This window comes from Astyanax mexicanus, chromosome 23, assembly GCF_023375975.1.
Source record: "Astyanax mexicanus isolate ESR-SI-001 chromosome 23, AstMex3_surface, whole genome shotgun sequence".
NCBI classification, from domain to species: Eukaryota; Metazoa; Chordata; class Actinopteri; order Characiformes; family Acestrorhamphidae; genus Astyanax; species Astyanax mexicanus.
In genome coordinates, this window is record NC_064430.1 from 2,929,745 (window position 1) to 3,001,833 (window position 72,089).

The 72,089-nt window shown below is 37.1% G+C and overlaps 1 protein-coding gene across 1 annotated transcript; it reads right to left on the reverse strand.

The window, feature by feature from the left end:
* Positions 1–5,122: 5,122 nt before the first annotated feature.
* znf507 (zinc finger protein 507) lies at positions 5,123–32,825 on the reverse strand. Its single transcript, XM_049470945.1, has 8 exons — positions 32,685–32,825; positions 24,634–25,338; positions 21,900–23,446; positions 18,985–19,126; positions 17,886–17,997; positions 13,923–14,027; positions 12,972–13,106; positions 5,123–11,118 (listed from the first exon to the last, which is right to left on the reverse strand). The coding sequence occupies exons 2-8, from the start codon at positions 25,334–25,336 to the stop codon at positions 10,896–10,898; spliced, it is 2,967 nt and encodes a 988-aa protein (XP_049326902.1). The 5' UTR covers positions 25,337–25,338; positions 32,685–32,825; the 3' UTR covers positions 5,123–10,895.
* Positions 32,826–72,089: the final 39,264 nt, after the last annotated feature.

Consider the following 72,089-nt stretch of genomic DNA (forward strand, 5'->3'; position numbering starts at 1 on the left):
CTTCTTTATTTTTTAAGAGTTTAAGTAGCCGAAAAAAAAAATAAAATAAAAAAATAAATAAAAAAAGCAACAAGCGTTGATAATTCCTAGCATTCCTACAGAGGAATTTCCTTAAATCTGACTGTTTCTAAAGAGAACCTCTAATGTCTTTAGACAGATCTCCTCCAAATTAAAATAAAGAACTAATTTATTAAGCAAATCTGACAAATGTTAACAGATGACTGTGTGCTTCAGATTCTGGCCGTGTCTCCTTGTTCCCGACACTCGCTGTTTAAATTGTAAATCAGGGCGAGACAGTAACTATCCGCCGTGTTAATAAAAGTTTTACGTGGAAAATAAAGGTTTGCTTTTCCTGATTCACGCCGCAGTGAAATCTCCAGACCTATGAATAATGCATTTCATTTGAGCCTCACATTTTAGCATTTCTAACTGACGTAACGGTAAGAGCATGCAAATCATCCTGCGCTAAATCTGACGCATTTTAAGTGGAAACGCAGGACTAACGCCAAACAGTCAAAGTCAAGAGATCTCTGGAAACTTCTGAGCAGAGAGAGGTAGCTCCCAGAATTTAAATATCTGATCCGGCTCTAAAGCAACGTTCGGTACAGTGGCACGCAAAAGTTTGGGCACCTACAGGACCGTTTATGATTCAGAATGGTATATATACATCATATCATACAGTTTAGACACTGAAGCATGCTGTGTATATTAGCAATTGATCATTATTACAGCCTGTCCTGCAGTGTACAAACCAAAACTTCATGAAAAGATCACCATTCCAACTGTTAAGCATGGTGGTGGTGGGATTGTGCTGCAGCCAGTGCCTTAGAAATATTTCACTTAATTTAAATGGAAAAAATAGCTTTTACAAATGTAAATTTTAGCCAATGTGCACGTTGCTAAGTAAAAAACATGCAGGGTGCCAACTCAAAATTTCATGAGAAGATCACCATTCCAACTGTTAAACATGGTGGTGGTGGGAACGCGCTGCAGCCAGTGCCACAGTGAACATTTCACTGTTAATATAAATAGAAAAATTGGTTCAATTAAATATAGAAATGAGCTAGAAGCTTTTCACAATGGACGTATGGGAAAATAAAAGCAATGAAACAAGGACTGACGCTCACACTTAGCTGGCTACAAAAAAAAAATAGCTTTTACAAAGGAAATTTTTAACCAATAAGCGTGTTACTAAGTAACAAACCCAAAAGTTGACATGAAAAGATCACCTCTCCAACTGTTAAACATGGTGGTGGTGGAGTTGTGCTGCAGCCAGTGCCACAGTGAACTTTTCACTGTTAATGTAAATGGAAAATGGGTTCAATTAAATATAGAAATGAGCTAAAAGCCTTTCAAAAAGGAAGAATGGGCAAAAATCCACCAAACAAGGATGGAAAACTTTACAAAAAGATCACCTCTCCAACTGTTAAACATGGTGGTGGTGGAGTTGTGCTGCAGCCAGTGCCACTGTGAACTTTTCACTGTTAATGTAAATGGATAAATGGTTCAATTTAATACAGAAACAAGCTAGAAGCCTTTCACAAAAAAGATTGGGGGAAAAAATCCACCAAACAAGGATTGAAAACTTCATGAAAAGATCACCTCTCCAACTGTTAAACATGGTGGTGGTGGGATTTTGTTGCAGCCAGTGCCACAGTGAACATTTCACTGTTAATGTAAAGGGAAAAATGGGTTGAATTAAGAATAGAAATGAGCTAAAAGCCCTTTAAAAACTAATAATGGCCAAAAAACAAAAAACAAATAAGGATTAAAAGAGCGTGTTATTAAGTAACAAACACGATAGGTGCCTTTTGCATGCCACTGTATGCCATGAATACGGTTTATTAGCATATGATGCATGTAATAGCTCTTTTCTAAATGTAAACAAATCTGAAATTTAGAAATGAGAAAGTTCTACATTTAAATCAGTTTATTTAAACAAACTTAAGATTTTGGCATCAAATTAGCTGTATGCTAATACGACGTCCAAACGGAGTATAATGAAATGAACGGAAACACTGAAATTTAGCTTACACTGTATTATATTACCACATCCCACCACAGTCATTAACAGGGAAGTTCACAATAAACTGATACATAGATCTAAGGAATCATGTACTAACTTTGATGAACTTATCCTGTGCGAAAGAAGGAACTCCTGATGAGTGCCAGTTCCATCATTATAACACTTTGGTTGGTATTTGATGTGACTTTCTTTGAGGATACTTTTAAATTTCCTAAAATTCTTTTTTTCGGATTCACTGACCTGAGTCATTTTTTAATTTTTTTATTTAGTTGAGTAGTTGTTGCTTCTCATAACCTGGATTCGAACATTGCTCAAATATTGACTATTCACTGTATACCTGTAACTCTACCTCTTCACTACTTTACTTTAACTGATGCTCTCAAACACTTTATTAAGAGGCAGGAAATTCAAGTTTTTAACTCTTGATGAGTTCAGCATGTTTTTGTTAATAGTTTGAATGACTTTAGTATTAATCTAAATTGTAGAACATTTTAAAAGAATAATAAAAAAACACTTAATTTAAGGTATGTCGAAACTTTTGACTGGTACCGTATGTAACAAAAAGCATTCTAAATTCGGATTAGGATTCATAGGTGAATAAACTGGATTTAAGATACAGATTTTTTTTTATTAATTTGATTTTACAGCATCACTCAAAGAACTCTCTTTGTAGCATCTTGGTATATGTAACATATATACCACACACTGATACCAGGACTGGGATTAAACCTAATCATTTTTATTATTGCCCTAAACAACAAAATATATATATATTATATATACAGCTCTGGAAAAAAATAAGAGGTCACTTAAAAAATATAAGTTTCTTTGATTTTACCAAATTAAAAACCTCTGGAATATAATCAAGAGGAAGATAGATGATCACAAACCATCAAACCACCAAACTGAACTGCTTGAATTTTTGCACCAGGAGTAAAGCAGCATAAAGTTATCCAAAAGCAGTGTGTAAGACTGGTGGAGGAGAACATGATGCCAAGATGCATGATTAAAAAAAAACTGTGATTAAAAACCAACAGGGATATTCCACCAAATATTGATTATTTCTGAACTCTTAAAACTTTATGAATATGAACTTGTTTTCTCATTTTCTGTAAATAAATGCTCTAAATGAGAATATTTTTATTTGTAATTTGGGAGAAATGTTGTCTGTAGTTTATAGAATGAAACAACAATGTTCATTTTACTCAAACATAAACCTATAAATAGCAAAATCAGAGAAACTGATTCAGAAACTGAAGTGCTCTGTTAATGTTTTTCCAGAGCTGTATATATATATATATAATTTTATAATCTTTTTTTCCTTGATCAGGTCTTTAAGCGTTAATGCATCGCCGCTGCCTGGTTTAAAACAACTATTTTCTTGTATTGTGAACGTTTGAGTCATTTTTAATAAAAATCTCAGATTAATTTTAGCTGTTCCAGGATCTGACTCAGCGCTCCATTCATTCACCCTCCATTATAAAGGGTTCCAGCGGTTCTCCTGATCTCAGGGCAGATTTATCCAGCATAATGACGAGCTGTCCGTCACCCCGACGCCTCCAACAATAGCCGAGGCTATATTTAGTCATTTTATAAAACAGCCGTCTTTCCCAGGAGGCAGGGACGGAGGAATAGGGGGTGTAATAGGAGGCGTACGGGTTTAATAAGCTCTAACCTGCAATTCTGCAGGGTCTAAAATACCTGAGATCAGAGACACATTAATAATATATGGGATTTTTTCTTATTTATATCTAAAAAAACAGCAGAACATTTATAAATTTTACAAAACTTAAGCTTAAAGATTGAGAAAAATCCTTATTTTCGAACTTTCAGTGGAAATCAATGTAAAAAACAACTCATTTTAAGTAATTTTGGATTTTTTAAGCATTTTTATCACTTCAATTTAAAGATTTAACCTCTCAGAACACTATCTCTATGTAACTGTATAAGTTGTGAGGTGTTTTCTTGTAAGTGAGATTAAACTCTAGATATTATGCAGTAGAAACTTCTTTAGCTTTTACGGAAAATACCAAAAGTCATAGGACACGACAAAAGTCATGGGACACAATACTAGTTACTGTCACTTGACCCAAGAAATATCATTTTTTTAAATATAATTATGCCACTGATAATATATTAAATTACTGTGTCAAATAAAAAAAAAAATGTGTTTTATTTTATAAAAAAAAAAAAAGTACACAAAGTTATTTTTCTTTAAATTTTTGGCCAAATATTTAGTGCATCCCTAAATATATAAGTTTTACAGCACATTAATGTTACATTTATATTCAGTACCAGTGTTTTAACACTTTTTTGTTTACTATGTTGAATTTAAGGCGCGTCCAAACTTTTGACTGGTACTGTTTTAATCAGCAGAATAATATGATAAACAAATTTAAAAAGTAAAAATGCCAAATAATTTATGGTGAACATAGACAAATATATATATATATATATATATATATATATATATATATATATATATATATATATATATATATATATATATATATTATTTATTTATTTATTTTTTTTTGGTCATATTACAGCTTTGTCGGTGTGTTTTTGTTTTGCACTCTCGGGGCTCTGGCAGCTGATGGCAAGCTGCATGACAGGGATTCGAACCAGCCATTTCCGGATCACTTTGTTGGTATGTAAAAAAAAAAATATGTATAAACTTGTTTTTTTTAGTGAATAAAACAATGAAAGGTTTGTTTAACACTTTTTTGGTTTACTATGTCAAATTTAAGGCGTGTCCAAACTTTTGACTGGTACTGTTTTAATGAGCAGAACTATATGATGTGAAAAAAATATATAAAAATACAAGTAAAAATGCCAACTAATTTATAGTTAATGCTGACTACTTTGGTCAAATGCTGATTTATTTTAAGTCAAATTACAGCTTTTTCGTATGTTTTTTTATGTTTATGCTATTATTATTTACTGTGCTCTCTCAGGGCTCTGGCAGCTAATGGCAAGCTGCATGACTGGGATTCGAACAAGTGATCTCCAGATCACTTTGTTGGTATGTTTAGTAAATATGTACAAACTATAGTGTAATTGCCTTTTCTTTGAAAAACATAAAGCATAAGAAAATAATATATAGGCTATTTAATGTAATTTAATTCAGTGGTGAAAAAAGTATGAAAATTAATAAAATAAAAAAAACACAAGAAGAAAAGCTAGAAAAGCTAAAATATTTATCTTTTGTTCTGTTTTGGGTTCAAACAAGCCATCTCCCAATCACGTTGTCGGCATGTTTATTAAAAATGAACATTTAATTTGTATTTAATGGTTAAAAAAGTAAAAATCCTTATGAAAACCAGAGAAAAACTGAAACATTTATCTTTTGTTCTGTTTTAAATTCTGATAAAAGGTTAATTTGAGATTTTTGGACCTCTCTGCATGCTTCTTTTTAAACCTAGGGAGGTTATGAGTGGCATTATTTTTATATAAAGACGTATTTTTCAGTTTTTCAGTGAATAAAACACAGGAAGGTGTGCAGTTTCCCCATCAACACGCCGCGCTCTGAACAATACGGCCTGTCAGAAGAGCTGTGGAGACAAAGCTCCGCTGCTGGAGGGAACTGAAGGCTGTGCTGATAGAAAAACAGCCTTTTAAACACAACATTCAACACAAATTACAGCATTAGAGAGAAAATAAAAGCTCACTTCAAAACACAGACATCTGCATTTATTACCTGCGGTGATGAGCTCACCTGATCAGACCTCACCTGAGCTACTTACTAATTCACGACTCTCCTATTCTTTATAGTTGACCATCTTTCCTGTAATTTACTTAAAAATGTACAAAAATATATATATTAGCGCTGGTTTGACATCACATGGTCACATTTTGAGAAAGTTTATAAGATTTTTTCATTATTCATTTAGTCCAGTATTTTTCCCACGCTCCCTAAAGTGTGGCTCAGTGCTGGAAACTAGGGGTGCGCCATATCGTATCGTACACGATAATATCGTCATTTTTTTTAAAATATCGTGAACGATATTATACCCTAAAATATCGTGCCATATCACCCATCCCATTTCCCATTATATATCTACTAGAGACAGATTATATCTGTCCAGTATCATTTATTTTACTTTAATCCTGGATATATGGAGATATTTGGAGTGCATTATTATTAGTATCATAACTTTCTGGATAATTGACCTTTGTTGCAAATCTGATAAAATTCTTGTATTTTTTAATATATCACTTAGGGATGTGCAGTATTATATTGTATGTAATAATAAAATGTATATTTTTTTTTCTTGCAGTGTATAGTGTATTTTTAAAATATTTTTTAAAAAAGAGTATCGTTATCACAAAAATACCATGAAGTATCGTGATATTATTTTAGGGCCATATCGCAGCCCACCCCTACTGGAAACATCAAAAAACACACCAAGACATTTTCTATTAGAATTTGGGTCACTTCTACATGTGGCATTGAAAACTGATGGGGTACATATCTGATTTGAGTCAATGTCACTCTTTCTGGACGGCCAGATCAGAGTTAAAGCGGCTTTTACATCAAAAAGAAGGAAAAAATAAAAAAAAGGTGTTGAGTAGACAGAAAATGTATGTTTGAGCAGACGGGAAAATGGACAACAGCGATGAGTGGGGGCTTCAGTTATGTCAATACAAAGAAATGTTCACATATATATTTTATCGTTGGTTTGACATCGTGATTTCACATTCTGAGAATGATTATATGATTTATTAATTATTTATTTTGTCCGGTATTTTTCCCCACGCTCCCTAAAACATCACTCAGCACTTGAGATATGTGAGCAAGGCTGGATTTTGGCTTCAGTTACGTCAAACCAGCGGAAAAATTCAAAGAAATGTACATTAAAAATATATTTTATTTATTTCTTTACACATTTATTTTATATTTATCATTTATTTCTTTGTTTGGTATTTTTCCTACGGTCCCTAAAGTGCTGATCGGTTTAGTAAAATAAAAGCTTAGCAAAAATGGAGGTTATAGTTTGCTGTTTATCATAGTTTCGCAGCCCTTCTATTCTCCTATTTGACCATCCCATCCTTTATATTTGATAACTTTAGATAATTGTGGACCAAATCTGAATTTTTAAGTCGTATTTGACGACATAAGTGTGACGTTTGTGTGAAAATGGACAGCAGCAGTGAATAAGAGCTTCTAATAATATTAGAAGGCTCACATTGCAGGCAGGTGAGGTGTTCTTAATGAATTGGCTCAAAAATCTGTTGACTACAAATTGCGGCTGAAGCTTCAATATACAAAAATATATAAAAATAATACAAATCTGTTTGTGGACAAATGAGGCATCTTTTTACTGTGAGCTTGAGAGCAATTATTATCGGTGCGAAGCTCTTTCAGCTGCAGTCTGAACTCATTCATAGCTCTAGAATTCTGGCTTATAAGGGTTAAAGTGAAACTTAACGTGAAGCACTGCTCTGTTGTGCATGCATGCCACTTACTAAGCGTGAACTGTTCAGAGATGTCAGATATAAGAGTCACGTTAAAAAGATTAATAATGTAAACAGTCTAAAATAAATCAGATTTATGCCTTTTTTAAAAGACTTTTACCTGCTTAGCCTTTAATGTTTTAATAAACGTAACTTGTATAAGATTATATTTAAATTATATTTAAGATTGGGGCAGTTTTTCTTAAAATCTGACCTCGTGAAGTCAAACCAGCAGAATAATAGAAGGAAATATGTGTATATACTGTATATACTACCAGTCAAAAGTTTTAGAACACCCCTATTGTTTAGTAGTCCAGCAGCTGAAGTGATGTATGACCCAGACAAGCTGCTTTTATATATTTTTAATTTTTTATTTATTTATTTATTTTTATTCACCTGTCAATGTTAATCTGAGCTAAAGGCTAAAGCTGTTGTTTCCATGTGGGTCAGCCAGACGTTTTCCTGTACTGTGTTTTCTCACTTAAATGACTTTTAAATGTTTTTGTAGCTGCTTAAAATTGTAGATAAAGAAGATATATGGTTGAATTCCTATATTTTTTTACTTGTGAACTTCCCCATTAATATTACAGTGGTGAGTAGTAATTCTTCCATGATAAAATATAACGGCACACTTGGTTTACGCTGCAGGATCTTCTTCATATTATTATTGATTTTTTAATAATATATATTTTTTTTATATTTTTCTGATTTTTGGACCGGTTTTACCATTAGAATGTTTGATGACACTTTTAAACTTGTGCTTTTATACTTTTATATAGTAAATAAACACTAAAAAATAAAAAAAAAAACAGAGACTTTCTCCTACTGGCTTATCTAAAGGTTTAAGATACATTCCCCAAAAGTGACTCTTCATTCAAGATAAGAGTCGGTAGCACCAAAGAACAGATTCAGAGCGAAATCGCCTCCTTTGCGTGGACATAACGGAAGGGTACATGCAAAAAATATATATAAATTAAAACGATAAATATATATTTATATGTATATATCGACTACAAAAACAAAAAAGGCAAAACCCCTCGATCTGCAATTTCCTTCCAAACTTTAACAAGACAAAAAAAACTATATAATTAACATAAATATTAATAATAATAATAATAATAAAGAAACTAATAATATTATAGAAGTACAGAACTGAAGAAGCTGCCCTGTGTATGATTAACCCTCTCCTAAGTCCTAACCTTTAACCTACATTATAAATGTTGTGTATATATATATATATATATATATATACTGTGTATAACAAGTTTGACTTGAGGTATGAAAAACTTTCAGCCTTTCAGGAAAACCCATATATTCATAAACGTCAGTACATGATTAATTTTTGTAATTATTCAGTCCAATATAATATCCATCCTATAGAAAATATATTCAGTCTTCCCAACTTAAAGTTCCTGAAAGACTCTTAATTGTTGAAAATAATGTGTAAAAAATGAAATATATCCCCAAATTAAAATAAAGTTTTGAAAACTCTTGTACTTTTTTTTTTTTAATATCAGACGGTATGAACCCAAGATAATATTTCATGTTTTATCTGCTGAACTTAAATATATTTATAAACATATAGTTTTTTTTCCTACATAGTAAATTAACAGTAATGCGATCTATCAGAATATGAAGGAACACATAAGGAAACATGTAGTAACTTAAAAGTGTTTAAAACAAACCAAAATACTCTGTGAAGAAGTATTTAGGTGCTCTTATCTGGGGAGCTGTTAACTTGCGGCTTCTGATGAGTGCCAGTTCCATCATCGTAACTTTTTTAATGCACTTTCTGGTGACTGCACATGAGAATACTTTCTTTTTACTTTACTTTACTGACCTTCATTTTGTCTTAAAGTATTTTTTTTCTTTACTTAGTTGAGTAGTTATTTCTTCTCATAATATGGATTATGTATGTGCTGTATATATTCTATACAGTTAATGCTGTATATGTAATATATGCTGTATTTGAAACTGGTTGGAGGCTTGAAATGCAGGATTTGGTGTATATTAACAAGTAAAATGAAGAGTTAATGAGCATATAAAACATGAGATATCTTGGGTGCATACTATCTGCAATCAAATAAAAGTAAAAAAAAAAAAAATGTAAGAAATGTAGGAAAACCCTTTTTTTATCCATCTATTTTGTTGTTATTTCCTTATTTAATAACATGTTCTGTTCAATTTGGGGTTGTAGTAAAATAAAAAAAAGGAAAGAAAAGAAATAATCAAAAATAAAAGTTCTATCTAGGATCTTTTTGAAAGCACAGAAAACTTGAATTTAAAGCAAAAATTGTAAATTGTGGCGAAAATGAATGTGAGCGTGAACACACCGAGCGAAAAGGTGAATTTGTGCAAAAGTTACTGGCTCTAAATGTTGTAATGTAAGAGATTGTGTGATTTTTATTTATTTTGTGAATGCGTGTGCAGCTCCAGTCAAAAGTTTGGACACACTTCTCCTCTTCTAATTCAATGTGTTTTCTTTCTTTTTAAAGAAAGATCTGGTAAAAAAAAATAGAGCGCCCTTAAAAATTATGAGTTTCTTTAATTTTACCAAATTAAAAACCTCTGGAATATAATCAAGAGGAAGATGGATGATCACAAACCATCAAACCACCAAACTGAACTGCTTGAATTTTTGCACCAGGAGTAAAGCAGCATAAAGTTATCCAAAAGCAGTGTGTAAGACTGGTGGAGGAGAACATGATGCCAAGATGCATGAAAAAAAAAACTGTGATTAAAAACCAACCAGGGTTATTCCACCAAATATTGATTTCTGAACTCTTAAAATTTTATGAATTAATTGCATTATTATTTATTTTTTTGTTATTTCAGCCATTTCTCATTTTCTGTAAATAAATGCTCTAAATGAGAATATTTTTATTTAGGAGAATTTGGGAGAAATGTTGTCTGTAGTTTATAGAATAAAACAACAATGTTCATTTTACTCAAATATAAACCTATAAATAGCAAAATCAGAGAAACTGATTCAGAAACTGAAGTGATCTCTTCATTTTTTCCCCCAGAGCTGTATATTAAAGCTATTCTTCTTCTCCTCTTTGAGGACAGATTTGCACACTCTTGGTATTTTAATCTCTGAACAATAGTTGCTGCTCATCCCAATTAAATCACCTCAAATCACCATCTCAGTTCTTTAGGTTTAGATTAGATGATTAATGTGGAGGAAAAACACTTTTTTTAACTGTTTTCTACATAATTCCCTTAATTCAGTGTCTCTTAATTGTTTTTTTATGTATTTAATATTGATCTACAATGTGGAAAATAAATGTAATAAAGAAATAAAGAGGAAAAACATTGAATAAGAAGGTGTGTCCAGACTTTTGACTGGTATATATGTGTATATATGTGTATATATGTGTGTATATATGTGTGTGTATATGCTCTCCGGTCCTCACTGCACCGCACTAGGCTCTGCAGGCTCTCCTCCCTGCTGCTCTTTGCTCAGTATGATGCTGATGATGTCTCCCTCATGCTCCTTCATGTGCTCCATCAGGTTCTCCTTGACGGTGGACTCAAAGCCGCAGATGCAGCAGCAGAACAGCAGCATGCAGGTCACGCCGGGCGCAGATTTCTCCCTGCTGCCCGCGCCAACCTTAGCGGGCACGACCGGAGACCTTACCACCAGGAGAGAAACCGAGGAGAAGAGAAATTTAACAGAGAGCAGAGTCTGAACATCTGAATTAATAATTAAACACAGCAGAGAAAGTTAGGGTTATGGGCTAACGAGGGATGCACTGATTATTTGGCAACCGAAAACATTAAAGGTCTCATTCCATCGTTTTTAAATTAAATTTTAAAATGTCTAGTTGTGTCTCTAGTATGAATGAATGCTATGTGAGCTGTTTTTGTTTATATGTAGCCCTGCTTTAATTCCCTAGATTAGAGGTGTCCGCAGAAAGACAGGTTTTAGCTGCTGCTCATGAATATTCATATACTCAAAACTCAAAGGACAAAATGTTTTCAGAGATACAGCACTGAGTGAAGTTAACCTGAGCACAAGCTCAGCCTCAGCTCCCATTCCATCCAATGGCGTTAGCTTAGCCTCGACTACCATTCCATCCAATGGCGTTAGCTTAGCCTCGACTACCATTCCATCCAATGGCGTTAGCTTAGCCCCGACTACCATTCCATCCAATGGCGTTAGCTTAGCCCCGACTACCATTCCATCCAATGGCGTTAGCTTAGCCCCGACTACCATTCCATCCAATGGCGTTAGCTTAGCCTCGACTACCATTCTATCCAATTGCGTTAGCTTAGCCTCGACTACCATTCTATCCAATCACGTTAGCTTAGCCTCGACTACCATTCCAGCCAATGGCGTTAGCTAAGCCTTGACTACCATTCCATTCAATGGCATTAGCTTAGCCTCGACTACCATTCCATCCAATTGCGTTAGCTTAGCCCCGACTACCATTCCATCCAATGGCGTTAGCTTAGCCCCGACTACCATTCCATCCAATGGCGTTAGCTAAGCCTTGACTACCATTCCATCCAATGGCGTTAGCTTAGCCCCGACTACCATTCCATCCAATTGCGTTAGCTTAGCCTCGACTACCATTCCATCCAATGGCATTAGCTTAGCCTCGACTACCAATACATTTTATGGTGTTAGTTTAGCATAGGTTCCAATTACGTTCAATAGACTTAGCTTAGCCTCGGCTCTTATTAAATTACATGGGGCTAGCTTAGCATAGTTTCCTTTACATTCAATGGTGTTAGCTTAGCTTAGGTTCGGTTCCAATTATATACAATGGCATTAGCTTAGCCTCGGCTCCCCTTACATTTAATGGGGTTAGCTTAGCCTCAGCTCCATTTACATTTATTTCACCTGAAAACTGTTTATTTGGTAAATAAGCAAAGTATGAGTAAAGCGCTTCCGTTTATTTACAGTAAGCTTAGATTTCTAGATTTCCAGAGAAGGCTGGAGCATTAGCATTTGCATTAGCGGCTAACTGCTAATGCCGCCTAACTGACAGGGCGATATTACCTAGTGGTTTGTCCCACTTAGCTTGTTTTAACGCGGTAAACGAGCAGAATATAGGCCAATGATACTATCACCCTTATAATAATATCACCTCTGAAGGGCCAAATGGCTAGCAAGGTTAGCAGCTAATGCTAATACTGCTCCAGTTTCAGTGCTGAGAACTAAACTGAAACCCCTGTATAACTCTGTACTTCAGTGGAGTGACTTTACTGCTCCTTAATACCTGACTGATATAATCCGGTGCTCCTTATGTATGAATTCTAAGACCCTCTGATGATTTTTGGGAATATTAAAGGATATTACAGTGCACCTTATTGTGCAAAAAATACGATAATGAACAGTATATGCAGAGCGTTTATCACACATTAGTGTTAGCATGTGCTAAATGGCAAAACACAAGTATATTGTAAAGTAATTAAAGCTGTAGTAAAGTAGTATAAGCTCGAAGATTATATATAAGGTAATATAAGCAGTTTTTTCTACCTGCTGCTCTGGGACATCGCCTCATTAATGGCTTTGTTCACTTGCTCATAGTTGTAGTTCTGATCTCCAGCGTGTTTCCACATGTGGGATTTCAGGGATGGAGGATGACTGCACATGTAGCCACACAGAGAACACCTGAATTAAGAAGAGAAATAAGATAAATCACGAATTAAAAAAAAGGTTTTACTTAGAAGGTAGCTTTAGTTTGTAGAGCTGCATTATCCAGGGGGTCGCATTAAAATCCTACACCCAAAAAAAAAAGATAGAGATAATGGCTAATCCGCCATGTGGGGTTTCATAATAAAAGCCCCAGGGCAGAAAATATAAATAAAAGCTGTATACTAAAATTAATGACTGTATTACCTAAAATAACAAAGACAATAATAGACAATATAATAGATAAGACAATAATAAACTTTTTTTTGTTTTATTTGGACTATTTTAGTCTATTTAGACAATACCAAATAATACCATATTAAACATTGATTTTTTTTATTTCTGTTAATATTTGCATTTCTTTTTTTTACTTCTAATTTTCTCCCAATTTAGCTAGACCAATTGTCCCACCAATTTAGCAGATACTTAGCTACATGTTCCCCATCACTAGTGATGCCCCAACACCAGGAGGGGGACTGAAGATTTGCACACGCCTCCTTCTACACATGTGAAGTCAGACTCCACCTCTTTTTGAACATTAGTGAGTAGCATCACAGCGCTAACGCTCGGAGGAAAGCGCAGCGACTTGGTTCTGATACATCAGCTCACAGACGCAGCCTTGTGCTGATCCACATCACCCTAGGAGTGATGAGAGGAAGAGAGAGCGCCATCTACTAAACCCACCCAGAGAGAGCAAGGCCAACTGTGCTCTCTCAGGGCTCCAGCAGCTGATGCAATGCTGCAAGGAGCAATCTCTCGCAATCTCTCACAGTGGCAGTGCCTTAGACCACTCACCTGTACTGCTCCAGCAGGTGAACAGCCTGGTGCTCCTGCGGGTGTTTCTTCATGTGGCTCTTCAGGCTGTTCATGTTGGTGGTGGCGAAGTCGCAGTTGCAGCACCTGTTGGAGCAAAATTCACTCATGAACACGGGCTGCAGTTACAGCATACAGTTAAACAATTAACCGGAAGTAACAGCGATGCACCAGTGTTTGACTAGGCCATCCCAAAACCCTTTTTTTTTTTTTTTTTAAGCCATTCTGAGGTGGACTTGCTGGTGTGCTTTGGATCATTGTCCTGTTCATTTTTTAGAAAATGAAACTATCCGGGATACTGTTAAGAAATAATAAAAATTTCACCTGCAGCCTCTCCCTGAGAGAGGGTGCTTTTCCTGACGGGGGTGCTGAATTCCACGCCATAGTAGTGCCAAAATCTGCAACCCCGCCATGAAAAGCACCCTCTCTCTGCAGTGCATCAGTGCACCGTCTTCTTGGTAAAAGCACTTTATTTAACTTTATTTAACTTTATTTAGAAATACGCTCCGAGTGGGGGTGCTTTACTTGCCAGGGGTGTTGAATTCCGCACCATAGTAGTGCCAAAATCTGCACCCCTGCCATGAAAAGCACCCTCTCTCTGCAGCGCATACACGCACCGTCTTCTTGATTAAAGTGCATTAACTTTACTTAGAAATACGCTTCGAGTGGGGGTGCTTTTCCTGGCGGGGGTGCTGAATTCGACACCACAGTGGTGCCAAAATCTGCACGCTCGCCATGAAAAGCACCACCTTTTGGTAGTGCGTACGCACCATCTTTTTGATTGAACTGCTTTAACTTGACTTAGAAAAGCGCTCCGAGAGGAGGTGCTTTTTTCTGGCGGCACCATAGTATTGCTGAAATCTGCACCCCTGCCATGCAAAGCCCCCTCTCTCAGCAGCGCATATGCACCGTCTTCTTGATAAAAGCGCTTTAACTTTACTTAGAAATAGGCTCTGAAAAGAGGGTGCTTTTCCTGGCAGGGGTGCTGAATTCGGCACAACACCTTCACTAATCACTGCAGACTTTCGCATTTACACCACACGCACTCATACCCGTGCAGGCCCTGCCCCGGAGACGCCGGGCTCCTCGTGGCGAGGATAAATCTCTATTTGTGCTTCTGTCAGCGCGTGTGGGTCTGTTTGTTTGGGCGCTAATTTGCGAGGCCGGCTGTGATCCGTGCGTGTGCCCGCGGGCGGCCGTCTGAAGTCCTGTAAGAGGCCATTTGCGAGAGGCGGAGGACAAAGCGCGGCCGGCAGCCTGGTGTTAGTTGAAAGAGGCTGGCGTCTCGGAGGGGCTGTTTGAAGTAGACGTGGGGTAGCGGAGCAGAACGCCGGGAGACGTCTCCTCACTCTCAGAGACGCCCCACTGGGAGACGCAGAACACGCTGATTCTGAGGGAATGAGATACTTTAACCCCAAATACCAAACACTATACACTGCGTGTGAGAGTGAGTGAGAGAGAGAGAGAGAGATAGTGAGAGAGAGAGATAGTGAGAGAGAGAGAGAGAGATAGTGAGAGAGAGAGAGAGAGAGAGAGTGAGAGATAGTGAGAGAGAGAGAGATAGTGAGAGAGAGAGAGATAGTGAGAGAGAGAGAGATAGCGAGAGAGAGAGAGATCGTGAGAGAGAGAGAGATCGTGAGAGAGAGAGAGATCGTGAGAGAGAGAGAGATCGTGAGAGAGATCGTGAGAGAGAGAGAGAGAGAGATAGTGAGACTGACTGACCCCAAACTGAGGTCCACCCTGACCAGGTACAGACTCAGTGCCCACAGCCTGGCCATAGAGACGGGCAGGCACAAGAAATCCTGGCTGCCCAAAGAGCAGAGAGTGTGCCCACACTGCCCACTGAACAGACCAGAGACAGAGCTGCACTTCCTTACAGAATGTCCCAAATATTCCCAGATTAGAACCCAATTCTACACCAAATTCACCCACAAATTACCTGCATTTAAAAACATCCCCGATCCAGAAAAACTCCCCTACCTGCTGGGGGAACACAGTGAGTGCTGCACTCTGGCAGCGCAGTACGTCCAGGCCTGCCACAGCCTGAGGGACAGTGAGTGACCACAGATACACTGCTGTACAGAACTACAAGCTCTATTACTCTTTATTATAAATCATATGTGTTTTTTTTTTCTTATAATAATTAATTTAATTGTTTACTTAAACTTGTGTTCAAATTTACCTGTACAGTTATCTTATGTTAAATTTTGTCAGGAATATATATATATTTGTTAATCACAGCTTTGGCAATACAAATGTGAAAATTTGTCATGCTAATAAAGCAACTTTGAATTTGAATTTGAGAGAGAGAGAGAGAGAGAGAGAGAGAGAGGTGTAGAGAGAGAGAGAGTGTGAGAGAGAGAGAGAGAGAGAGAGGTGTAGAGTGTGAGAGAGAGAGAGAGATCGTGAGAGAGAGAGAGAGAGAGAGAGATAGTGAGAGAGATAGTGAGAGAGAGAGAGAGAGAGAGAGATCGTGAGAGAGAGAGAGAGAGAGAGAGAGATAGTGAGAGAGAGAGACAGAGAGAGAGAGAGATAGTGAGAGAGAGAGAGATCGTGAGAGAGAGAGAGAGAGATAGTGAGAGAGAGAGACAGAGAGAGAGAGAGATAGTGAGAGAGAGAGACAGAGAGAGAGAGAGATAGTGAGAGAGAGAGAGATCGTGAGAGAGAGAGAGATAGTGAGAGAGAGAGACAGAGAGAGATAGTGAGAGAGAGAGAGATCGTGAGAGAGAGAGAGATAGTGAGAGAGAGAGAGATAGAGAGATAGTGAGAGAGAGAGAGAGAGAGAGAGAGAGAGATAGTGAGAGAGATAGTGAGAGAGAGAGAGAGAGAGATAGTGAGAGACAGAGAGAGAGAGAGAGATGAACTCAGAGTTGTTCTCGGAGAAGAAGCTGTCAACCAAATACGTCTCAGCTCTACATAATCACAGAAATCAGCTTACTCAAGTCGAATCACAACTCTTCTTAAATAATATATAACACTGTTATTGATATCTTATTCATTTATCTTTTTTATTTTTATCTATTTGACTTACTTTTATATGCAACATATGTTAATATATATATTTTTTATATGTATTTTTATTTGTTTTACCTTTTGTATAATAACTTCTTGTTTTATTGCTTTGGCAATGGTTTTTAATTGCAATACATGCCAATAAAGCTACTTTAAATTGAAAAATTGGGAGAGAGAGACAGAGCGTGAGAAAGAGAGCGAGAGAGAGAGAGTGAGTGAAAGAGAGAGTGAAAGTGAGTGAACAGAGCAGCATCAGCTGGAGGAGGTTTAAACTTAGACAACACTGCCCTTATGTGGTCAGAGAGCGCTACTGCATTTAAATGCATGTGTTATTTTTTTTTATTTATTACAATCAGTGGATCGCTGTAATTCAGTTTTGTTGTGTAACTGTGCGAGTAAAATGTGCAATGACAATAAAGGTTAATTTATTAATTTATTTATTTTTTCACACACACATATACATATATATATATATATATATATATATATACATACACACATTATTAAAACTAAATAAAAGTTTTATTGTTATTAAATTTGCAAACATTCAGTAAAAACTAAATATATTTCGCTAAATTTTTTTACATTTTATAATCAATGATAACTTACTTTGATTTTATATAATATATTTTATACAATATTAAAATGAATAGGAGTGAAAGGAAGGAACGGGGGGTTAAAAATGATAAATAAAATTAGAATAAAATGATAAATAGATGAGTGCAGGTCAGTATGGCTGGTGAGCTGAGGTTTTCGAAAACACACACATTACATCATCAGTTGTACATTAGTTGTGCATTGCTTTGCAATCAGTGCAAATTATGTATTCTTCCAGTTCAATTCCAGCATTTTTAGCAACATTTGATTAATTAGTTAACAATTGATCGATAAAATATAAAACTTTAAACAGTAACTTTAAAAAGGAACACACACCTGTAGGGTTTGTCAGAATTGTGAATCCTGCGATGGTTCCTCACCCCAACGTAGGTGGAGCTGGTGTAATCACACACGTCACACTTATACACTTTCTGATCACTGACCGAGTCTGCACAACAGAAAATACACATTTACACAACACTAATATTATAATAAACACAAATAATCATACAAATCATCACCGGTTCATTAAAACAGTCTAGTACAGTTCTGATCCTATCTGCAGCTGGTTTGATAAAATAAATGTACGAGTACAGCAGCGCTGCTGAGGTAAATACATGACTAGAGTAGCAATAATCAGATACATGTAGGAGTAGAATAGCACTGCTGAGGCAAATGCATGATTATAATAGCATTGCTAAGGTAAGTTCATGAATAAAATAGCACAGCTGAGGTAAATGTATGATTTGAATAGCACTGCTGAGGTAAATGCATGATTATAACAGCATTGCTGAGGTAAATCCATGATTATAACAGCACTGCTCAAATAAATGTATGATTATAACAGCACTGCTGAGGTAAGTTTACGATTAAAATAGCACTGCTTAGGTAAGTGCATGACTAGAATAGCAGTGCTAAGGTACATTCTTGATTAGAATAGCTCTGCTGAAGTATTTTTTTTTTATTATAACAGCACTGCTTAAATGAATGCATGATTAGAAATACACTGCAAAGGTAAATATATGATTAGAACGTCACTGCTGAGGTAAATTCTTCATTATAAAAGCATTCCTGAGGGTAATTCCTGGTTATAACAGCACTGCTTAGATTAATGCATGATTAGAATAGCACTGCTAAGGTACATTCTTGATTAGAATAGCTCTGCTGAGGTAAATGTTTAATTTAATTTTTTTTTTTTTTACAATATAGCTTTGCTGATGTACATACTTGATTAGAATAGCTCTGCTAAGGTAAACTTGACACTGAACAAGTGACAAAGTGAACAAAAACTGGAGAAAGACTCAGGCCAAATATTTTGTTATATTATATTTCTAATATCTAAAACTACAGCTATTCTTAATTTTAGTTTATAAAATACGCCATTATCAAATATGCTTGTAAAATTACATGCGTTCTAAACAGACATCACTCTCACCCTCATCTGTAATGATCTTCTCGGCCTCGTCGCTGATCTTGTCGGGCTGGTCGGTGGTTGCTGTGGTTTGGCAGGCGGCGGTGAGGGTCGGCGAGGCGTCTCCCAGGCCGTGCTGCTCCCTCTCGTGGTTCCTCAGCTGACTCTGAGAGAGATATTTATAAAAGCCGTCAGCGTTTTTCTCACAAGCAGCAGCTTTATTAATAAACTCACAGCGCCGGATCAACAGCTCCACAATTACTGACTAAACTCCAGAGCCGCTCGATGACGGGGCTAATGATCCTCGCCGCAGTGCAGGGGGCGCGATCAAGCACCCGGAGAAATCAATACACCCCAACTGATTTACCAAATATAGACAACAGACTGTAGTCCTGTATCTGTTTCTCTGATTTTGCTATTTAATGGTTTATGTTTGAGTAAAAATGAACATTTCTCCCAAATTCCAAATAAAAATATTGTCATTTAGAGCATTTATTAGCAGAAAATGAGACGCAGAGCTTTCAGAGCTCAAATAATGCAAAAAAAACAAGTTTATATTCATATTCAAGTTTTAAGAGTTCAAAAATAATCAATATTTGGTGAAATACCCAAAGTGGGTGTTCTCCTCCACCATTCTTACACACTGCTTTTGGATAACTTTATGCCTGATCTATCAGACTATAAAGGAACCCATAAGGAATCATGTAGTAACTTAAAAGTAACTCTCGCTCTTCCTTTTTCCTGGACCGGTCTTGATGAGTGCCAGTTTCATCATCTTCATCATCAAGTTTTTGAAGTGTTTCATATTGACTGATCTTTATTTCTTAAAATAATTTAAGCATCTTTTTATTTTATTTACTTGAGTAGTTGTTGCTTGTCATAATCTGGATTAGAACATTAGTCAAATATTCACTATTCACTGTATACCTGTAACTCTACCTCTTCACTACTTTACTTTAACTGATGCTCTCAAACACTTTATTAAGAGACAAGAAATTCAAGTTGAGTCAAATTAACTCTTGATGAGTTCAGCACAGCTGTTAACTGAAAGCCTGAATTCCAGGTGACTCTACCTTATAAAGCTGACTGACTGAGGTGCTTATTTGAAGAATCTAAAATCTAAAATATTCTGGTTTGTTTAACACTTTTTAATTTTTGTTTTAAAACAATCCCATGTGCTCTGTCTTCATAGTTTGGGTGACCTGTCCACACGAATCCAGATATTTTTAAAAACTGAGCTTTTTGTCTCAAGTTTTAGAAATATCTTCATCCACACGGAAATGCCATACCACTAAAAAACGCTGAAATTAACAGGTATTCTCGAGACATTTTGAAGTTTTCTTGTCACTTCTCAGTAACAACTACCTTATTTTTAAAAAAACAGGTAGCAGAATTTTCAAAAATCTCCACCGAAAAAAAGCTTTCAGTGGCCGAAAACGCCCTTTTTGTGTGGACCGAAGGCCAAAACGGGAGACAAAAACCCTCAGTTTTTAAAAATACCTGGCTTCATGTGGACGGGGCCTTAATCTACAATGTAGAAAAGGTCTGCCTAGATCTACCTACTGTAAAACCCACCATATATTAAAGATTTTAGAGGCAGCTCTGACAGGATTTTGCGGCTCGGCCACACTTCGTTTAGTAGACGTACTCGATCAGGGTAAAATCACTGAACTCTCATGTAATACATGTTCTGGTATTTCCCCTGATCTAACATATCCAGTCCAACTCATTAGTCAACCAACGAGCCATTCAGCAGCTGCAGAAGTTCAGCACGATTTGAGCTGGAATCATTTACAGGAGTAGATTTTATTAATTTATTAAAAAGAAAAAAAAGAAGTCATTCGTGGGGTTTGACTAGAGGAAACTCTATTTAAGCTTGAGAAGAAGGTTGAAGCACTTTTTGGATACGGTTTAAGGAGGATTATAGAAAGTACTGTCGTTGATTACATCTACTAATCGTTTGAGCCCCTTGTGTGAACGTAGTCTAATGCTAACCGTACTCTAAACGACTGTGAAAAGACTCTGAAAACACTTTTAAAAGACTAAATTCTGACACCCTTTCACATCTAAAGATAAGTCACTGTCTTTTTAGTCACAGATTAAGATTTTGCAAAGACTGGGAATCTTGTAGGGTCACTATTTGCAAGACTGCAATAAGATTAGACTTTTATTATTTTATATTTCCACATTTCCAACACTGTCGTGGTATAAATAGAAAGACACATCAAAGAGACTTCAAGGCTCCACCAGTTTCTTCTCCTTTTCTACACTCCAGGAAAGTAATGGTTTTCGAGCCATCGCCAAAAACTCATCCATGTCTAGTTCCGCAAACGTTCTCATTGGCTTGTGGCTTCATGTAGCTTTCCTATTGGTTATTGACATTGTTCACTAGTTGCATGAGCCAAGTCTCAATCAACAAGTTTGATTTTATCTAAACGCCAGGACTAGATAAACCTTAAAATCTAACCACCTTAAGCCCAATTTCTACTTCTGCGTCAAACTTACGCTGCAGCCTACGCGTCACAGCATACACTATGCTGTAGCCTACGCCGTAGCTTGACACGCACCTCTCTGGAAAAGGAACTAGGCGTCGAACGACAGAGACAACCACAGCTGTGATTGGTCCGCCGGGCCTTGCGTCCCCACCCACACATTCACCCCTTCGCAGTTTAAACTGCAGAGGGACACAGAGCTGCTGATACACGCACACAGAAGTATAAACTCACCACTGTGTAGCTACATATGAGTAAGCCACGGCGTAGGTTTGACGCAGAAGTATAAATTGGGCTTTACACTGAACAATCAAGATGACACGACTGCAATTTGACTCTAGTGAGCTTGTCATGATTTTATCCTGACACTTGAAATTTGTCTGAAACAGTGAAATTGATTGAAAAGACAAACTTTTAATTCACTGCAAAAGACTAATGAAAGCTCACCTTATAGTGGAAAGTGTCTCCGCACTGTTTGCAGGAATACATGCGGGTCTTGCAGTGATGGATCATATGACTCTCCAGGTCCTTGCTGTCACAGGCGACGTGCTCGCAAATCGGGCACTGGTAGGGCTGCCTCTGCCTGTGGACGCGCAAGTGCTGCTTGATGTAGCCCTTGTTCCCGCTGCTGTAGAGGCAAAGGCGACATCGGTACGGCCGTTCGCTTCCGGCGATGTACTCCACCAACCCGCTCTCTGCGACGGAAGCATCCCCTGACCCTACCACCATCCCTGCAACCCCTGCACCATGCTGACTTTGGGCATTGTCCTGAAGCTCCTTCAGAATATCCTCATCGGAGGCGTTCTGGTCGGACCTCTCTCGCAGGCGCTCAATAACCGTTAACAGGGACATGCTAATCCCAGCTTTGGAAGGTCCTTCAGCGAGGACTTCCTCCTTGGAACCTTGCGGGACTCCAGTGAGGCCAATATTCAGCAGGGAAGATGGACTTGAGATGGTTCCTGGAGAAGCAGAGGCAGTGGAAAGCTCAAGAATTCTTTGGCCAGCGTCTGGGATCTGGCAAGATCCCGCCATTCCTTTAACGACGGACTTGCCTAGCTCTGGAGCTCGCATGGGCATCGCCACAAGGGCTTCCGCCGCCAAGGAGTGGAGTCTCAAACACTCCGAGTGCGTCCTTCTACGAGCCGGAGGTACATTCTCATCTGGAGGCAAAACGACAGATTCTTCTTTGTCGCTTGTCTCTTCCAGATGTTCAGAGTTCTCGTTCCCACCGTTCCAGCCGATCACGACTTCCTCAGGTTCTTCGTAGTGACTCTGGAGGGGCTGGTCATCCAAGTCTACGTCATCTTTGGATGCAAGTAAGGTCTTATCTCCAGCTACTTCAGGACTCAAAAGCAGAGGCCTGCTTGCCACTGGTTCCTCGGCACAGGGCAGTCTCTCTACAATGACGTTAACGTGTCCGGCGCCATTGCCGCTGCAGCTGATGATCTTCTGAACCGAAGACAGCAAGCTGTCCGTGCTCGCCTGCTGGTTTTCGGTCTCCAGCTCCAGCTCTAATTCCATCTGTGCTTCTGGGGTCACTTGAACTTCCACAATCGGCTCCTCTTGCAGAGGTGCTTTAAGGGAGAAAACGTTCTCAATGATGGGTCCCTCAAGACCCTTGGCACTTTCTTCTTCTTCTTCTTCTTCTTCTGCTGCAGCTGTTGCTGCTTCTGTCGCTGCCGTCACAATTCCATCGCACTTTACCGCATCCAGTGAACACAGCTCCATTTGAACCGATGGTCCGCTGTGCAGACAATGCGCTTGGCTTGTCTTGTCTTCTGCAGGCGTGAAGACCACTATACTCTCGTCTTCTTTACCAAGAGACAGGGGAGGGCTGGTGCTCAGGGTGAGTACAGGACTAACTTCACGCTGGTCTGCCTCCTCTTCAAATATTGGGTACGAGCAGTCCACCAAGCCGGCATGCTTCCAGGCATGCGTTTTTAAGTTTCTCTGCTGTCTGCACTCGTAGCTGCAGATCAGACAGCGATACTTTCCTGAAAGGGGGAGAAAAATTAATTCATTTTAAACATCATGCCAAATAATCAAGACATCTTTATACTATCTGGGTAGTTACAATACAATACAATATGGCTGGAATGGCACTATTGTTGTGCTTATTGGTCTACAGCTCTGGAAAAAATGAAGAGATCACCTCAATTTCTGAATCAGTTTCTCTGATTTTGTTATTTATAGGTTTATGTTCGAGTAAAATGAACATTGTTGTTTTATTCTATAAACTACAGACAACATTTCTCTGGCTGAAATAACAAAAAAAAAGTTTTCAGACCTCAAATAATTGCAAAGAAAACAAGTTCATATTCATAAAGTTTTAAGAGTTCAGAAATAATCAATATTTGGTGGAATAATCCTGGTTGGTTTTTAATCACAGTTTTTTTCATGCATCTTGGCATCATGTTCTCCTCCACCAGTCTTACACACTGCTTTTGGATAACTTTATGCTGCTTTACTTCTGGTGCAAAAATTCAAGCAGTTCAGTTTGGTTAGATAGATACTTTTTTACTTCATTGATCCCCGAGGGGAAATTCTAGAAATTTGTTTGACTGCTTGTGATCATCCATCTTTCTCTTGATTATATTCCAGAGGTTTTTTAATTTGGCAAAAATCAAATAAACTCGTCATTTTTAAGTGGTATAAGAGTTTTATAAAAAATGAGTTTATTTATTTATTGCATTTATTTCTTCCTTATATTTTTTATTTTAGTTCCATCATTTACTTTTTTTTAAATAATTGTGGTTATTTTAGTCCTTTATTTCTTTAACTGTGTTTATATCTTATTATTCTACGTATTTATCTCCTTGTTTTATTGCTCTACTGTATTGCCTGTTTGCATATCCTTTTATTTGGAATTATTTATTTTCTTCTTAATTAAATCGTACATTGTTTGCTTGTTCTTATAATTAAAACTTCATTTTAAATCCCTTTTATTTTATGTAAGCCTACATACATTGAAAAAAAAATATTTTATATATATATATATATATATATATATATATATATATATATATATATATATATAATAAATATAATATTTACCAAGTGGAAATAAAGGTTGCTTGATTATGGAACCGGTTCTGAACCAGAACTGTGTTCTGAAACCTCACTGTAGTGCCTAAATCCCTAGTCCCTAAACAATGGACTCATTTATCTCCAGGGTACGTACCGTTGTCGTAGCTGTACCACTTTTTAGGTGCTGCAGCTGATGATGATGATGATGTTGATGATGATGTTGATGATGATGAGGCCGGGGTTTTCCCGCATTCAGTTTCAGGTTTCGATCCGGAAAACCCGGTTCTGCCTTGCACGCTTCCTCTGGACCCAGCCCCGCCTCTTTGCAGGAGGTGGAGCTTCACGTGGGCCTCCAGCTCCTCCTGGTGGCTGGAGGTGAAGCGACACTCTGAGCACATGAGGATGAGGTCGCTGTGCTGCTCGTCGTGCTGCTTCAGATGTTCCTTCAGCACAGTCAGCGTGGGCGAGAGGAAGCGGCACAGGCTGCACTGGTAGCAGGTAACGGTTGTTCGGGGAGCTGTACCGGTTCCGGGTTCTCCAGCCGTTTGGACCTCCTCAGCATGTTCTCTGAAGATCTTACACGGGGAAGCTCCTCCCCCGCCGCCCTCTCTGCTGTCGGGGACGGTGATCAGAGAGGCGCAGGTCATGGAGGGTCTCTTCTTCCCGGGGAGAGCGCATCGTCTCGGGCGTTTCTCCACGATCTTACTCAGCTTCTCGATCACCTGGATCAGCGAGTCGGCGGCCTGCTGCTGCTGCTGCTGCTGCTGGTGCTGGTTCTGGTGTTTTTGGTGCTGGTCTGAGTCTTGCTGATCTCTGGGGTGAGGAACCAGGACCACAACATCACTGCTGTCCTCCATACCTGAACACATCAAAAGAAATGCATTTATTAATGTCACATTAAGGATTTTTAACATTGAAAACCCCAGTGAAAGAAGAAGAATCAAACAAAGCTGCAAAGAACTGCTTGAGTTCTTGTGCCAGGAGCGGAATAAAAGCAAAAGCAGTGTGTAAGACTGGTGGAGGAGAACATGACAAGATGCATGAAAGCTGTGATTTAAAATGAAGGTCGTTTCACCAAATATTGGTGTATTTATTGTAGGGCTGCAACAATTATAAAAATTATAAAAAACTGTAAATGCTCATTAATTGTCGATTTATTGTTAATTAATGGCACTACACAGAAATACATGCATATACACACACACACACACACACACAATTAGGTACAGTAATATAGGTTACCATGTTTTTTTTACCATTTCTTTCTTATTTTAATTTTGTTTAATGTCAGGACAAATGTAAGGGATTCCATTTCATATTTCTCATTGACAATATCATTCCACAGCTCTATCGTAGTAATCCCAATTTAGCCAAAATTACTTTAAGTAAGTAGCAGAGCTAGCCGCGGTTAACAGTGCTTAGCACTAGTAAACGCCACACGACAGCGCTACACTGAGGAACCCTGAGCGCCGCGGTTAGCAACTAACGCTAATGCTGCTCCAGCCTTGGTGCTGGAGAAACTTTAATGAAAACTCACACTTATATAACTCTGTACTTCAGCAGAGTGGCTTTACTGCTCCTTAATACCTGACTCGTAAAAAATCATACATAAGGTGCACTGATGATTTTTGGGAAAATTAAAGGATTTTAACCCTTGTGTGGTGTTCATATTTTTGTTACTCGTTTACTTTGTTACTTGTATTTAATTCAGCAAAATTAAGCAATTTTACATTAAAATGCTTTACACATGCTCGCTTCACCTAAACTGCAAGCAATATAAACAGCTTACATGGTTAATATTTGCCCTTTACCTTTCTTATGTTACATTTCTTTTAAAAAGTGCTACTCTTTTTTTTATTATTTTTTTAATAAAATGTAAAAGAAAATGAATTAAACTCAAGATATGAGTAGAAAATTTGTTTAGTTTCAAATTTACAAAAGAAGCAATGTTTATTAGCCCTTGGCCAAACATAATGTACGTAATATAAATGTGTGTGTGGGGGGTGGGGGAGGGGGGGTGTACAGTGTGTGTTTATCAAAAATGTGTTTTGATATGTGTTTTTCACAAAAAATGAGCCAATGCCAATGAGTTTTAAGAGGTTAAGTGTATTTAAGTGTAACTGCATTGGTAAATATGTATGTGTAATATCATATTGACCCAGAATTCACACATTAGTGCACCCCTACAAATTAAGAAACAAACCGTAAAGCAGCAACAGAGGAAAATCTGCAGTAAGAAAACTTTATCTTGTTGATTTACTGTAAACGCTGTGGAGCGGTGGTCCGGTGAGAAGCGCCTCACTGTAACAGGAATAGCTGAACCTGTTACTTCAGCCCCATAAATACCCTCATCACAGCCAGAGAAGGAGGAAGTCAGCTGTCGGCCTGTTTAATGACGGGAGGCGTGACCCCGGCAGAGCGCCCATCTCAGGTTTAAAATAAACACAAAACCATTACAGCAGCTTTCCAGCACATTCATCACACAGAGCAGGAGAGATCAGGGTGATTTCACTGATTTAAAATCACTGTAAATCTGTTCTAAATTCTAAATAAAAATATTGTCATTTAGAGCATTTATTTGAAGAAAATTAGAAATAGCTGAAGTAACAAAAAAGTATGCAGACCTTTCAGACTCAAACATTGCAAAAAATAAATATTTGGTGGAATAACCCTGGTGGTTTTTAATCACAGTTTTTTTTTCATGCATCTTGGCATCATGTTCTCTTTCTCCACCAGTCTTGCACACTGCTTTTGGATAACTTTATGCTGCTTTACTCCTGGTGCAAAAATTCAAGCAGTTCAGTTTGGTGGTTTGATGGTTTGTGATCATCCATCTTCCTCTTGATTATATTCCAGAGGTTTATAATTTGGTAAAATCAAAGAAAATCATCATTTCTAAGTGCTCTCTTATTTTTTCCAGTTTAAATGATGTTGTATCCTGTTGTACCCAGGGCTAATCTAAATTCCTTATTAATTATTATTAACTAATAACATATTAATTACTGCATGGAACAGGATGCCAACTTTTACGACTGAAACAAATTCTAAGATAATCTTCAAAACATAAGTTAAGTAGTATTTGGGAAATTATTTATTTATCAATTTTTTTAAGATAATTTTAGACAATAATTATTTATTCAGGCATTCACGTATTATTGCAAATTGTGTGTGGCCATGTCTATCTTTATATAGTGTGTATTATTTTGTTTTGTTATTTTCCTTTGTAGTTATTTGTTGTTTAATCTCTGTAGCTGTACTTGATGACAAAATTTTTAAACTTTGATAGAATTATTTATTTGTTTAATGTCAAAGAAATCTGAGCCAATGCCAATATACACATTAATAAGTTATAGAGAGGCTTTGCAGCCCTTTATAATAACTTTATAAACTAAAGTAACATTTATTTAACTTATGTTTTAGCTTTAAACCAGCTGAACACAAACAATAGAATTGTAGTAGAAACTGCAGCAAGTGTCCAGCACACAATAAGTCACTAAATAATTTTAATCAAACTTTAATTAAGCACCCAGAATTAGGATTTAAAGAGTTAAATCACTGTTTCCTCTCTATAGAAAAGAAATCTGCTTTTTCCCCCCACCAGCTATTGTAAGACACACACTGTTATCAGTGTTTAAAGCTCTTATCTCCCTGTTTAACATGATTAAAGGTGGATATGAGTTTATTTATATAGAGAGAGGGATTCTGTGGTTTAAAACTTTCCCTCTCCGACCACAAAACTATTACTCAGCTTCTGCTTTCAGATTTACTCAGTGAGGGAAGTTCAGCACACTGCAGCCTGGAGTTACATCACTTTCTACTACTACTACTTACACACGTGTAGTACACACACACACACACACACACACACACACACACACACACACACACGTGGAGGAGGGCAAGAATAAAGCTTTATCTATAATAGACAGTGTCTTTTAGCTGTTAAATGAGGTAGTTTGACGCATACATGGCAACCCACACGCATTTACACTACTGTTCAAGTCATTTAAGCTCTTTTACTTAGTGCACATGCAAACTGTAACACACACACACACACACACACACACACACACAAAAGGAGCACATCACAACAACACAACACAAATACTGTATAACACACTCAAACACAAACCCGCATACACACACTAACACACTGAGAAATAGCTCAGCACAGCACACACTGTATAAAACACACACACTGTATAAAACACACACACTGTATAAAACACATACACACACACACACACACACACACACACACACACTGTATAAAACACACACACTGTATAAAACACACACACTGTATAAAACACACACACACACACTGTATAAAACACACACACTGTATAAAACACATACACACACACTGTATAAAACACACACACTGTATAAAACACACACACACACACACACACACACACACTGTATAAAACACACACACTGTATAAAACACACACACTGTATAAAACACACACACACACACACACTGTATAAAACACACACACTGTATAAAACACATACACACACACACTGTATAAAACACACACACTGTATAAAACACACACACACACACACACACACACACACACTGTATAAAACACACACACTGTATAAAACACATACACACACACACTGTATAAAACACACACACTGTATAAAACACACACACACACACACACACACACACTGTATAAAACACACACACTGTATAAAACACATACACACACACACACACACACTGTATAAAACACACACACTGTATAAAACACACACACACACACTGTATAAAACACACACACTGTATAAAACACACACACACACACACACACACACACACTGTATAAAACACACACACTGTATAAAACACATACACTGTATAAAACACATACACACACACTGTATAAAACACACACACTGTATAAAACACACACACACACACACACACACTGTATAAAACACATACACTGTATAAAACACATACACTGTATAAAACACATACACTGTATAAAACACACACACACACACTGTATAAAACACACACACTGTATAAAACACACACACACACACACACACACACACACACACACACACTGTATAAAACACACACACTGTATAAAACACATACACTGTATAAAACACATACACTGTATAAAACACATACACTGTATAAAACACACACACTGTATAAAACACACACACACACACACACACTGTATAAAACACATACACTGTATAAAACACACACACTGTATAAAACACACACACTGTATAAAACACACACACTGTATAAAACACACACACTGTATAAAACACACACACTGTATAAAACACACACACACACACACACACACACTGTATAAAACACACACACTGTATAAAACACACACACTGTATAAAACACACACACACACACACACACTGTATAAAACACATACACTGTATAAAACACACACACTGTATAAAACACACACACTGTATAAAACACACACACACACACACACACTGTATAAAACACATACACTGTATAAAACACACACACTGTATAAAACACACACACTGTATAAAACACACACACACACACACACACACTGTATAAAACACACACACTGTATAAAACACATACACTGTATAAAACACACACACACACACACACACACACACACTGTATAAAACACACACACTGTATAAAACACACACACTGTATAAAACACACACACTGTATAAAACACACACACACTGTATAAAACACACACACTGTATAAAACACACACACTGTATAAAACACACACACTGTATAAAACACATACACACACACACACACACTGTATAAAACACACACACTGTATAAAACACACACACTGTATAAAACACATACACTGTATAAAACACACACACTGTATAAAACACACACACACTGTATAAAACACACACACACACACACACACACACTGTATAAAACACACACACTGTATAACACACACACACTGTATAAAACACACACACTGTATAAAACACATACACACACACACACACACACTGTATAAAACACATACACACACACACACACACACTGTATAAAACACACACACACTGTATAAAACACACACACACACACACACACACACACACACACTGTATAAAACACACACACTGTATAAAACACACACACTGTATAAAACACACACACTGTATAAAACACATACACACACACACACACACTGTATAAAACACACACACTGTATAAAACACACACACTGTATAAAACACATACACTGTATAAAACACACACACTGTATAAAACACACACACACTGTATAAAACACACACACACACACACACACACACACACACACTGTATAAAACACACACACTGTATAAAACACACACACTGTATAAAACACACACACTGTATAAAACACATACACACACACACACACACACTGTATAAAACACACACACTGTATAAAACACACACACTGTATAAAACACACACACACTGTATAAAACACACACACACACACACACACACACACTGTATAAAACACACACACTGTATAAAACACACACACTGTATAAAACACACACACTGTATAAAACACATACACTGTATAAAACACACACACTGTATAAAACACACACACTGTATAAAACACATACACACACACACACACACACACTGTATAAAACACACACACTGTATAAAACACACACACTGTATAAAACACACACACTGTATAAAACACATACACACACACACACACACACACTGTATAAAACACACACACTGTATAAAACACACACACTGTATAAAACACATACACTGTATAAAACACACACACACTGTATAAAACACACACACACTGTATAAAACACACACACACACACACACACACACACACACTGTATAAAACACATACACTGTATAAAACACACACACACTGTATAAAACACACACACACACACACACACACACACACACACACACTGTATAAAACACACACACTGTATAAAACACACACACTGTATAAAACACACACACACACACTGTATAAAACACACACACTGTATAAAACACACACACACACACACACACACACACACACACACTGTATAAAACACACACACTGTATAAAACACACACACTGTATAAAACACACACACACACACACACACTGTATAAAACACACACACACACACACACACACACACTGTATAAAACACACACACTGTATAAAACACATACACTGTATAAAACACACACACTGTATAAAACACACACACTGTATAAAACACACACACTGTATAAAACACACACACACACACACACACACACACACACTGTATAAAACACACACACTGTATAAAACACACACACACACACACACACACACACACACACACTGTATAAAACACACACACTGTATAAAACACACACACACACACACACACTGTATAAAACACACACACTGTATAAAACACACACACACTGTATAAAACACACACACACTGTATAAAACACACACACTGTATAAAACACACACACTGTATAAAACACATACACACACACACACACACACACTGTATAAAACACACACACTGTATAAAACACATACACTGTATAAAACACACACACACACACACACACACACACACACACACACACACACACTCACATACTTACTCTAACTCGGTTACACACTAACTGTTACACACACAGTTACACACACACACACACACTGTTACACACACAAACTGTTCCACACACACACACTGTTACACACACACACTATTACACACACACACACACTGTAACACACTAACACAAACTGTAACACACACTGTATAAACACACACACACACACTGTAACAGACACACACAAACACAGAAAGTGTGTAATAAACACACACACACACACACACACACACACACACACAGTTCCAGTGCACATGCACACATATACACACTGTAATAAACAGAGAGAGAGAGAGAGAGAGAGAGAGAGAGAGAGAGAGAGAGAGAGAGAGAGAGAGAGAGAGAGAGAGAGAGAGAGAGAGAGAGAGAGCACAGCACACACACTGTGTAACTAACACACACCTCCAGTGCACATGTACACACACAGAGACAGCGTGGCGAGCAGGGCGCGCGGGGGGTTAAACCCTCAGTTCTAGTAATAAACAGGTAAAGTCACGCGCGTCTCCACACACCTGAGTCCTGCGGCGGGCGGGGGCTGAGAGCCCGCAGGGCGGGTTAAACTCCGGCTTTAAAATCCGCCGATAATAAACTCACCACCACCACACTGTATACCTCACACTCACACACACTACTGTAACACACACACACTCACAGCAAGATGGCGAGCATGGAGCCGCGATCACGTGACCCGGACTGGGACTGGAGCTGGTCAGGTGACCACAGAGGAATGTGCCGCCGTGTAGTGTATTAGTTTTATTTGTATTATTTTTTAAAAATATGTTTAATATTTAGTTTTTTAACTTAGACTGATAATTAAATCGTTCAATGTAGTATATATATTATTTTATAAATAAATTATTTATCTGATTTGATTCTGTAATAAAAGTGGCTGTTCATATTTGAGCCGTACTGTCCGTGTTTTTGGTTAATGCAGGGACTTTTACTTTGCTTTGGTCGCTACAACACATACACTGGCGAACGGTTGTCAAATTAAAAGTCTGACCGAAACAACGTAAAAGTCCCTGGTTTAAATAAAACATTAAAAATACGGCTCAAATACGACCAACCACTTTTTATTGCATTTTCAAATCAGATAAATAATTTGTATATAAGAAGATATAAATACAGTATAAATGTAACAATTATTTTTTTTATTATGTATCCAAAAATACATTTCTAGAAATGTTTTTTATTTTATTTATTGATGCAGAGTAAAAATTAAATTATTCAATTTAATATTTATACATATGATTTAATATTTACATTTTAACATTAAAAGACTTTTATTAAACATAATTAAAAAAGGCAAAATTCCTCTTCTGTTCTCATGTATTTAAATAAGAAAGAATAAAATTTGTCAAATCTTACCAAAGTCTTCTTTATTGTTGTAGTATACACCTGCAAGCTTATCAAATAAATTAGGCAATATACATCTATATTTATATATATATATATATATATTTTCCCCTCCCGTTAATGTTATTTAGGACATGCCATGTCTCCATCTAGTGGTGCTTTTTTATACACACACCTGATAATAAATATACTAATACTGTACTTTATGGAGAAGTTAATAGACATTAAAAGAGGAAAGCTGGGAAGCTCTAAATGCTTTAATAAATATATAACTTATTTTATTAAGGGTAATATTAGGGTTTTTATTAAGGTTAAACGGGATATTTTTTTTGTTTTACATATATCTGATTTTAAAAGATACAATGAAAAAGCATATTTCCCAGTTTTTGTGTGAATGAAGTTCAACTTATATAGCGCCTTTCTAGAAACCCAAGGATGCTTTTAACATGCAATTAACACGTTCTTACACATAAGCACATTACACATTAACACTCATCCTCACACCGGTGAGAAGCGGCAGCCAATAGCACACAGCGTACTCTCAACCGGAAAAGACCGTCCACCTGGAGGACTGCATCGGGCACTACAGCAATTACCCAGGACCGAGTGCCAATCCATACCTGGGCACAGTCATACATACATTTACACACATACTTACACACACACAAACTTACATACATATTACAAACTTTTACACATACACACCAGATCAATTTTAGAGTATAACTTTTTTTCTGGGCAATTTAAAGTATCCAATGTACCTATTTCTCTTTATATAGTGTAAATGGTGTGGTAAAGCATTGTGCAGAAAGTTGGTGAACTCTGTGTACTATGCTCGCTGTCGTTTCCAGTCTCTTCCACTGTGTTATAATATCACTGACAGTTGGCTGTGGAATATTGTTTAGAAGTGAGTAGTGAGTAGTAATTTCATGACTGGACTTCTTGTTGCTGCACAGGTGCTGCATCCCATCACTGTACCCCTGTGGTGTAGAGTTCACTGAGCTCCTGAGAGCCTGAGACCCATTCTTTCACTACTAATGTTTGTAGAAGCAATCCAAGCATGCCTGGCTGCTGCTTTTATTATATACCTGTGGAACCAGGGAAGAGTGATTAGAACGCCTGCGTGGATGAATGAGGGAATATTTTTGGCAATATAGTCAATATAGGGAATAAGGGTGGGTGTTTATGAGTGTATGGTTGGGTGATTAGGCTTCTGTCACATGAACCCCCTACTTCCCAACCACTCCACACACTCCACTTTAACATGTGCTAAAAGTGAAATATGAATGAAATTATCTCAGTGTGTGATTTGCGCAGTTTGTGAGTATATGTATGTGTGTGTGTTTGTGTTTGTACGAGAGAGAGAAAAAGAGAGAGAGAAAGAGCGAGAGTAATAAGAGCACATTTGCGCCGTCGCGTCCTTTCAGAACATGAGGTCCAGTTTCTCTTAGCCGAGGTTGAGAGAGGAGGGAGAGAGAGAGAAAGAGAGAGAGAGAGAGAGAGAGAGCGCTAACATCTCTAATGCACAGGCTGGATTTATTGTTTTAATTAAGTGCTACACTACTTCATCATAAACTGTTTATAGAAGTGAGTCCACTGGTGCACGCCTGTGGTTTAAAGGAGGGAAAAACACCTAGGTCCAATCCCATTTCTCAGTTGTACCCTACCCCTTGTTTTCTAGTGTCACCCTTCCCCTTGGAGTTGAGTTGCGTTAAGGAAAAGTGGCTTAAATCCATCCTATAGGAAGAAAAAACACACTGCTTCATTGGCAAAACCCACAAATGTAATATTTTCTTTATTAAAAATTACAATAACCAACTGATTGCATTATCTTACTTGTAGTATTTGAGTTTAAATATATTGTATATGGCTTTTTTCTTCAAAATGGAGATTTAAGGAGGAACAGGAAAATTAGAAGAAGAAGGTAGCCACTAGATATTACCTATTAGTTCCCTTTCACCAAAGAGTTAGAAGGTGGACAATGAATGATTGTTGTACCACCCATATTTTAAGAAAAACAAAGCTCTAACTGTAACTAAATTGCCGTATTATACTCGGCAACCAGGGTGTTGGCACATGTGGTTCGAGCCTATTGCTCTATTTTTCTTGCCAACCAGAGTATTTGCACATGTAGTTTGAGCCTGTTGCTCTATTATACTCCATCCGGGATGTTAAACATGCATTACTGGCTGTTTGTAGTACAGTATTATACTTGCCAACCAGAATATTGGCACATGTGCATTGCAGGCCGATTACTATATTATACTCAGCAACCAGGGTGTTGGCACATATGGTTTGAGCCTACTGCTCTATTATACTCAGCAACCGGGGAGTTAAACATGCATTGCTGTCTATTTGCCATATTACACTTGCCAACCAGAGTATTGGCACATGTGCATTGCAGACCAATTACCACATTACACTCGGCAACCAGGGTGTTGACACATGTGACTCAGGCCAGTTGCAATATTATACTCGGCAACTGGGGTGTTAAACATGCATTGCTGGCCGTTTGTAGTACTGTATTATGCTTGCCAACCAGAATATTGGCAGGCTGATTCCCATATTATGCTCAGCAGTCGGGGTGTTGGCATATATGACAGTTCTGTTTGATTGGGCTATTTTATTTAGTGTTGGCACATGTAGTTGCGAACCTATTGCTCTATTATAATCTGCACCTGGGGTGTTAAACATGCATTGCAGGCCATTTGCAACCTTAGTGTTGGGACATGACACTTGGGCCGATTACCATATTATACTCAGCAACCAGGGTGTTGGCACATGTGGTTCGAGCCTATTGCTCTATTATACTCGGCAACTGCGGTCTTACACATGCATCGGTAACTGTTTGCCATATTATACTTGCAAACCAAAGTATTGCCACATGTGGTTTGGGCCAATTACCATATTATACTCAGCAATCGGGCTATTAAAACATGCCTTGGAAAACTGATTGCCTTATTATACTTGGCAACCAGGGTCTTAAAACATGCAGCTCACATTATTATTATGGTTGATTTCAACCACTTCCTCTTGTAACTTACGTTTCATTTGCATTGCAATTCGGCATCAGAGATAAATGCAACGTAGCATAATTTTAAAAGGGAAGGGTGACACTCGAAAACAAGGGGTAGGGTACAAATGAGAAATGGGATTTGGCCGTTTAGTGTAGAGCCGCTGTCCAAAGACTTTCATATCTTTGATGCATTACGGACAGTTTGGCATGAATCACTGTACGTCTTCTTCTCAGCGCCACAGGTCAGATGATGCATCCCTCAGCTTCAGCCACCACCGGACCCTCCGCCCCCCCGACAGGCCACCAATTGTTAAAATGACTCCAGGCCGTGCTGTTTATTTGTCTGGCTCCTCTGTATATTTGCCTCTTGACGCGCGTTGCCGTGCGGAGGACGCTGATGGAAACCCGAAGGTGACAGTTGTGTTTTCTGGGATGACAGGCTGGAAATGTTCTCCTCTCTCTGAAAGAAGCGCTCAGGGCCAAATTCACAGAATGACTGTGATAGAATGAAGCCGTAACATGATGTACGATTTAATGCATCAAAATGACGAGGAGCTAAGAGGAAAGAGGAGGTGGGAGGAGGGTTGGGATAAGGGGGGTGGGGATATTAAGGGTAGCATAGACTAGATTTGACCCCAGTATTTGAGTGCTGGAAGAGGAATATTGATGAAAGTAAGTATTGCCACATTTTTCACATATCACAATTATCAGATATAAAGTTATATTTAGGTTTGTGTTAATATATCTGGCATTAAAGAAGCAGTACCTAAGATTTTGTCTTTAAAAATGAGAGCAGTAGTATTCCTAAATTGAAAGGAGACAAAATTAGAATTTATATTAATTAATTATGTAGTTTAAACAAAAATAAACCCAAACAATTAAATCAAATTAAAACAAACCAAACCCAAATTAAACCAAATCAACCCAAACACCACCAATTTAAACCAAACCACACAAACCCAACGCAAACCCAACCCAATCCAATCAAAACCAAAGCAGCCCAAACCAATCCAATCCCAAATCAACCAACCTAACCCAATCCAATCCAATCCCAACCCAATCCAATCCAATCCAATCCAATCCAATCCAATCCAATCCCAATCCTATTCAGCTCAACTCAACCCAAACCAATCCAATCCCAAATCAACCCAACCCAATCCAACCCAAACCAATCCAATCCCAAATCAACCCAACCTAACCCAATCCAATCCAATTCAATCCAAACCCAATTCAAACCCAACCTAACTCATCTCAACCCAACTCAACTCAACACCACCCAACCTAACTCAACCCAACCCAACCTAACCCAATCCAATCCAAACCCAATCCTATTCAACTCAACCCAACCCAACCCAAACCAATCCAATCCCAAATCAACTCAACCTAACCCAATCCAATCCCAACCCAACCAAACCTAATCCAATCCAATCCAAACCCAGTCCTATTCAACTCAACCCAAACCAATCCAATCCCAAATCAACCCAACCTAACCCAATCCCAACCCAATCCAATCCAAACCCAATCCTATTCAACTCAACCCAAACCAATCCAACCTAACCCAGTTTATGTTAATGAAGTTACTATAGTTGCTTAATATTTGTTGGTCTCTACACTACATTCCCATAATGTTTGCTGAACCTTTAGTTAAATAAGAGGAACTTAAGGGAACCAAGTACAACATATTGTGGCGTGGAAGAGGAAGGAAGACCCGTGAGACTCATGCTGACCGCTCAACAGCTCCTTTATTAAACAGGCTTGCCACTCACTTACAGCCTTTAACAAGACTAGGAGAGCTAAAACCATTCTACCCCAAATAGGCTACCAACAGAACCAAGTGACTAAACTCACTACTCACTTACTTTATGGTGAGTGCCCTAAACAGCACCCATCTGCATGGCCCCTCCCCATACCCTAGGTTACGGGGGAGGTACCAACTACGTAGGCTAGAGCAACACAGCACACATAGCACAACAGAACACATAAGGCCACACACACAGAAGAACAGAAACATGCCTACAGGCAGCCACACACACAACCCAGAGCCGCCACAATATTTTTTGGTCCCTGCATCACATTTCCAGAACATTTGCAGAACTTTAAAAGGGAATTTTGCAGATTCTTTAGTTGTGATCTTGAAATAGCATCAAACCATGTTTACACTGTAAATTATGTCAAAGTCAACATAAATTAGCATGAATTAGGAATTCAATATCATGCATCTCTTGCTCAACCTTGTTTCTATCAGACACCATTGTCCACCCTGTCATTGTCCACCCTGTTGCACAGCTTGTCATAACAGGATGGACGCACGCATGACAGGAAATACAGGAAAAGTGAAAATATAAAGTGATTAAGCTGGGAAATATGAATGTTATAAAAGGCCAAAAGGCACAGTGTTCTGATAATGACCCATTATATGATATAAATAGCTTCAGCCACAATAAACACGAGCTCAGGCTGTTAGATGTGTATAATTTATTTATTCCCGGCGCTGAGGGCTTTGCTCTGAGGGGGTTTCTGCTGCCCCTCGCCGCTGTGGACTCATATAATGCCCTCCTCCACCCTCCTCCACCCTCCTCCCATCGTGGTACTTGGTCAAGTTGCATATCTGTCTTCCTGCGTGTGATTTTATTAACTCTAATATCCGCACTTCCTATTACCCAGCCTGCCTCTCATTCAGCAGCACACCGGCTCGCCCCTCTAATTCAGACTGACACCAGATATACTTTCACTCACATTACGCTCTGGCCTGCAGCGAGCCGCCTGTTCCTCTCAAAATGCTGGAATTAGGTTATTTCTATTGAAGTATTAAAGTAATACTTCAGTTAAAGCTATTATTTTAGGATTTTTTTTCTTCCTCCTGCCTCACTGTGTTTTTCCCCAGCTGAGGGAGTGAGTGATGGGACGAGAAACCAAGGGCCTGGGTTGCCATCACCTCCTAGTTTAACTCCCCCACTTACTTGAAATGAAATTAAGCCACACTATGAGGAGTTCATTGTTTTGCGTATTGATTTCAATTAGAAATTATTATTTTTTTATTCTGATCTCTCTGTTATCTTTTCAATTTTCTTAACAATTATACCAAAATACCAATAAGTTACTCCATGCTTTTGTATGTCCTATTTGTCTGTTCTGGCCTGGATCTGACCAATTAGCAGAGAGGACATTCTCACCTGTTTTTTTTCCCTGTGTGAAACCAAACCAAACTAAACAAAACCATGTAAGACCAAACCCAACCAAGCCCATCACCAAACTAAACAAAACCCAACTAAACCCCACAGCAAACTAATCCAAACTAAACAAAACCCAAGCAAATGCCACACCAAACAAACCCAAACTAAACCTAAACAAACCAAATAAAACAAAACCAAATCAAACCCATCACCAAACTAAACAAAACCCAACCAAATCCCACACCAAACAAGTCCAAACTAAACCTAAACAAACCAAATCAAATGAAATCAAATCAAACCCATGACTAAACTAAACAAAACCCAAGCAAATCCCACACCAAACTAATCCAAACTAAACAAAACCCAACCAAATCCCACACCAAACAAACTCAAACTAAACCTAAACAAACCAAATAAAATAAAAACAAATCAGGCCAATTTCCAAACTAAACAAAACCCAAACGCAACCAAATCCTACACCAAACAAAATCACACTAAAACAAACTTAATAAAACCCATACCCAACTAAACCCCACACCAAACTAATCCAAACTAAACAAAACCCAACCAAATCCCACACCAAACAAAGCCAAACTAAACCTAAACAAACCAAATCAAATTAAACCAATCCATGAACAAACTAAACAAAACCCAACCCCAACCAAATCCCACACCAAACAAAACCAGATTATAAGAAACTAAACAAAACCCATACCCAACCAATTCCCACCCCAAACTAATCCAAACAATATAAAACCCACCCAAACTAAATCAAACTAAACTAAACAAAACCAGACCAACCTAAAACAAACTCCTTACCAAACTAAACAAAACCCAACGAACCCCCACACCAAACTAATCCAAACAAAATAAAACCCAACCAAACCAAACTGAACCAAACCAATCTAAACAAATCCCATACTCAACTAAAGCCGGCATCAAACTAATCCAAAGAAAATAAAACCCAACCAAACTAAATCAAACTAAACTAAACAAAACCAGACCAAACCCAAACAAACCGCTCATCAAACTAGACAAAACCCAACCAAATTCCACACAAAGTAAACCCCAACAAACTAAATCCAAACCCAGCCCAAAAAAGCATCAATAAATCCAGCTTAACAAAAGCAAACAATTGATCCCAACCCAACCCAACCAAACCAAACCCAAAAAGAAAAACATAATCAGACCAACTTGAGCTAAACCAAACCAAACTAGATCAAACCAACCCAAATCCCACAAAAACCTAAACCTTTGCCCAACCCAACTCAACCAACCCAACTCAACCAACCCGACTCAACCAACCCAACTCAAACTTATCCCCTAACCAACCACAATTTGCACCAGAGAAATAAACCACAGGTGTCAAAACATAAAATAAAAAAAAACACTACTTTTGAAACATTAAGATCAAGAACCATCAATGGAAAGTTTCTACAGTAAATGGAAATCATGGTTCTGTATGGAAGTGGCTTTTCTAGAACGAACCTTCACTGGCACCTTTATTCTTAAGCGTGAAAGTATAATAGAAACTGCATATGTGTGTGTGTGTGTGTGTGTCTAATGGCTGTGTCAGTAGAGATATGGTGAAGTGACTGAGATAGGCCCCAGAGGAGTCTGTGATCCAAACCCCGACTGATGATGTCACTTAGTGGCTCCACTGCGCTCAGTCTAAACGCCACTGACATCAACATTGCATCACTCAAACGGCCGCTCGCATCAGCTTCACAACTCATATCACTGCGCCGCTCTCGTGCGTCAGCCCACCTTCACCATCAAACCTCCCAAACCGGAGACGACGGACGCTTTGACTGAGCGCTGCTGCTCCCGTCGCTCCGCCGACTTCAGGTGACTCAGCTGTCAGCTCGGCCTAACCGCGGCTCTGACACGCCCGTCCTGATGATCGTATAAGAAGGGTCTGGTCAGAGGAACTGTATCTTGTCTTAGAGATGCTCTTCTGATGAACTGATGAAATGAACGAGTCGAGACAGCGAACAGAAGACACAGTTTAAGTAAAGGTACAGAGCCTGTGTACTGTGACACTGGGTCTTTTTTCATCCCTCAATTTTATGCTTTGATTGGCGCTAAGATTTCATAAATTGGTGGAATCAAAACACCAACAATCTGGTATCTTAAAAAAAAAAAAAAACAACATTCACAAACGTCAATGTAAATTTACGTAACAAAAAAGCAAAAGTGCACTTAAGGCAATTTTAGAATCTGTTGGATCCCAAGACAGTTATATTGGGATTTCAAATAGTGATATTTTGTAGCAACATCAAATTAAATCAAACCAGACCAAATCAAACCACAACAAAGCAAAGAAAAACAAAGAAATACAAAGAAAAGCAAAACAAACCAAATAAGAACATACCAAATCAAACCAGACCAAACCAAACCAAAGAAGACTAAAGCAAACCAAACCAAAGAAGAACAGACCAGACCAAACCAGACCAAAGCAACCAAACAAGAACAGACCAAAAAAGCTGCTTTGTGACAACTTTTGTTGTAAAAAGCGCTGTGTAAATAAAATTGAATTGAATTGAATTGAATTCAAAGCAAACCAAACCAACCCGAACCAGACCGACCAAACCAGACCAGATCAAACCAAACCAAACCAAACCAAACCAGTCCAGAACAAACCACACCAGACCAAACCAAACCAAACCAAACCAAACCAAACCAGTCCAGTCCAGACCAAACCAAACCAAACCAAACCACACCAGACCAAAGCAAGGCAAACCAAACCACACCAAACCAAACCAGTCCAGTCCAGTCCAGTCCAGTCCAGACCAAACCAAACCAAACCAAACCAAACCAAACCACACCAGACCAAACCAAACCAAACCAAACCAGACCAGACCAAACCAAACCAAACCAAACCAAACCAGACCAAACCAGACCAAACCAGTCCAGAACAAACCACACCAAACCAAACCAAACCAAACCAAACCAGTCCAGTCCAGTCCAGTCCAGACCAAACCAAACCAAACCAAACCAAACCAAACCAAATCAATCCAGACCAAACCACACCAGACCAAAGCAAGGCAAACCAAACCACACCAAACCAAACCAGTCCAGACCAGACCAGACCAAACCAAACCAAACCAAACCAATCCAGACCAAACCACACCAAACCAAACCAGTCCAGACCAGACCAAACCAAACCAAACCAAACCAAACCAAACCAATCCAGACCAAACCACACCAGAGCAAACCAAACCAAACCAAACCAGACCAAACCAAACCAAACCAAACCAAACCAGACCAAATTAAAGCAAAGCAAAGCAAACCAAATTAAATAAGAACACACCAAATCAAACCAGACAGACCAAATTAAACCAAACCCAACTAAACTAAAGTAAACTAAACCAAACCATACCAACTATGCTAACAGTATGCTACCACACAGCATAATGTGTAACCCAGGGTGTTTTTTCACCTGCACCTGGTTTCTCTGTTCCAAATCAGTTGATATGTAATTTACTTGGAGCATTTTTCCCCTCAGTTTGGTTTGTTTTCACACAGGCAAAAACCTAAATATACCAAAATGCGGCCCAACAAACAAGGCAAGCGTGTTGACTCCTCCTCCCCGTAATAAATCAGATTCAGCTGCACCTGAACAGCCGTTTAGTTAAATTAAAAGGTGAATATTTGATAGCTGGGTTGCATCGAGACCTTATTGTTGATTCTAGAATCTATTTGGGCCCAAAGCATTTGATTACCAACAATATAATGTTAAAGTTTAGGATTAGCACCTAAGGTTTTAGTTTCGGGTTAGATTTAAGGTGAAATTACCCTGATAGCACAAGGAATATAATGTTATAATTATCTACAGCTCTGGAAAAAATGAAGAGAGCACTTCAGTTTCTAATTCAGTTTCTCTGATTTTGCTATTTATAGGTTTATATTTGAGTAAAATGAACATTGTTGTTTTATTCTATAAACTACAGACAACATTTCTCCTAAATTCCAAATACAAATATTGTCATTTAGAGCTGTAATTTGTAGAAAATGAGAAATGACTGAAATAACAAAAAGATGCAGAGCTTTCAGACCTCAAACAACGCAAAGAAAACAAGTTCATTTTCATAAAGGTTTAAGAGTTCAGAAATCAATATTTGGTGGAATAACCCTGGTGGTTTTTAATCACAGTTTTCTCCACCAGTCTTACACGCTGCTTTTGGATAACTTTATGCTGCTTTACTCCTGGTGCAAAAATTCAAGCAGTTCAGTTTGGTGGTTTGATGGTTTGTGATCATCCATCTTCCTCTTGATTATATTCCAGAGGTTTTCAATTGGGTAAAATCAAAGAAACTCATCAAGTGCTCTCTTATCTGGTTTTAAAAGTAAAGGTACATCCACGCACTGTTTTTTCTCCTCCAGGCTCCAGGTTCGGTTTCAGCCAGTAGGTGGTGATACAGGTCCACGTGAGGAGCTCTGAGGACGTTCATGCTCGGCCGAGCCGTAATGAGCACACGGCACAGTTCATTCATCATCACGTTCCCGAGCCCAGAACAGGAACAGCGGCGTATTTACCCGGACCTTATTCCGATCATAATGTAGTACAGAGCGCTGCGTCCAAGAGCCGGAGAAAAAAACCAAGAAAAACAAAGAAAAACAAAGAAAAGAAAAGAACAAAACAGAACAAAACACAAAATAACAACAAAAGTCTTTGTTTCTTTTTTTCTTTTCTTCTTCTTCTTCTTCTTCTCTCCAACATGTAGTAAATTGATGCGATCCATCTGACCATGTGACTCCTGGAGCACACTCCCTGAGTGACCACTGAAGGGCTGGAATTGCATTGTGGGTCTTTAGGCAATAAGGGACAATGTATGTCTTCCATTTTGCCTGCGAGAACAAACAGAATGTCAGAGCGCCGGCCCCCTCCACTCCCTCATTCTCCTCACATTCCCCCACCCTAAAATATGTCCTCTCGCTGGGGGGAACGGGGGGCTGCGTGCCTGGCCCGGCTCCCGCAGCATTTTCCGCTCGCTCCCGGTCCCTCGCTTTGATTTCTCCCACTGTACCTGCTGCCGTTCCTTATCCTACAGACGCTGGAACTAATGGGGATTGAAGGCCCGAGCCGCAGTTCAGCTGTTCGGATGAAACTCAGAATTTCCTGCAAATCCACACCTTCCTTAAACAATCTCCTCACAATAAACTCCTTCACTCATTTACATTCATTTACATTCATAAAACCATTCAAATATTTAGCAAATCCTAAATAGCATATTAACCCTTGTGTGGTGTTCATATTTTTGTTACTCGTTTACTTTGTTATTTGTATTTAATTCAGCAAAATTAAGCAATTTTACATTAAAATGCTTTACACATGCTCGCTTCACCTAAATTGCAAGCAATATAAACAGCTTACATGGTTAATATTTGCCCTTTACCTTTCTTATGTTACATTTCTTTTAAAAAGTGCTACTCTTTTTTTATTAGTTTTTTTTTTTAAATGTAAAAGAAAATGAATTTAACTCAAGATATGAGTAGAAAATTTGTTTAGTTTCAAATTTACAAATGAAGCAATGTTTATTAGCCCTTGGCCAAACATACTGTATGTAATATAAATGTGTGTGTGTGTGTGTGTGTGGGGGGGGGGGGGTGTACAGTGTGTGTTTATGGAAAATGTGTTTTGATATATGTTTTTCACAAAAAATGAGCCAATGCCAATGAGTTTGAGTTAGAAAAACCATTTTTTTAGTATCATTTGATGAAAAATGAAAACAGGTCCCACAGACCCGAACACCACACAAGGGTTAAAAACATGTTTTTATCTATTTGCATTCAAGAATTCATACACTCTTTAAACTCGAACTGTTTTGTTATGTTTTTTCTTCGTTTTTGTTAAACAGTTCCTCTTTCAGGTCTTATAACACAGTAATTATATCAGACCAGAGGTGGAAAAAGTACTGAAAAATTGTAATTAAATAAAAGTACCTTTACTTTGCTAAAATTCTACTTAAGTAAAAGTAAAAAGTACTCAATTTAAAATGTACTTTGAGTAAAAGTTACATAGTTACTTTTAATTATTTGATGTAAAAAAGGTAAAAACAAATCAATTTTAATAAATTCAATAAATTAAATTGTTTTTAATGAACTATTATTCCACATAATAATTTGGATCTTTACAGGCAGTATTTGTTCAGACCACCCCATAAAACACGTGGTATAGGTTTCTATAATCCATTTTTTTCTTTACTATTAAAAAGTTATGGTAATTTATGTGACTATACACTGTAATTTTATAGTTTTACAATTCATTATTATTTTTTAACTTGCCATTACTATGCTTTAACTGCTACTTACATGTTTTTTTTAACATTTAAGCAGATTGTTTAATGATAAAAGTACTTACACCACATACTTTAACAGGTTTGGTGTAGAAGTTTTAAAAGCTAACAGCTCTGTCCGGCGGGACACATTTTGTACTGCATGAGGACGTTTTTGCCTCGTTATTCCACGTGCGAGCATCCGTGCTAATTTTTTTTTTACTCAGACAATTGTTTTTTCCCCCCAGCATTTTATTTTTTACTCAGTAATTGGGAGTTTTCCAATGTAGCAAAGTAAATCACTTGTGTCCAAATGTACTTGAGTAAAAGTAAAATTACCCATTTTAAAAACTACTTTAAAAATGACAAATTACTCATAAAATCTACTCAATTACAGTAACTTGAGTAAACGTAATTCATTACTTTCCACCTCTGTATCAGACAGACACATGCCCTGATCTCTTTTACTCCAGAAGCCATACGGCTGCTCAAAAATATCATCATTTAAAATGTAAAAGGAAGCAGAATTGTTATATTTTCCTGGAACTGATCATGTTTTGCTCAAAATTTTACCAAGTGCCTGTTTTTTTTTTTTTTTTTTTTTTTTACTTATTTTTGAATGTATAGACTTTAAATATATTCACACCTAAGATCTAATCTCTTCAAAAATGGTTAGACTAGAGTGTTTATGAGTTAAAAGGCAGCATAAGAATATTGATGATTTGAGTTCATTACATGGCTTATTAATTATTACTTTGATAAAATACATGGAGAAACAGCATCAGGCGGAGTTATTTTATTTTTCTTGATAATCAATAATCACACCTCTAGGATACATGTAGATTAGATATTTATTTTCAGCTGCTTATAATAACTACAAATATTATAATAAAGAGTTATTCCACAAAATTATGAGGGGAAAAACACTTTTATTTAGGAGACACAATGAAACCTAGATACAAAAATGTCAACTTTTTTGTCTAAATTAACAAAAATGTTTAGTGCAAAATAACTACTTAAAAAAGTAAAAATGTTCAAGTAAAATAAAACTATATAAAGTAGTGCCACACCTTTTGGTCATTTATGTTACGCCCTCGCTATGTTTTCCTGTGTTTTCCCCGTTTCCTAGTGTGTTTCTCTTGTACTTTTCCATTACGTGTGTGTAATTTGTAGCTCCGCCCCTCGTTACCTGTTTCCCCAGGTGTTCATTGTTTCATGTTTAGTATAAATAGTACTTGTTAGTCTACGTTTGCGGTCGGTCTTTGCACCTTCCTCTGTCGTTTGTCTCGCCACGTTTATTATTGTTTTCTACGTCACGTTATTGCTTCACGTTATTTATTTGTTTTGTATATATTTATGCATTTATCCTTTGTATATATCCCTAGCCCTGTTTAGTTATTATCTGTTTAGTTTAGCTACTTATCTGTTTAGTTTAGCTCTTTGTTAGTTTTCCCTGTTTGTTTATGTACATATTTATATTCGTTATTCCCCTGTTTGTTTATTTGTTTATTTGTTATTTATCAAAATCATGTCTTACCCGTTTAAACGTCCGCCTCCCATCTGCTCCCGCGTTACAATTTACTGATATTATTTGGTTTGAAACATCATTTAAATATGTGTTAAGCACTAGAAGAAAGAATAAAGAAATAAAAAGGAAAGAATAAAACAAAGAAGTTTGAAAGAAATCTTATTTTTTTAGGTGTTTTTCCTCAATGGAATTGGGGAATTAAATTTAAATGTCCATTTCTGAGGTAAAAAAGTTTAGCTCTATCATTATGAATTTTATCACACATACTAATTTAAATGGTGATTAATTGTAATTAATAATAATTATACATAATCAGAGTTCTAGTTCTTATATACTAATCTGAACTCTCATATCACTTTAGAAGGTCGTCTGAGACACACTTTAAACAAAACAAAAAAAATGATATACTAATCTAAACACTCAAAGCACTTCAGAAAATGGTCTGAGACGCACATTTAAAACAGATACAAATCTGATCACTCGTCCTGTGATTTACTCAGAGAGTGAATGTAAATAGAGCTGATTATGTGTTTTGTGCAAAAACAAATAGAGCTATAATAAAAGAAAGAATAAAACAAAAAACTTTGAAAGAGATCTTAATTTTTAGGTGTTTTTCCTCAATAGAATTGGGGAATTCAATTTAAATGTCCATTTCTGAGGTAAAAAATCTAAAGTTTAGCTCTATCATTATGAATTTTATCACACGTACTAATTTAAATGGTGATTGATTATAATGATTAATAATTAATAATATATAATCAGAGTTCTTGTTCTTATATACAGTATATATATATATATATATATATATATATATATAAGAACGGGCGCAGTAGAATCAGAGCTCTGTCGTTACGCTGCTCTTTAATCGCTCACACATAAAACTATTTTGCTTTTAGGCAGCGAAATTAATTACTTATTGATCAGCGACCGGTTGGCCAAAATGAAATGAATAAATAAATGAAAGGATAAATAGGGGCGAGTGCTGCTCAGGTGCTGCCTGCGTTAATGCCTGCGTTTGTGGACGTTATGCTTAGCAGCTCCCATTTCTCACCGATCATTACCGTAATGCGGGGTTACGGCAGAGTGCGGCCGCTGGGAACGCTGCCTGACCCCAACTCCGCTTTAACTTAGAGCCGCTTTGGTAAGTAGTGGTCACCACATACTGAGTTTAATACAGGCAGTGTGATTTTAACTGTACAGGAACATGAGCAATCCATCCTCAATCAAAATATAATATCTAATCAATATAAAACGCATAACAATGCAAGTGTAAACCAATCAAATCTGATCACTCAAATCATTTAAGGAGGTGGTCTGAGACACACATTTAACCCTCCTGTTATGTTCATTTTGACCCGGTGCATGTTTAACTATCCAAAAGATGATCTGAAACCAAACAACTCCTAAAAAACAGTGTGAATATTTCATTATTAACTCCATTACTAATTATTCCATCAATATTTAGTGCAGGTAAAGCTTTAATCAGGATAATTCACTTGTTTTTCATTAAAAAATACATGTTCAAACTTTTTTAATGTTTTACTACTTTATTACATTTAAAAGACCAACATATAAAACATAATAGTTTTACATAATATTGAAGCATAACATTGCAATTTTGTTTTATTTTAGTTTTTGCAGGGGGTGGTTGCCAAATATGTGAGACGAACCATATTTTCTTATTATATGTTGATTACACTAAATAAACACTAACTGAAAAAAATACTTTTAACTATTTTTCCTAGATCTTCAAATTGACCCGAAACTTAAAAATCCGATCACTCAAACCATATTAGGAGGTGGTCTGAGACACATATTTAAAACAGATAAAATTTTATAACTTAAATGACTTCGGCAGATGGTTTGAGACACACATTTAAAGCAGATAAGAATTCAAAAACTCAAACCACTTCAGGAGGTGGTCTGAGACACACCTAAATCTAAATGAAAAAAAAAAAAAATAGAAATAGATACTAATCTGAACACTCACATCACTTCAGAAGGTGGACTGAGACACACATTTAAAACAAATACATATCTAATCACTCAAACCATTTTAGGAGATGGTCTGAGACAAATTTAAAACAAATAAAGATCTGATCACTCAAACCACTCCAGAAAGTGGTCTAAAATGAATTTTTAAACAGATTCAAATCCGATTAATTCAGGAGATGTTCTGAGACACACTTAAAACAGTTACAAATTTATTTATTTAAACCACTAATGTAGGTTGTCTGAGACACATCTAAAACAGATACAAATCTGATCACTCAAACCACTTTAGGAGATGGTCTGAGACACATATTTAAAACAAATAATAATTCGATTACTCAAACTACTTCATAAGGTGGTCTGAGACACACATTAAAACAGATAACAATTCAATCACTTAAACGACTTCAGAACATGGTCTGAGACACACTTTAAAAAATATATAAATCCGATCTCTCAAAGTACTTCAGGAGGTGGTCTGGGACACACCTAAAACAATCAAACAAAAACTAAATACTAATCTGAAAACTCAAAGCGCTTTATGAGGTGGTCTGAGACACACATTTAAAACAGATACTAATCTGATCACTCTAAAACACTAAACCACTAGAGGAGGTGGTCTGAGACACACATTTAAAACAGATACAAATCCGATCTCTCAAACTACCTTAGGAGGTGGTCTGAGACACACTTAAAACAAACAAAAAAAATCAGATACTGATCTGAACACTCAAATCACTTCAGAAAGTGGTCTGAGACCACATTTAAAACAAATACAAATCTGATCACTCAAACCACTTCAAGAGATGGTTTGAGACACACTTAAAACAAATACTAATCAAATTAGATTAAACAATCCTTTTTAGGAGGTGGTCTGAGACACGCTTAAAACAAAACAAAAAACATACATATACTAATCTAAACACTCAAATCACTTTAGAAAATGGTCTGAGACGCACATTTAAAACAGATACAAATATAATCACTCAAACCCATTTCAGGAGGTGGTCTAAGACACACCTAAAACAAACAAACAAAAACTAAATACTAATCTGAACACTCAAACCACTTTTTGAGGTCGTCTGAGACACACATTTAAAACAGATACTAATATGATCACTCTAAAACACTCTGAGATGCACTTAAACAAATATTAATCTGATAACTCAAACTACCTTAGGAGGTGAGACACACTTAAAATAAAACAAAAAAACAGATACTGATCTGAACACTCAAATCACTTCAGAAAGTGGTCTGAAACAGACATTTAAAACTGATACAAATCAAATCACTTAAACCACTTTAGAAAGTGGTCTGAGACACATATTTAAAACAAATACAATTATAATCACTTAAACCACTTCAGGAGGTGGTCTAAGACACACACTTAAAACAGATACTAATCTGAACACTCAAACCACTTTAGAAGGTCGTCTGAGACACACTTAAAACAGATACTGATCTGAACACTCAAACCACTTCAGAAAGTGGTCTGAGACACATATTTAAAACAAATACAAATATAATCATTCAAACCACTTCAGGAGGTGGTCTGAGACATACTTAATACAGATACTAATCTGAACACTCAAACCACTTTAGAAGGTCGTCTGAGACACACTTAAAACAGATACTAATCTAAACACTCAAATCACTTTAGAAAATGGTCTAAGATGCACATTTAAAACAGATACAAATATAATCACTCAAACCACTTCAGAAAGTGGTCTGAGACACATATTTAAAACAAATACAAATATAATCATTCAAACCACTTCAGGAGGTGGTCTGAGACATACTTAATACAGATACTAATCTGAACACTCAAATCACTTTAGAAGGTCATCTGAAACATACTTAAAACAGATACTAATCTAAACACTCAAATCACTTTAGAAAATGGTCTAAGATGCACATTTAAAACAGATACAAATATAATCACTCAAACCACTTCAGGAGGTGGTCTGAGACATACTTAATACAGATACTAATCTGAACACTCAAACCACTTTAGAAAGTCGTCTGAGACACACTTAAAACAGATACTAATCTGAACACTCAAACCACTTTAGAAGGTCGTCTGAGACACACTTAAAACATATACCAATCTGAACACTCAAACCACTTTAGAAGGTCGTCTGAGACACACTTAAAACAGGTACTAATCTGAACACTCAAATCACTTTAGAAAATGGTCTGAGACACACATTTAAAACAGATACAAATATAATCACTCAAACCACTTCAGGAGGTGGTCTGAGACATACTTAATACAGATACTAATCTGAACACTCAAACCACTTTAGAAGGTCGTCTGAGACACACTTAAAACAGATACTAATCTGAACACTCAAACCACTTTAGAAGGTCGTCTGAGACACACTTAAAACATATACCAATCTGAATACTCAAACCACTTTAGAAGGTCGTCTGAGACACACTTAAAACAGATACTAATCTGAACACTCAAATCACTTTAGTAGGTTGCCTGAGACACACTTAAAACAGATACTAATCTAAACACTCAAATCACTTTAGAAAATGGTCTGAGACGCACATTTAAAACAGATACAAATATAATCACTCAAACCACTTCAGGAGGTGGTCTGAGACACACTTAAAACAGATACTAATCTGATCACTCAAATCACTTTAGAAGGTCGTCTGAGACACACTTAAAACAGATACTAATCTAAACAGTCAAATCACTTTAGAAAATGGTCTGAGACACACTTAAAACAGATACAAATCCGATCTCTCAAACCTCTTCAGGTGGTTGTCTGAGAACAAACCAAAAAAAAATCAGATACTGATCTGAACACTCAAATCACTTTAGAAGGTCGTATGAGACACACTTAAAACAGATACTAATCTGAACACTCAAACCACTTCAAGAGATGGTCTGAGACACACTTAAAACCAATACTAATCAAATTAGATCAAACAATCCTTTTCAGGAGGTGGTCTGAGACATACTTAAAACAAAACAAAACAAAACAAAACAAAATTTGAAAATGGTCTGAGATGCACATTTAAAACAGATACAAATCTGATCTCTCAAACCACCTTAGGAGGTGGTCTGAGACACACTTCAAACAAACCAAAAAAATCTGATTCTGATCTGAACACTCAAACCACTTTAGTAGGTTGCCTGAGACACACATTTAAAACAGATACAAATCTGATCACTTAAACCACTTCAGAAAGCGGTCTGAGACGCACATTTAAAATAAATACAAATATGATAACCTAAACCATTTCAGTAGGTGGTCTGAAACACACTTAAAACAAACAAAAAAATCAGATACTAATCTGAACACTCAAATCACTTTAGAAGGTCGTCTGAGACACACTTAAAACAGATACTAATCTAAACACTCAAATCACTTTAGAAAATGGTCTGAGACACACTTAAAACAGATACAAATCCACCATCTCAGTAAAGGTTTGGGGCGGAATGATTCGGTTTATCATTCAGGTTGATAAGATTACTGTAGATGATTTTGTTTTAATTGTTCCAACATTAAAACATTAGTTATTATTGTGTAAATGTTCGTTTTTAACATTCAGAACCAGTTCTGATGCAGTTTGGTTCTATATACAGTATTTAGTGTGTGTTAAGAACTGAAATGCCCAAAAGCTCCTTTAATGCATGTATAGCTTTATCTGTATAAAGTAAAGGAAGCTGATTAAAGTAATATCGCAGTGCAAGGACGAGGGTTTGTAATAAATCGTGTTTCCAGCGCTGGATGAGATTGTCTGGGTGTGTAATGGAGAGTCTGACCGTGATGCTGGTGAGGAAAGTTAAGTGCACTAATTGAAATTTTCCAGAGGATCTCCTTAAACACATGTCATTAGCACATGGGGACGAGCCCGGCCGGCTAATAAACATTTATTTATAGCAAATTATTGCCTAATGTATCAAATTAACAACATGCAGCAACTAAGATTTACGCTGACCGCCGGCCACATTTATTACGTTTACTTAAGCCGCTCGGCAGAGCGCGTTTCCGTATAAAACATATCTTTTTTATAGATTACACTTTGTGATAAAATCTGCTAGATTAACAGCGTTCTGTGTGTTTTTGTTTGCGTGATTTACGCCGGCCGTAAAGCGTGTTTATTGGACTGATGGATGAAATTAAATGGCGGAGTTTTAAGTGCAACATTCACCTAATGTTAGGAAATAATCTGTGGAAATATTGCCTTGTAAAGTTGGAATTATCGCGCGAGTCAAAGAGTCAAAGTATTTACGGCCGTAAATCTGCCCTTTAAAGAGCTGTGGATGTGTGGATGTCCTGGACCACGCTGCCTTTGTGCTCAACAACACCAGACTGAGCAGCGTTAGACAGAATCAGCTCTTTATAGGTTTATGTTTGAGTAAAATTAACATTGTTGTTTTATTCTATAAACTAAAAACAATATTTCTCCCAAATTACAAATAAAAATATTTTCATTTAGAGCATTTATTTACAGAAAATGAGAAATAGCTGAAATAACAAAAAAGAAAAATGATGCAGAGCTTTCAGACCTCAAATAATGCAAAGAAAGCATCTTGGCATCATGTTCTCCTCCACCAGTCTTACACGCTGCTTTTGGATAACTTTATGCTGCTTTACTCCTGGTGCAAAAATTCAAGCAGTTCAGTTTGGTGGTTTGATGGCTTAGTTTGTGTGATCATCCATCTTCCTCTTGGTTATATTCTAGAGTTATTTTTTTGGTAAAATCAAAGAAACTCAGCATTTTTAAGTGGTCTCCTAATTTCTTTCCAGAGCTGTATGTAGTGTATGAGCTTTGGAACATTCACACTTTCATTATAATAACTACAAAAAGACACAGAAACATAATTTAAAAATAAGAATTTAATCATTTAAACTACTTTAGAAAGTGGTCTGAGATGCACATTTAAAATACATAGAAATGTGGTCTTTTAAACCACTTTAGAAAGTGGTCTCAGAGACACTTAAAACAGATAGAACTCTGATCACTTAAACTACTTCAGGAGGTTGTCTAAGACAGACATACTTAAAACTCAAACTACTTCAGGACATGGTCTGAGACACACATTTAAAACAGATATAAATCTGATCAAACAAACCACTTTAGAAGGTGGTCTGAGATGCACATTTAAAACAGATACAAATCTGATCAGTTAAGTCACTTTAGAAGGTGGTATGAGACAGACAAATAAAATAAAATCAGATAAAAATTCATAACTCAAACCACTTTAGAAGGGGGAGCCAAATCTGACAAAACAAATCTGTATATTAATAAATCAGAAGTTAATATAACTTTTAAACCTGACAAATGTTTATTAATTGCAGTTCATGCTGCCAATGTGTTTCTTAGTATTTTATTTATTATTAAGAGATTGTATTTACAGATATGTAAGCAACTTTTAAGTTCCGTAAAATGTGAAAAATAATAGTTATTAATCATTAGTTAATGTTATATTACTAATAAATTATTATAAAGTGTCATAAAGCGTGGTCATAAAGTGTACTTCACTTTTTTCTTTTATGCAGTTGTTTCTTTCTTTCTCTCTTTCTCTTTCTCTCTTTTCTCGTTTTCTTTCTTACTTTCTGCTTTTTTTTCTCTTTGTTTGGTTTGTGAAAGTGTCATAGAAAATTAATGCAATTAGCTTGCCCCGCGGCGGAGAGTTGCGCTTGAAGTTTGTCACCCTGAAATTCTGTTATCTGCGAATGAAGGAAAAACAAAACTCCCCCCTTCCGTCCCCTCGTTCCCCCTCGTCCCCCCCGTCCCCCCTGTCCCCCCTGCACACAGACGCAATTCCCCTGCACTTCTTTTTTCTCTCATATTGGATTTTGGCTGTGCGCTTGACTGGCTGGAAGAGGCAGCGATGTTTGCTGTCATTGCTTCTGCTTTCATTTGGGCGGCGGACGGCGAGGGGAGCGCGTCAGCTCGGCTGAAATCACCGCTAATGTGTCTTAATGAGTAACGCACACTGCCGTTCACCATCACCATAAACATTTTTTCTCTCCCTGGTGGAACTCTGGGCCTCGCCTCCCCCCTCGCACAAACAAACAAAACGAGCGGGAGCGGCAATCAGCACCGCACGCTTCCCGGCAACACACCTCGCCTGTCTAATGAGAGACAGAGACTCATTATATCTCTTCATGTCGTAATCTCAGGTATCAGGCCACATGCACTATTATAATACAGACCACTTTTACAGGTCTTTGCTATCGTAACGACGGGAAAAGTACCGATTGCACGGCTCGAAATGCAAGGTCAACACTGGCAAACAGCAGTAGCATGGAATACACATACCATAAACGAGAGGCAGTCCAAAGTTAATAAACAGCAAGGAGATATCGTAAGGCAGGCAACAATCAGGATCTAAAATACAAAACAAGGTCGGAAACAAGTGAGTGGAACAGGTGTAGTCAATATTCTGGTGATAAGCTTCCTGGTAGTGCCGTGTGCTGTATCATGTGAAGGCGTGAGGAAGTAATGTCAGTGTGTGGTGCATTCTGGGTATCTGAGTATTCTGGGCAGGTTGCAATCCAGACTTGAGTTGAGTGTAGTGCGCCAGGTGTGACAGGTGTGTTTTGGGCGTAACGTGAAAAAAACCAATCAGGTTTAAAAGACTCTTGGAAACTGGAGAAAACTGGTACAGGAAGACGTCTGGCTGACCCACATGGCAACACTATAAGAGAGAGGGACTCATCATATCTCTTCATGTCATAATCTCTGGTGTCAGGCCACATGCACTATTATAATTCAGGACACTTTTACACGTCTTTGTTATCGTAACGATGAGAGAAGTAAACCTTGTGTAGCTCGAAATGCACACATGGAATTTGCTTATCAAGCAGGGTCAACACTGGTAAACAGCAGCAGTAGAGAATACACATACCATAAACAAGAGACAGTCCAAAGTTTATACACAGCAAGGAGATATTGTAGAGCAGACAAAAAATCAACACCATTTATAATGAGTGGAACAGGTATAGTCAATATTCTGGTGATGAGCTTCCTGTAGTGCTGTGTGCAGTGTCATGTGATTGCATGAGGGTGTGATATCAGTGTGTGGTGCATTTTGGGTATCATAGTCAGGAGGCTGGAGATCACAGGTAGAACTGAGTGTGGGAGAGACAGGTGTCTTTTGGACTTAATGTAAAATAAACCAATCAGCTTTAAAAGACTCTTGAAAACTGGTATGGGAAGACGTCTGGCTGACCCACATGGCAACGCCCAGCAGAAAAAAAGAGCAGTGTCAATACCGGTAATTAGCAAAAAGCCATGATTTAAAAGTGAAACTAAGATCAGTAACTTTATCAGTTCTAGTGTTAAAAACAGTGATCAGCAGGTGTATATGGATACTGCTGAACATGTTCCAGTCTGGTTATATTCTACTTTGAGTAACTAGTAGGAGGTGCCCCCTTGAGGGGGATTCTGATAACTGTGTTGTTGTACAGTATTTTCCTACATCGACCATTACAGAATTTAAACGACCTTTTACACGGTTCGTCGTTGCATCAATTCATAACCCAGTCGTTGTCTTGGGTCATATTTAACATGGTTTTTGGCTTTCCAGACTATCAGATAAATATATCTGGATACAATCCTAGACCTAGTCCGAACATAACGTTAGATTTGAGATGGTAACCTGCAGGACAATAGCTCTCCAGGAGCAAAGTTAGAGACCACAAGTTCAGGATGTTCAGGTAAATAAAAAGTACGTCATTAACTGTCATCTAACAGCAGATTTAGGAAATGCATGGCTGACTCTGTAATACTATAATACTACAAGTAGTTTTTAAATGGACTTTTTTACTTCCACTGTTCAGTCCTATTATTACTTCCACACTGAATTATGTTTATTGACGTCCGTTCGAATACAGACATCACTGGACCCAGAAAACGACCCACTCAATGACTTTTTCCAGCTTCAGAAAAGTGTACGTATAAGTGTGAGCTTAGCACACATTTCAACATTATGACCATTAAGGCATTAGACTTAATTTCAGCTGTAATTGGAAGCTGGTTCAGAGTTAATCAGCACTGGGTACACTGCTCTGTGCTGCATTCAGGTCCGAGTCCGTTTACTGCTTTTATGATACCTGAATACATACACACAATAACACCCAACCACTTTCATACCTAATATATTTACAGTATTTGGTGCGAAACAATCAAACATTAGTTTTGTCCATTCTAATTAACATAATTATATCTCCTGTACTTGATTGTCACCACAAACTAATCAATAGTCTTCCAAGACTTGTGCTTCTTGGTCATCTGTTTGTAGGATCAAAGATTTTGATGTTACACACTAATACTTAATGTATATGCACTATATAGTTTTCATAATATGTTTGAACACAAGTATCATTTAAATACTGACTGGTTCTGCGTACGACTTGTGAATATTTGAGTAAACACAACTTTTTCTACAATATAATATACACTGTACTACATACTCAAACACTTTGCACTTTAGTCCCAATTCTTGACACTCAAGTCTTGGTGTTTAAATTTTAATTCTTGACACTCAAGTCTTATGTCAAGTCTAAAATCTAGTCACTCAATTCCCAAGTCTTGACACTTAGTCAATTTACAATTCTTGACACACAAGTTCCAAGTCTTGGCACTTAAATCCCAAGTTTTGACACTAAAGTTCTTAGTCAATTCCCAAGTCTTGGCACTTCAGTTTCAACTCAAGTCCCAAATCTTTGCACTCAACTTCCAAGTATTGGCACTCAAGTCGCAAGTCTTGACACTTTTGACAATTTTTAAATCTTGGCACTTAAATCCCATTTCTTGACACCCAAATCCAATTCTTGACACTCAAGTCTTGGCACTCAAGTTTCAATTCTTAATACTAAAGTCCTGAGTCAAGTCCCAAGTCTTGGCACTTAAGTCTCAAGTCAAGTCCCAAGTTTAGGCACTCAGATCCTTAGTCAATTTCCAATTCTTGACACTTAAGTTCCAAGTCTTGGCACTTAAGTACCATGACTTTACACTTAAGTCTTAGTCAGTTTCTTATTCTTGATACTTAAGTTCCAAGTCTTGGCACACAAATCCAAAATTGTTGACACTCACGTCTTGGCACTCAAGTTTCAATTTCCTGACACTAAAGTCCTGATGTCCCAAGTCTTGACACTCAAGTCCTTAGTCAATTTCCAATTCTTGACACTCAAGTTCCAAGTCTTGAAACTCAAATCCCAATTGTTGACACATAAGTCTTAGCACTTAATCACAAATCTTGGCACTCAAGTCTTGACACTAAAGTTTTAATTCTTGATATAAGTCCCAAGTCTTGGCACTTAAGTCTCAAGTCAAGTCCCAAGTTTAGGCACTCAGATCCTTAGTCCATTTTCAATTCTTGTCACTCAAGTTCCAAGTCTTGGCACCCAAATCCCAATTGTTGACACGTAAGTCTTGGCACTTAATCTCAAATCTTGGCACTCAAGTTTCTTGACAATGAAGTCCTTAGTCAGTTTCTAATTCTTAATTCAGTTTCAAGTCTTGACACTGAAATCCCAAGTCTTGACACTCAACTCTTGGCACTTGAATACCAAGTCTTGGTACTTCAGTCCTTAGTCAATTTCCAAGTCTTGACACTCAAATTCCAAGTCTTGACACTCAAGACAAGTCCCAGGTCTTGACACTCAAGACAAGTCCCAAGTCTTAGCACAAGTCCAGAGTTTAGTCCCAAAAGCTTTGAGAAACTCTATTCTAGTTTGTGTCTAACTTACAGTACATCTACTGTGCATTGCTTTAGTTAGCTCTTTCTCATTTTTTTTTACTTTTTTTTCACATTACTTAATTAATTAATGATTATTTACCTGATTCTAATATGATTTATGGTAGAGCATTTACACAAGCATAAACCCAACACTCAAAACACATCCCTTCATGTATCAGAGACTTCCACACAGCACTGTATTTTAATAAAGAGCATTTATAAAGAGGCTAATGCTAATAGCTTCTTATTCATTCCTCCTATTTTCCTGTAAAACGTGAGATTCCCATCGATCGGCTAACTGCTCGGAATATGCTGACAAAAGGCCGATACATCTCCGCTATGGATGTGTAGGCAGAGCTTGTGAAAGGCCTACAAACCACAGAGGCTCATTTGAGGCCGACCTTATTCTAACCTTTGACTCCTGAGGCTGTGAGGCCTAACCGCACTGTCTGACCCTCGCCCCCCCCGCCCCCGGCTCCCGGATCTCCCCGCAGAGGGGCGGCGGGTTCGGCTCGGCCTCCGGTGGGCTTTAGAAATCGCTGGCTGTGTAATTACACCGCGGCGAGGACGATATGTAGGCCACGGCCTAACTACCGGCTTTACGTTTAATTAGCTCTTAATTATTAGCGTCGCTTAACCGGTAATCCAGTGGTGAGTATTAGTGAAGGACTAGCAGGCTTTAGCGATGAGCAGATGAAACGGAGAGAGAGAGAGTGGGCGAGCAAGTGAACGAGTGAGAAAAAGAGATAGTAAAAGAGAGAGAGAGAAAACCAAGCCTGATGCAAGGCTGCAATCACATGAGACGCTGTGGAGAGCTGGCCAAACTCTGATTGTGTGTCTATGTGTGTGTGTGTTTTCTGTGATTTAATGAATTTAATAACTGTATATAGAGTCTATATATGTGTGTGTGTGTATATGTGTGTGTGTGAGAGAGAGAGTGTATTAGCTGGGGGAAAATGTCCAAAGGCGATGCCGTATACAGTAGGCTACCTATGAAGCAATATGTTTCGGTCGGGGTAAATTTTTATGTTCCGCACCTAAACACAATAAGCCGTGTCTGAGAGTACAGGGATGTGTATGTAGGTGTGGGAGATGTGCAGTATCTATGTATTGATGATTTTTAAAGTAACATGAATCTCAACCTTTTGTCTGTTTTTTTTGCTTGTTTGTTCACATTGAAAATCAAAAAGTCGCCATGATCTTTACCCCTAGTGTTCAAATTACTCACACACGATAACACCTCACAACTTATACAGGTGTTGTGGACTCTCAAGACAACATCTGACCTGTATGTATAAACATTTTATGATCAGTTTAAATACTGCTAACCTATAAACTTTGTAAGCTATGTTAATGTGTTAAGTTATACCAATCAGCTGCAGCTAACACTATGAAAGCTAACACAGGTGGTGCCTGATAATTCCAACTCCTGACACTCACATTCCAAGCCTTGTCTGTTTTTCTCACTTGTCTCACTCAGAGAGCACTTCAGTTTCTGAATCAGTTTCTCTGATTTTGCTATTTATAGGTTTATGTTTGAGTAAAATTAACATTGTTGTTTTATTCTATAAACTACAGACAACATTTCTCCCAAATTTCCAAATATTTATTTAATAAAAAAGATGCAGAGTGTTCAGACCTCAAATAATGCAAAGAAAACAAGTTCATATTCATAAAGTTTTACGAGTTCAGAAATTAATATTTGGGGGAATATCCCTGGTTTTTAATCACAGTTGGCATGTTCTCCTCCACCAGTCTTACACACTGCTTTTGGATAACTTTATGCTGCTTTACTCCTGGTGCAAAAATTCAAGCAGTTCAGTTTGCTTTGATGGTTTGTGATCATCCATCTTCCTCTTGATTATATTCCAGAGGTTTTTAATTTGGTAAAATCAAAGAAAGTCATCATTTAATTGATACCTTATTTTTCCCGGAGCTGTATATAGTTCCAAACGAAGTTTTGGATTAAATCTATAAAGGAACACCAGAATATTAAACCAGAATATGTTTTATAGTTTAGATTCTATAGTTTAGCATATTCATCTTTATATAGTTTTCTCAGCATCTTGAAGAAGGAGTTACTGGAGGTGCTGAACAGTATTCTTTTTTTTTTTTACTGTTTTACTACATAATTCCGTATGTGTCCCTCTAATTGTTCTCATGTCTTTAATATTAATCTACAGTGTAGAAAATGTATTAATTACAGAAAAGAAGAAAATGCGATTGAATGAGTCTGAATCAGGGCCCAAACCTTTGGTCCAAACTGGTGCTGTATATAGAGTACCTACTGTATATAGTAGTGTGTAGGAGTATCTATCTATCTATCTATCTATCTATCTATCTATCTATCTATCTATCTATCTATCTATCTATCTATCTATCTATATATATATATATATATATATGTGTGTGTGTGTGTAAAGAAAATAGCGAAATAATTTCATGAACATGTACACGTCTGTGTGTGTGTATCTATAAGGTGTGTGTGTGATACTGGAGGCTGAACGGTAGGAAATCTGCGAGTGGGTGTGAGCAGCAAAAGAGAGACAAAGGGGAGCAGGAGTGAATGTCATCCTGGAAATAATATAAATTAATTGGCTGGAGCAAATCAGAGTGGAAAATCTGCACTGCTAGTAATTAGGTTTCAGATTACAGCTGACTGGAATCAGGGAAAGAGAGAGAGAGAGGGAGAAAAAAGAAACTTTTCCCCCATTTAATTTTTTATCTTTTTTTTTTTTGGTGAGACTTAATTTGTCGTGAAAATTGTATTTTTAAAAGGGCACCTAAACCTTGGCTTTAATTGGGGTGAGCTGAAAGGCTACTGCGCATTGTCACAGTCCGCCTGATACCGGATCCCAGCCTGACGCTCCCTCTGAGAATTGTCATTCGGCATAAAAACCAGGAATTGAAATAATAGAGCTGAGACGGACAGTCTGCAACATGTCATAATCGACCTATGGAGGCTCCGCCCACAAATACGCTGTTGGGAGACTGGAAAATAAAGAAAGAAACTACAGCTTCTGTTTATATTTATTATATATTTAAGAGCCACTAAACTCTAAATAATATGTATTTTTTCTCATTAATAGCTAAAATGTGTTCCTTTACAGTAATAAAACATACATTTTCTGCCTTTCCTAATCTTTAAAAAACACTTTTATTGTAGTAATTTCTGTGCACTTTGGTACGCAGATACATCACAATATGCAAATCACTCAATAATAATCAATAATACAGCTCCATTAGTGATGTCCAACCATCTGCCAATAAATAAATATAATAAATAAACATATAAAGTTATACAGTACCTGTAAATGTCATAATTTACCTATCTAGGTGTGCAGGCTCCACCCACAAATACATCCTTTTGCAGCAACTGTTGGGAAATTGGACGAACTTCTTGAAACTTATTACAATCTAAAATAAAAAATATAAAATCGTGCCAATTTCACAAAGTCCTGTCTAAAATAGTGTACATTTGTCAAAACACCTTAAGTACCAGTCAAAAGTTTGGATACACCTTTTCATTCAATTTGTTAATTTTTTATGTTTTTTTTTTTCTACATGAATGTAGTAAAGTGAATAGTAAAGTGGTCTATAAGACTATGAAGGAACACATAAGGAAACATGTAGTAACTTAAAAACAATGTTAAACAAACCAAAATACTCAAAATAACTCAATGATCCTGTACAACAGAGGGAACTCTCGCTCTTCCTTTCCTGTGGTGGTCCTGATGAGTGCCAGTTTCATCAGTATAATCTTTTTAATTGCCTTTTTGGGGTAAGCACACTTGAGAATAGTTATCGAAATTCTTCTTTTTGAATTGACTGATCTTAATTTTTTACATTTTCTCTACGACCCATTATTTCACTAATGTTTGTAGAACTAGCTGGTTATTTTATTCACCTGTGGACATGGAATAGTGATTGGAACATTTTAGTTCAGTGATTTGAATGGGTGAGCGAATATTTTTGGCGATTTAGTCATTATAGTCTATATTTTTTGATTGAAGCAGCTTCAAAATAAGCATTTGTGGATGAAGCATGGACTGACTGGACAATTACTCAGAGATTGAGAATGCAGTGAGAAATCAGAGGCGTCAGTATAGTAATATAATAATAACAGAAGCTCATAATGTAATAGTGGGGAACAGTAATTGTGTGGATTGTGGGTAATAAACTCACTGTGGTCACACTCACCGCCCTTCATATGACATTTGATGGACTGCGCTGCATTGTGCATGGGCTGCGGTGTATTGTGTGTGTGTGTGTGTGTGTGTGCTTGATAGTGTGTGTGTGTGTGTGTGTGTGTGAGAGAGAGTGTGTGTGTGTGTATAAGTGTGTGGGCTACAAATGTGTTTATGGTGTGCTTGGATGTATAGAACAGAACAGGGCGTGGGGGCATTTCCTGACCCCTCAGGCTATATGTGTGTATATGTGTGTGTATATATGTGTGTGTATGAGTGTGTGTGTGTTGTCTCTAGTCTGTAGTGTCATTACTGACACAAGCTCATGTTTTATACAGTATCAGAATAGTAAACAGACCCATATACAGTATTTATAATTATCTACAGCGCTGGTCAAAAGTTGGGACACTGTTATGTGAGGCAAACCAAGGACATACATTCAATCAATCAAAAATGTATTATCAAATGATCAAACAGGTCAGTTACAAGGAAAAACAATAAAAAGAAACACATGGTAGAAGAGTGAGAAAACAAGATTCAACGCTTGATAAGGAGCTAATGAAGCAGAGGGGTATTTATACTAAACAGAACAGGTGGTAGCAATCAGAAGCTGGGGGAACGTGAACACTGAGGCGTAATCTGATGAGCAGATTCCAGGAGGTCTGGTGTGAGTGCATGCTGGGAGTTGGAGTCTTAAATGTGTGAATCAGAGTCCAGAACAGACAGACTGGCAAAGTCAGGACTGACAGAAACACCCTAAATTCAGTATTTTTTGTATTATTTTAAAATGTTCAACAATGCAGATTAATAGTAAATTCATCCAAAATTTAAAGAAAAATGGAATTATGGAATTATTTATTACAAACAATGACTTTCAGAAATGAAAATAATGAAAATGAAAGTATCATCATGTGCAGTCCATCAAAAGGCATCAAAGACCATCAAAAATTGTTATGTAATGATGAAACTGGCACTCATCAGGACCACGCCAGGACAGGAAGTTTAGAGTGTGTATAGAAGTGGGGGAAAATGTGCGAAGATTCACTAACAGCTGCCTTAATATCTGATTAAAAACTGTGCAATTACTGTAATTAGAAATTCAATTAAAATACAAAAAATTGTTAAAACATCGAGTAACTGTGGTAAAAGTGAGTAAAAGTACAGATTACTGGAACACAATGTAAAAAAGTGAAGACAATGTATAAATAGTAATTAAGTGACTGAAATAGTCTATATTTACATCTACTTAAATACAATTACTTTAACAATAATTAAAAGTATTTATAAAACTAAGTATACTCATTAGTATACCAAGTATGTATACTGCAATACTTACCACTGTTAACAAGCACACACACACACACACACTAAAAGACACCTTTTACCCCATATTGGGGTGTTCCTGTATTTGCGCCAACAAGATAATGAGACAGAAGACAAAGCCAGGGGGACGTGGAGTGGTTGCTGCTGTGTGTGTGTGTGTGTATGTGTGAGCATACTGTGTTTGTGATTTCACAGTGAGAGAAGTCATATTGAGTGAAAATGCTTCTATCAAAAAAAAAAAAAAAAAAAAAAATATATATATATATATATATATATATATATATTTAATATATTAATATTAATATATATATATATATATATATATATATATTTAATATATTAATATTAATATATATATATACATATATATATATATATATATATATATATATATATATATATATATATATATATATATATATATATATATATATATTAGATTACCTGTGTAATTACACCCTAATAATTATGTAATAAGAAAGTAACTACTTGTGAGGCGTCACTGTTACAGATGTTTAAAGTCTTTGTGCAACTTCTCTCACACATCTATCTATTTCATCTGTTTCAGTTTTTGACTTTCTGTCTCAGTAAAATCTTATATTTATTTTTATTTATTTATGATAATCCACACATTATTTATTTGTAATAACATTACAATACTTTTGTGATGCATTATGATGATGCTTTATGATCATTTTAGCTGCCCTTATTATTTTTTTGCCACTTAAATAAGTCTTAAATTAATGTAAGGAAAGATAGTCACAATAAAAGAGAGACAAAAACAACAGATAGAAAATAAAAGAGAAAGAATAAATATAAGAGACAAATAAAGTAGGTTAAAGAGAGAAAGAAATAGAGAGAGTGGTGGAGAGAAGATGAATGTAAGAAGAGAAAGAGACAATAAGACAGAATAAGCATGTTCTCTCTACTATTTTCTTTTTTCTTTCTTATAATCTCTCTCTTTTTCTCTTTCTTTCTTCTCTTACATTCCTCCTCTCTCTCTCTTACTCTCTTACTAATGATATTTTCTCTCTTTCTCTCTTCTATCTCAAATTCTCTCTTATTTTCTTTATCTTTATATATATATATATATTTCTTCTCTCTCTCTCTTGTCCCTCTCACTCTCTCTCTCTTTCATTCTTTCCCTCTCTTTCTCTCTTTGTCTTTTTTCTCTCCATAACTTTTCTCTTTTATAGATATTTCTCTTGTTCTTTTCTGCTGTTTTCTTCTCCGTCTCTTTCGCTCTCCCTTTATTTATCTGAAGTTACAGACAGAAAGAGAAAAAGAGAGAGAGAGAAACAGAGAGAAAGAGAGAAAGAAAAAAGAAAGAGATAAAAAATTATAGAAAGAGAAAGAAATAGAGAAAGCTTCAAAGAGTGGAGACTAGAGGAATGTATTAAAAAGGGTATACAAAAGGAAGAGAGAAAGAACGAGAGAGAAACAAAGAGTAAGAGAGAAATTGGGAACAAGAGATATAAGAGAATAAGAGAGAAAAAGAGAAAAGGATAAGAGAGGATAAAGAAATAGAGAGAAGACAATAAGAGAGAATTAGGAAAAAGAGATAGAGAATACAAAAGAGAAATAGTAAAGAAGGGAAAGATACAATAAGAGACAATTAGAAATAAAAAGAGAGGGATAGAGTACAGATAATAGAGAAAAAAGAGACAGAAAGACTACACAGAATGTGAGAGAATAAAATAAAAAAGAAATATTTTTAATTGTATAATAAGAATGTTTTTTTATATTAATAAATACATAAATTTTCCTCCTCCTTTTTTTTTAAGCAACATGAGTTCTTACTAATCATCTCATCTACAGGAATCCTAAAAAAAGAAGTTAAAGTATTTGATAATCTGATAATCTGAGAAGTGATCAGTGCTCTGTCTGTGTGTGTTAGTAGTGTCCCCCCGTGTCCTACAGATGGCGCTGTTCACCACAGCCTCAGCCGGTGCTGATCTGCACACACTCAGCAGACATGCTGCTGCCATATGACGGCTGGTTTCCGCTCTGCAAGTCTTTGTTCCGTCTGATTCTGGATCAGAGCAACCGGATTCCCGTGGCGCAGACAGCGCTCCGGCACGGCCGCTAAAGCAAACGCGAGGAAACTGCCACGCTACCAAACGCACACGACAAACTCAATTTGGGAAAGTCGTTAAATCACGCGTACACGTGACCCTTTCAATTAGCTTCGTAAATCTGCGCTGTTCTGCGCGGCGTAGCGTGTGTCGAATAAAAATAAAACAAACAGGGCTCCTGTATGAGTGTGTGTTTGAGTCTGTGTATGCATCTGTACGCATCAAGGCCTCTACACACTTTCAAACACACACTCTTAAAAACACACACACATGGAAACCAGCCACCACAGCCGCCACAGCAGCCACCCCGCCCGTCACACCCGTGATCAAAACCACACCAAAAAATAACACATGTACCCGTTATTATTCCCGTTAAAACGAGAGCCCCGTGCGACACCGCGCCGCGCTCGTCCTCGCCGCGACGCTGAGCTGGACTGACGCCAACTGCGTACTGCTATGACAGCCAATCAGATCCCATTAAAGTCATCGGGGCGACGCTCGGCTCCGACGAACGCTAGGTGTGTATCGTGTCCAAAACACTCCCTAAAAAAGTCTGTTCTTTACTTTTGTATGTGTGTGTGTGTGTGTGTGTGTGTCTGCATTGACAAGCCATTTTAGTCATCAATGTGTGTGTGTGTAAGTGTGTAGTTTGTGTGTGTAGTGTGTAAGAGTGTATTGTGTGTAGTGTGTGTGTAGTGTGTAAGAGTGTATTGTGTGTAGTGTGTGTGTAGTGTGCTCCATTTTCCGTGGCCGCCTCAGTGTGTAAATAGAGGCCTGCTGGCAGCCAGGTGATTCTTAATGACTTTAATCACACACTCCATAGTGGGGCGAGAGAGAAACAGAGAGAGAGAGAGAGAGAGAAAGAGAGACAAAGAGAGAGAGAGAGAGAGAGAGAGAGAAAGAGAAAGAGAAAGAAGAGAGAGAGTTATTATAAAACACTTACAGAATTGGAAAAATTACAGATAATTCTAGGAGAAATGTATCCCTCACTGTACACTAATGAGTGTGGCTAATATCTGCCTTCTAAAACCTCATTATACCTCACCACACCTCATTATACCTCACTATATATTACCATACCTCACTATACTTGACTGTACCTCACTGTAGACTATGACTGTGGGTAATATCTACCACCCAAAACCTCATTATTATCTTGCTATACCTCAGCATACGTCACTATAGCTCACTATACATCACCATACCTCACTATACTTCACTGTACCTCACTGTACACTATGACTGGTGCTAATATATACCTCTAAATACCTCATTATACCTCACTATATATCACCATACCTCACTATACTTCACTGTACCTTAGTGTAAAACATGACTGTGGGTAATATCTGCCTCCAAACACCTCATTATTATCTCTCTATACCTCCCAATACCTCACTATAGCTCACTATATATTACCATACCTCACTATACTTCACTGTACCTCACTGTACACTATGACTGGTGCTAATATATACCTCTAAATACCTCATTATACCTCACTATATATCACCATACCTCACTATGCTTCACTGTACCTCACTGTACACTATGACTGGTGCTAATATATACCTCTAAATACCTCATTATACCTCACTATATATCACCATACCTCACTATACCTTACTATATCTCACTATACATCACCATACCTCACTATACTTCACTGTACCTCAGTGTAAACCATGACTGTGGGTAATATCTACCTCTAAATACCTCATTATACCTCAATATATATCACCATACATCTCTATACCTTACTATATCTCACTATATATTACCATACATCAATATACTTCACTGTACCTCACTGTACACTATGACTGGTGCTAATATCTACCTCTAAATACCTCATTATACCTCACTATATATCACCATACCTCACTATGCTTCACTGTACCTCACTGTAGACTATGACTGTGGGTAATATCTACCTCCAAAAACCTCATCATTATGTCTCTATACCTCACTATAGCTCTCTAAAATTTACTATATATCACCATACCTCACCACACTTCACTGTACCTCACTGTAGACGATGACTGTGTGTAATATCTTCCTTCCAAAACTTAATTATACCTCAATATATCTCGCTAGAACCCAGCATACATCACCAAACCTCACTATAGCTAACTATATACCACCATTCCTCATTATATTTCACTGTATTTCACTATACCTTACCATACCTTACTATACCTCACTATACTTTACTGTACCTCACTGTACCCCACCATACCTCTTCATACAGTACTATACTTCACTTTATATCCCCAGTGATAATAATATAGCAAATTATCTCTCTACAAAAGAAAGAAAAGAAAGAGAGAGAAGTGGAGCAAAAGAGAGGTGTAAAGAAGTGTTCAACATGGTTTGAAGGTTAGTGTGGTATTTGTATGGGTTGCTCTGGTATCTATATGGGTTTCTGTGGTATTAGGATCTGAGTTGCATTGCCTTGTATCAGAACAGTATCATATTTCAGTACGGCATATAAAATCTGGATTAAAAACTGAAATAAGAAACGGAAATAAGAACATTTCCCCAACCAATCATCTTTCAGCCCTCCGCTCTGGTCTCTGGTCATCTCTGTCCACCATCTAGCAGCACTACATCATGGTGTGACTGCAGTGGTCCAGTGGCAGTGATAGGTCAGCCTGAGAGATCCTGAATATTCATAAGATCAGAGGAGAGGCTGATAACAGATAGCATCTCCCACTTTCACCCAGAGAGAGAAAGAAAGAGAGAGAGACTGACGGAGGGAGGGAACGAGTGAAGAACGAGTCGGTTCTGATAACCCGGACCTGCTTTCTTGCATTCATTGGTTGAATTAGATAGAGAGAAAAAAGAGGAGAGAATAAATTGTTTTAAAGTGTTTTTTTTTTTCTGAAATCTGATTGTTCTCTCAGTAAACAGTAAAACAATACAGAAAACAATACAGAAAACAATACAGAAGATTTAGGGCAAAATGTAACATCTACAAGACATTTATTCGCTGGGATCAATTCATTATTTAAAATTTTTAGTTTCTAGGGACCATCAAAAGGTCTGTAACACGGCAAATTACACAAGACCAATTGTGCTCTCTCAGGGCTCCGGTAGCCGATGGCAAACTACATGACCTGGATTCGAACCGGCGATCTCTTGACCATAGTGGCAGCGCTTAGGATGTTTTTGTTTTGATTACCATGTTTTTAGAGTATTTGTATTCATTTTACTGTTTCTTATCAGTCTTATTGTTTTAGTTTACTTTTACTCTTATTATCTTTTTCTTTATTTTGTATTTTATAAATTCTTTACTTTTTTTTTAATTTCCTATTTTTTTTTCTTTTTATGTTTATATTTAGTCACCTATAGAAATTGCATTTCTTTTATTTATTATTTAAGAGGAAGATGAATGATCACAAATCATCAAATCAAACTGAACTGCTTGAATTTTTGCACCAGGAGTAAAGCAGCATAAAGTTATCCAAAAGCAGTGTGTAAGACTGGTGGAGGAAGAGAACATGATGCCAAGATGCATGGAAACTGTGATTAAAAACCAACCATTTCCACCAAATATTGATTTCTACTTTTATTTAAAATTGGAAAGATTTGTTGTCTGTAGTTTATATAATAAAACTACAATGTTCATTTTACTCAAACATAAACCTATAAATAGCAAAATCAGAGAAACTGATTCAGAAACTGAAGTGCTCTCTTATTTTTTCTAGAGCTGTATATATATATATATATATATATATATATATATATATATATATATATATATAAAAACACAGTCTGTAGCTAGAAAACACAAGCAGAGGTCAGTTTTACTGGACTGCTGGACTTTGGCTGGCCAGGTCCTCGGTCTTGGACCCTCATATTGACATCCAATTTGTTTCTCCATTTTTTGGGGCCTCTCGTTCTCTCTATCTGCAGCTGATCAGGGAAGATTGATGTCTCTGTTTGTGTCCCTGGCCCCGGCTTTATCTCAGCCTTATGAGGCGGCCGGCCGGCCAATAGCGGAGGCCGCTGTGAGTTATGTGCTCAGATGCCTGAGACCGGCCGGCCGATGGGTTTTTCACCCGACCCTCGGCTTCTGCCAAAAAACAAAGAAATCAAGACAGAAAAGTGAAGAAATCGGGTGAGAAATGAGATATCGGCTGGAGAGGACGGGTGCCCGCAGGTTTTTCTTACGCTGCGTTCAGTTCATACGTAATTCTGACGTACGCTGAGCGCTTTAAACCTTTAAACTGTTTCGTTGGAGGGTCAGTAAATTATACAGCAGGTATCTGATGAAAAAGCATAGAAAAGAACATTTAAAGGGCCCATATTATTCATAATACAGGAAACTATATATGTAGTTCAGACTGTAGTTCTTTATATTTATATACAGCATTTATTTGCAGAAAATGTGAAATGGCTGAAAAAGCAAAGACAAAAAGATGCAGAGCTTTCAGACCTCAAATAAAGCAAATAAAACAAGTTCACATTCACTCAAGTTTTAATAGTTCAGAAATCAATATTTGGTGGAATAACCCTGGTGGTTTTTAATCACAGTCTTTTGTGTTCGTGTTCTCCTCCACCAGTCTTACACACTGCTTTTGGATAACTTTATGCTGCTTTACTCCTGGTGCAAAAAATTCAAGCAGTTCAGTTTGGTGGTTTGATGGCTTGTGATCATTCATCTTCCTCTTGGTTATATTATAGAGGTTTTCAATTTGGTAAAATCAAAGAAATTATATTTTTTCCAGAGCTGTATCTTAGGAAATTGACGGTAAAACGTCTTTATTATTTAATGCTTAATATTTGGTGTAGTATAAAAAAAATGGGTTTGCATCCATTTTTCCAGTTTTGTAGTTTATTTTTTTATTTCTAAACCTCACAAAAAATAAAAAAACATGATTATTGTCTGAATTTTTTAGATTTTTTTCATCTTGTAACAAATGCAAGTTGTGTTGTACTATCAGATTTTTGTTAGAAGGTGCAAAAATGGAAAAATCTAAATAAAACAAATTAGAATTCTGTTAGCACAATGCAGAAATAAAAGAAAAAAAATAAAGATTGGGAAAAAAACAGATAATTTTCTTCTTTAACAAAGTAAATGGAAAAATATATATATTTTTGAGGTTTTATACCCAATTTCCTACGTACAAATATGTTCTGAAACGGTCAAAAAATTTAACTGAACTGATAGACATTACACTGACCCTTTTGGAAGTGTAAATAAAATGTGTTTAGCTAAATGTTCCCTTTATTCACTCTTTATTCACTCTATATTCTCTCTTTCTGAAA

What these genes read in the sequence shown, in the direction of transcription:
- znf507 (XM_049470945.1), bottom strand. Translation starts at nt 25,336, where the DNA reads ATGGAGGACAGCAGTGATGTTGTGGTCCTGGTTCCTCACCCCAGAGAT. An exon ending in GAGACACTTTCCACTATAAG is followed by an intron (nt 19,127 to 21,899) that starts GTGAGCTTTCAT and finishes TATCTCTCTCAG; the next exon opens with AGTCAGCTGAGGAACCACGA. An exon ending in GCGATGTCCCAGAGCAGCAG is followed by an intron (nt 11,119 to 12,971) that starts GTAGAAAAAACT and finishes CCTGGTGGTAAG; the next exon opens with GTCTCCGGTCGTGCCCGCTA.